We start from the raw sequence: 72,089 nt of genomic DNA on the forward strand, positions 1-72,089 counted from the left end.
TCTCAACTAGCGAGGTGGGACTAAACTCCCACCACCACCCCGCTGGGCAAGTCCTTTGGTCCCGGTTGGTGGCACCAACCGAGACTAAAGGAATGCATTGGTACCGGTTCGTGGCACTAACCAGTACCAATGCCCCCCTTTAGTCCCGGTTGGTGCCACCAACCGGGACCAAAGGCCGCCGCTTCCCGCCCTTTGGGCTGCTGAAAAAAGGCCTTTGGTCCCGGTTGGTGGCACCAACCAGTACTAAAGGTCGGATTCGTCCCGGTTGGTGTCACGAACCGGGACCAATGTTTCGTCTATATAACTAGCACTTGTGAAATTCTTCATTCTGTTCGTCTTCCCCGCCCCGACGATGCCGCTAGGCTGCCCCTCTGCGCCTCGTCGTCGCCATCGTCGCCCCTGCCTCCGACGCCGTCCCGCGCCGCCCAGACGCCGTCGCCGCCCCGCGCCCCCTGCCTCATCGTCGCTCATCGCCGCGCCCCTCACCCGCCCCCTGCCTCCTCATCGCCCGTCGCCGCGCCCCTCACCGTCGCCGCCCCCTGCCTCCTCGTCGCCTGTCACCGGGCCCCTCACCGTCGCCCCCGTGCCCTGCCTCCTCGTCGATCGCCGCCCCCTTAGTGAGCTCATATGAATTTTCCTAATTTATATGTGTAGTTAATTGAGTTGTTGTAATTTGTTTATAAATGAATATGCAAAAGTTAGAATTTCTTTTTCATATATAATGTATATGTATATGTATATGTATATGTATGTATCGATGGATGTGTAGTTATATTATTTTAGTTTATGTTTAGTTTAGTTTTAAGATTAGGAAAATTTCAGATTGTAGTTATATTTATTTAGATGTATAGTTAATTTAGATGTTGTAATTTGTTCATAAAAATTGTGCACTTTTGTATAGAAACTTTATTTTTTTCATATATATGAAAATGTAGAATGAAAACGAAAACAAACATATAAGAAAAAACAAAGGAAAAATGAAGAAGGAAAAGAAAAACGCCCGGCCCGGCCACCACCGCATTTTCATAAAGTGTTTCCACCGAGTCCACGTCGCACCGCTCGAGCACCCACGGTGAAGCAAGTCTTTTTTTAAGATAGTTCTTTGTTAAAGTGAGGGGGGACGTCGGGAGCACCCCCCGGCCCTCTCACTCGACCAAAACTCTCGAGGACACCGAAACCCTAGAAGAAAATGATGTCGGTCTCCTACCCCCTCCCGCCGCCCCCCTACCCGATCGACAAACTCTCTTGAGGCCACCCAAATTTACCAAGTTAAAAGAGCATTGTCGTCGAGGCCACCCCGAACCCTTGAAGCGTTGTTGAGGCCACCCCAAAGCCTTGAAGCGTTGCCAAGGCCACCCGAAACCCTAGAGAAGCGTTGAGGCCAGGCTAGTTCGGGGTGGCCAAAGATGACAGATGGATATATTAGTGGCAAACGTAGAACTAGCTAGCTTCAAGGGTTTGCCACTAATATATCCATCTGTCATGTTTGAATAATAATTGCCATGTTGTACATATTTGCAGAAACTATGGATCTGCACCCCCGAGACAAAGGAACAGAAGCGGTGTTGGGGGAGATAATCGCACACGAAAGTGATGCCGTCTTGCCGCTTCTCAACGACACATGCACCGATGGTCTGGAAAGACAGGATGAAGAAGCAGGCTACGACGATGATCAAATAATGGAGGAGGAAGGACACCGTGATGACGGCTCCGGTTGTCACGACCGGTTTTCCAATAAAAATATTTATTGAGAAACCAATCTTTTGTATCCAGTATGAGAAAAATTCTCCTTACCGGTGGACAATTTCTTGATACAATAAGCCAGTAGCATAAAATATATTACAGGGTCGAGCTACGGTAGCTCAACCAAATTATTACAAGCACGCCAATAATTATACATAATGGCGGACATGACAAAGTGGTGTGGAGGCATACTACTGACTCGAGGATAGGGCGGTGGTGGAAAAACACAGCGGGGAGTGGGATACATGACTCTAAAACTGGCATCTCATCGAGCGTCGAGGTGAGGCTCGATGAATTTATTTGGTAGCGGAAGCGGATATAATACAGTGACCAAATCCAGGGTCGCACGAGACTGACTGGGATTCCTCTAGGCGTCGGACTCGCTATCGAACTCTTCATCCATGAGATAGCCTTCGTCAGCATCTGGCCAAATCAACAAGCCAGTGAGTACTTTGAAAGTACTCGCAAGACAGTTCGGACATGAGATATAACAAATGCAGGCATGAATGCGTCACGATTAATTCACCAATGTATATTCAAAAAAATTAGCATAGCGAAGTAAGTAAAAGGGAAACGGCGGTAGTCCGCCTGAAGTCCCAACAAAATATAAATAAAAACCGATCATGTGTCTGAAGCAACGCCTCGAAAGGTGAACAAATAAAAATAAGGAAATGATGCCACAGTCGGACGTCTGAGCGACATCACAGAAAGGGCTTTAAAAGAAATGCCACAGTCGGACGTCTGAGCGACATCACAGAAAGGGCTTTAAAAGAAATGCCACGGTCGGACGTCTGAGCGACATCACAGAAAGGGCTTTAAAAGAAATGCCACAGTCGGACGTCTGAGCGACATCACAGAAAGGGCTTTAAAAGAAATGCCACAGTTGGACGTCTGAGCAACATCACAGAAAGGGCTTTTAAAAGAAATGCCATAGTCGGACGTCTGAGCGACATCACAGAAAGGGCTTTTATCGAAAGTAACATATAACAATGCCACAGTCGGACGTCTGAGCGACATCACATAAAGGGATTTTATTCACAAGTAAATAATACTCATAACCAACATTCAATTCATGAAAATAAACGGGTTAGTCCATCCACAGGAATAATCATTTAACCGGAATTAGCACTCATACGATTCACCGGAGTCTCTGTCATCAAAACTGGCACTTGTCAGGATAAGATGATACTGAACTTGGACATAGAATAGATGATTCAAGGAATGTATGACTCTGCAGAGTTTGTACAAAAAAATTCCCACAGCCAACGGATTTCCATAGTCACGAAGGACTAGTTCCGTTTACGGTATTTCGGAAGAAAACACAGCTAACCAGTACACACCCATCCTACCTCTCGATGCTAGGAATCACCCTATACATCGTCCAAGAAAAAGTTTTGAGACGGGGAGATCACAATCTCGAATAGCATGGGATCAAATTTATATACGCGCGCTCTAAGGGGTGCCCCCCTCTCGGTCCCAACTGGAAACACCCATGCCCCCTGACCGGATGACTGGCTTTAATCCAGGGCCATGGAACCATCATCACGGCCTCTCCTTTTTGGTTTGTACCAGGTAAGCGGTTTACAACTTACTACGCCATATTCCTTGCGGAAAACATGTGGTAGTACAGGGAAGGAAGAATGGTAGGAATTGGAATGATACGGGTTGACACTGAAGTCATATAGTCTGGCATAAGACTGGCATGCTACAACACTGCCATCTTACCCATCCTCATGCCAACACATGGCCATTCATACTCACATCCATCCACTTATGGATCATCGAACTCACTTACCTCAACAGTGCATGGAAATAACGTTCATCGGTATGCTCATCAACATGCCATGAGACTAACAAATGCAAAACATGCCAAGACACTCATCATATCAAAAGTTCAAACATGCTTGCCTGGTTCGGAGTAGTCGGAGCCTAGCTCGGTGAAGTTTGCGGTCCCGTCACCTCCTTCGGTATCTACGGTATAAAGAAAATATATGCGCTATCGTAAATACCGTGAGGTGCACAAAAAGTATTCCAATTTTTTTTCAAATAAATATGATAAAAAACTAGACAAAAATCTGAAGAGAATAGAAAAAGAATCAATCAAAACTATTATTCTGTTTAAAAGTTATAAAGGTTTTTGTCCAGGGACTCATCTGTAATGAAATAGAAAGTTCCCAGGGGCTAGCTCATAAAAACAGAAAACGTTCCCGTATAGAATATGCCAGTCCAGAGGGGAAAGCGCATTTTGCCCGAAGGCGCTTCTAGAAAACGATTCAATAGAGAGGGCAGAGAGGCTGACGGTGGGGTCCCACTCGTCAGGTTTAAACATTCAAATGGGGGGGGGACGAAGCTCGTCGGCGCCCGAGAGCCGCGATGGTCGCCGGCGGCGATCCACGGCGAGGCAGGGAGATCGGAGGGTACCTCCGAGTTCAGGGCACCCTTCCGCGTCGGTTGGTGGTGGTGGTGGTCGCCGGCGAGTACCACGTCGGCGGTGAGCCTTGCTCCGGCGGACGGCGGCTCGGGTGATCGAGGGGCTCGTCGGAGAGAGCTGAAGTGATCAAATTGAGGAGGGGGTTAGGCTTGTGGTAGCTAGAGGGAGTAACCGATGGGGTTTGGGCGCCGGAGACGGCCTCACCGGAGCGAATCGAGGTGGAGGCCGAGGCGGATCGGGGCGGCCGGAGCTAGGGGAGGAGACCTCCTCGAGGTCCTCCTGGTGGCCTGGCGGGGCGTTGGTGAGGTGTAGTGATGATGCGTGCACGAGGGTGAGCTCGGGGGCCCTTTATATAGGCGGTCCGAGGCGGTGGCCGTGAACGGGGGTCTCCGGTGAAGATTACGGCGGCGCAGAGCTTGGTCGGGGGTGCTTAGGGAGTTGGGCACCATCACGGAGGTCCACTGGCTCCATTTAGGTGCTAACCCGGCTGGGATTTGATGCTTAGGGCGAGCTCGACAGAACGGGGCAGCGCGGGCCCGTCGGCGGCAGGGAGCACGTCCCGTGCTTGCCGGGCCACGGTGACGGTGCCACGGGCATGCGGTGGCATGCATGGGCCACGGGTAGAGTCAAGGAGCAAAGGGCGGCGCGGAACAGCATTGAGCCGCCGTTCTTGTTCCCTGTCAGCTGTAACGGGGTTTCGGCCGCCGCAAAACACGCTGGCGCGGGCGGCCAGGGGCGCCACCGACGCCGGGAAGACGCCAAGCGAGCGTGCGGGATGCTCCAGACAGGAGGAAGAGGCGGCGAGGAACGTGCCAAGGGCACTGTGGGCATGTGACTGAACCTCTGTCAAAGATCGACACTGAACTCTGAATCTTTCTGAATTTTGAACAGCAACAGTGCATGCAAGGTGTTCGACAGAATGAATTTGGCCTCTGGTGATTTTTCCCTGAGCTGATTTTTGGTGGAGTGGCTACTCATTGCTCCAGTAGGCTGCCTGAATTTTTGTGGAATTTTTGGAGAAGTGTAGATATGAATTTCACCAAATTTGGCAAATCTGGTCCAAACTTGCAGAGAATAAATTTTGAAAATTTTGAAAAGGGGAGGAGTGGATCAAGATGGTTCTGGGTTGTGGGTTCAAAGAACTATCCAGGAGAGTTGGTTTGAGGTAAAAACTCAAAAGCAAAAGGGTACTTGCTTTGAAAATCACTCAGGCTCCAAATAATTTTCAGAAATGATTTTAGGGAAAAATAATTAGAATAAAATCCAAAACTTGCTTGGATGAGTTGGGACAGAGATCTTAGGTTGATTACAAGGAGGAGGGGAGGTTTTGGAGGGGTTTTATCACATGGGCAAAAATACCAAGTCATGGGTGGTTTCCAAGATATGAAAATCCCAAATTTTCATAGAGTTTCTTTTTAAAAGACAAAAAAAATTAAACTCCCAAAATAATTTGAGAGGAAACCAATAGAGAAGAAGTTTCAAAAGATCAAACACCATAGTTTTGAAAAAATAAAATCCTTTCCAAAGAAAAGGAAGTTTTTAAAAGGACGGTTTTCTGGAAAAGAATATTTAAATGCCTTCTTTTAATAAAAATTCAACAAAGCTTTTGATGAAAACCAATTAAAAATTTTGGAGTGTCACAACACCTACCCCCTTAGGAAAAATCTCGTCCCCGAGATTTCAGCTGATCCTTAAATAAGTGTGGATGCTCTGTCTGAAGAAAATCCTCCCTTTCCCAAGTTGCTTCACTTTCGGTGTGATTGCTCCACTGAACTCTGAAAAATTTGATGGTTTTCTGTCGGGTCTTCCTTTCAGACTCCTCTAATATTTTTACTGGGCGTTCCCGATAAGTGAGGTCTAGTTGCATGTCAATGTTCTCCTGGGATACTTGCTTCTCTGGTTTGCTTACGCACTTCCTTAATTGAGAGACGTGGAACACATTGTGAATGTCGGACAAGTCTTCGGGTAAGTCTAGCTGGTAGGCTACAGTGCCTCTTCGTGCCACTATGCAGAATGGTCCAATGAATCTTGGTGCTAACTTCCCTTTAATCTTGAACCGTTGTAGTCCCCTCATAGGTGATACTCGTAGGTACACAAATTCACCGGGTTCAAAATTGACCCCACGATGTTTCTGATCGTAATAGCTCTTCTGTCGGCTTTGAGTGGTCTTGAGTCGGTCCCTGATTAGCTTGACTTTTTCCTCGGCTTCTTTGAGCATGTCTGGGCCGAAGATACGGCTGTCTCCGGTCTCTGACCAATTTAGCGGGGTACGACACCTCCGTCCGTATAGGGCTTCAAAAGGTGCCATTTGCAGGCTGGCCTGGTAGCTGTTGTTATATGCGAACTCGGCATATGGCAGACTTTCCTCCCAACTGGTTCCATAGGTGAGGACACATGCTCTCAGCATGTCTTCTAAAATTTGGTTTACGCGTTCAGTTTGTCCATCAGTCTGGGGATGGTAGGCTGTACTGAAGGCGAATTGAGTTCCCAGAGCCTGTTGTAAATGATCCCAGAATTTCCAGACAAATTGAGTGCCTCGGTCGGATATTATAGTCTTCGGGACTCCATGTAGACAAACTATACGGGAGAGATAAATCCTGGCAAGCTTCTGAGTGTTGTAGGTTGCCTTCACTGGAATAAAATGTGCCACCTTGGTTAATTTATCGGTGATGACCCATATGGCATCATTCCCGTGTCGTGACCGAGGTAGTTCGACAATAAAATCCATCCCTATTTCATCCCATTTCCACTCAGGTATTTTGTTTGGTTGCAGTAGTCCGGCTGGTCTCTGATGTTCAGCTTTTATGCGTTGACAAGAATCGCAACATGCAACGAATGTGGCTATGTCCCTCTTCATACCGTGCCACCAAAATCTTTCCTGAATATCCTTATACATTTTGGTTCCTCCAGGGTGGATTGAATATGGAGTGGTGTGTGCTTCAGCTAGGATTTGCTGTTTGAGGTCTTCTATGTTTGGTACACAGAGTCTGTCTTCGTACCGTAATATTCCATTATCGCCTATGATGAACTCCGAGGCCTTGCCCATACTCACCTTTCTTTTAATTCCTTCAATACTGGGGTGACCGGGCTGAGCTTCTTTAATTCTCTCCACAAGGTCGGGCTTTATTTCCAAGTTTGATATGGTGCCTTCCGTGATCATTGACAAGTTGAGTTTGGCAAATTCTTGTTGGAATTCAGGCCTTAAGCTTTGCAGACTATTTTCGTCGGAGCTGGGGTTCCGACTAAGAGCATCGGCCACTACATTTGCTTTCCCTGGATGATAGTGGATACCCACATCATAATCCTTTACCAATTCCAACCAGCATCGTTGCCGTAAGTTTAGTTCTGGCTGAGTGAAAATATATTTAAGACTCTTATGGTCTGTGTAAATTTCACATCGATTCCCAAGCAAGAAATGCCTCCATTCCTTAAGTGCATGAATAACCGCTGCCATTTCTAAGTCATGAGTGGGATAGTTTTCCTCATGCTTGCGGAGTTGTCGTGAAGCGTATGCGACAACCTTGCCTTCTTGCATCAACACACATCCGAGACCCTTTCTGGACGCATCACAATACACTTCAAAATTCTTGTGTATGTCGGGTACAATTAATACCGGTGCTGTAGTTAGTTTCTGTTTTAACTCTTGGAAACTCTTCTCGCAGGCTTCTGTCCATTCAAATTTCTTGTCTTTCTTGAGTAACTGCGTCATTGGCTTGGCTAGGGTGGAGAATCCTTCAATAAATCTGCGGTAATATCCTGCCATTCCCAAGAAACTTCGTACGTCAGTCATGCTGGCTGGTGCCTTCCAGTCAAGTATGGCCCTGAATTTCTCCGGGTCCACTGCGATACCGTCTTGGGTCAGCACGTGGCCTAGAAAGCCTACTTGTCTTAGCCAAAATTCGCACTTGCTGAACTTGGCATACAATTGGTGTTTTCTGAGTTCTCCTAGCACAATCCTGAGATGTTCCGCGTGCTCTTCTGGTGTCTTGGAGTATACTAGAATATCGTCGATGAATACCACAACGAACTTGTCCATATACTTCATACATACTTTGTTCATGAGGTGAACAAAATATGCAGGGGCATTAGTTAGCCCAAAAGGCATAACTGTGAACTCATATAGTCCATATCTGGAGGTGAAGGCTGTTTTGGGGATATCTTCTGTTCGTACTTTTAATTGATCATATCCTGACCTTAAGTCAATCTTTGAGAATACCTTGCCTGAGCGAGCTGATCAAATAAATCATTTATTCATGGCATCGGGTATTTGTTCTTGACTGTGACCATGTTAAGTGCTCGGTAGTCTATGCACAATCTCAGTGTTCCATCTTTCTTTTTGGCAAATAAAATTGGTGATCCCCAAGGTGAGGAGCTGGCTCGAATATATCCCTTGTCCAGTAATTCCTTTATTTGTTTCTTCAACTCAATCAACTCGGATGGTGCCATTCTGTATGGTTTCTTGTATATGGGGGTGGTTCCTGGTGCTAGCTCAATGCTGAATTCTATTTCTCGCTCTGGTGGCATGCCTGGTAGTTCTTCGGGAAATACATCTGGAAATTCACATACCACTGGAACCTTGCTTAACTCTGAAACATCCACCTTATTCAATCTCGGATGCCGGGGTATTTTTCTTTCCTTGGCTGATACTTTTATTGTCTTCCCGTGGTGATGCGTGAGAATTACGGTCCGGTTGAAACAGTCAATAAAACCTTTGTTGGTGGTTAACCAGTCCATCCCTAGGATGACATCCAGTCCTTTATTTTCCTACACAATAAGATTGGCGTAGAATTTCAATCCTTCGAACTCAATAACCACATTCTGACAGTAACTCTGAGTAACTTGCTGAATCCCAGGGGACTTGATGATCATGGATTTTTCCAAGGGAAACATCGAAAAATTATTTTGCAAAGCAAAACTTTTCGAAATGAATGAGTGAGAAGCTCCAGAATCAAACAAAACCGTTGCAGGTATTGTGTTGACAGGAAACGTACCGAGTACGATATCCAGAGCGTTTTGTGCTTCTTCTTTGGTCTCGTGGTTTAGATGACCCTTCCTGTGGTTGTTGTTGGGGTTCAAATTGTTGCGCTTGGGTGCTGAATTATTCCCACCATTGTTTGGCTTCGGGGTCGAGTTCCTTGGCTTGGGGCACTGTTTGGCGTAGTGCCCTTCTTCTCCACAAGCGTAGCAAGTAACGCCTGGGCGATATGTGAACTCCTTGTCCCTTGCATGGAAATTCTAGATTGGGTGAGAGATGTTTGTCGTAGGTTTGTGTGTCCCACCTTTCTGAAAATCTGTTCTGCTCCGGTGGTTGCGCGCAAGAGTAGTCTGGTCTCTTTTTCGCTTGCGTAAATCCTCCAAGCTTCGTCTCTCATTTTCCAAAGTAATAGCTTTGTCCACTAGTGTCTTAAAATCTGGAAAAGTGTGAACGACCAGTTGGCATTTAAGCGCGGGCGCTAGACCGTCAAGGAATTTCTCCATCTTCTTGCTTTTAGTCATATGTTCTTCATTGGCGTAGCGGGACAATAGAGTAAATTGACTGTTGTATTCTGACACTGTCAGGTTCCTTTGTTTGAGGTCATCGAACTCTCTCTTCTTGATTTTCATAATACTCTTGGGAATGTGTGCACCGCGGAAACCTTCCTTGAAATCATCCCAGGTTATATCATTTTCGTTGGGGTGCATGTGCAGAAAATTCTCCCACCATGATGAGGCTGCTCCTGTGAGATAGTTCGGAGCATATAGTACTTTCTCGAGATCTGAACATTTTGCAATAATCAATTTTCTCTCCATATCTCGAAGCCAATCCTCGGCCTCAAGAGGTTTGTCAGTATGAGAAAATGTTTGGGGGCGTGTCTTCTGTAGCTCAGATAACTTGGAATGCTGCTGATACTGTCCATGGTGATTTCCCATGTTGATGACTTGGTTCATCATTTCCCGATGTTGTTGCTGACTCTGCTCATAAAGGCGGCACATTTGTGAAAGTGCTGGTTCACTGCCCTGTTGGCTTGACTGTCCCTGAGTGAACTCGTTGCTTGGTTGTGTATCATAATTTTCCTCTGGTGGAGTTGGCATGGAGCGAGTCCAAGGACGAGACATTTTTCACTCTGGGGATATATTTTGTACAATCCATAAGAAAAGTGAAAAGAGTCGCAAAAACGATTCCATAAATGCATAAGGCTGGCAAATAAAAATTAAATAACCAAGCTTACTCAAGAAAAACAAATCGATTTGCGCACGGAGAAGGACTGCTCATTACATATCTTACACGCGGGCGGTAATTATACAATACGTCACTCAGGATATGCGTACATAATCCTGACATGTTATTTAGGCTAGTGCACTTCTCCAGATCATAACATACATACAAAGCAGTACATGCATGGCGGCTAAGCGTACTCAGGCGGAGATGTTGACGACCTCCTTTGCCCTGCCGAGGGTGAGGCGTAGCGAGGCTGGAGACTCGACTTCCTCCTTGCTAATAGGCTCCATACGTGTAGTGTTGCGCTGAGTAGATGAATCGTGTGCCAGGGGCGGAACAACACGAACAGGAGTGGGCGCGCAGGGTGGTGCAGTGCGCGCTGGAGTGGGCGCAATAACTTGGTTGAACTCTTTGGTGGTAGGCAGGCGACGAGTAGGGGCATAAGATGCTGAGGACGAGACCCAAGTCAGTGGCGGTGCGGTGGGTAGGAGCTCCCTCCTGTTGGCAGCACAGCCATGAACTGAGTCCATGCGGGCAGCCACGAAGTCGTCCACCAGGTTGTCGAAGGCTGCCTCCAGGGCCCGGAGATACTCAATAATCATCTCAAAAGCCTCGTCTCGTTCTCCTCTGGGGCAGGAGAATGCGTAGTGCCAGGTGTAGGGCACATGGCATGGAAGATAACGGTAACGACGAGTCTTCATCATGGGAAGGACATCCCTGAGACGAGCTATCGCCTCGTGGGCTGCCATCTGCATAGCATGCTTCTCCGTAGGCATGGCTCTTCCCAAGAACCGGAAGCGGCGTAACTCACCACGCCCTCCCTTGAACTGTACCGCGGCCTGGTGCATGGTCAGACTGTCGTTGACTCGGTGCTGGCAGAGTGTGAAGACTGGGCGCACAGATGGCCCCATCGCGACCTGAACGATGAAGGAAAGAAGCTTGACGAACCCATCGGGCACGTTGGCGAAGGTCTGAGACTCGCAGCCGTTGTCGGCCATCTACAAAAGTAGGCAAAAATTCTGCATGGTCAGATCATAAATTTATGCTGACTGACAGAAAATGACTACAATCAAGAAAATAAGAAAAAGGCTCAAACATGCTAATAACCAATTAGCGACTGCTCCTAGTGGCTTCCTACAGTCAGCCTGGCTCTGGTACCAAGCTTGTCACGACCGGTTTTCCAATAAAAATATTTATTGAGAAACCAATCTTTTGTGTCCAGTATGAGAAAAATTCTCCTTACCGGTGGACAATTTCTTGATACAATAAGCCAGTAGCATAAAATATATTACAGGGTCGAGCTACGGTAGCTCAACCAAATTATTACAAGCACGCCAATAATTATACATAATGGCGGACATGACACAGTGGTGTGGAGGCATACTACTGACTCGAGGATAGGGCGGTGGTGGAAAAACACAGCGGGGAGTGGGATACATGCCTCTAAAACTGGCATCTCATCGAGCGTCGAGGTGAGGCTCGATGAATTTATTTGGTAGCGGAAGCAGATATAATACAGTGACCAAATCCAGGGTCGCACGAGACTGACTGGGATTCCTCTAGGCGTCGGACTCGCTATCGAACTCTTCATCCATGAGATCGCCTTCGTCAGCATCTGGCCAAATCAACAATCCGGTGAGTACTTTGAAAGTACTCGCAAGACAGTTCGGACATGAGATATAACAAATGCAGGCATGAATGCGTCACGATTAATTCACCAATGTATATTCAAAAAATTTAGCATAGCGAAGTAAGTAAAAGGGAAACGGCGGTAGTCCGCCTGAAGTCCCAACAAAATATAAATAAAAACCGATCGTGTGTCTGAAGCAACGCCTCGAAAGGTGAACAAGTAAAAATAAGGAAATGATGCCACAGTCGGACGTCTGAGCGACATCACAGAAAGGGCTTTAAAAGAAATGCCACAGTCGGACGTCTGAGCGACATCACAGAAAGGGCTTTAAAAGAAATGCCACGGTCGGACGTCTGAGCGACCTCACAGAAAGGGCTTTAAAAGAAATGCCACCGTCGGACGTCTGAGCGACATCACAGAAAGGGCTTTAAAAGAAATGCCATAGTCGGACGTCTGAGCGACATCACAGAAAGGGCTTTTAAAAGAAATGCCACAGTCGGACGTCTGAGGGACATCACATAAAGGGCTTTTATTCACATGTAAATAATAATCATAACCAACATTCAATTCATGAAAATAAACGGGTTAGTCCATCCACAGGAATAATCATTTAACCGGAATTAGCACTCATACGATTCACCGGAGTCTCTGTCATCAAAACTGGCACTTGTCAGGATAAGATGATACTGAACTTGGACATAGAATAGATGATTTAAGGAATGTATGACTCTGCAGAGTTTGTACAAAAAAATTCCCACAAGCAACGGATTTCCGTAGTCACGAAGGACTAGTTCCGTTTACGGTATTTCAGAAGAAAACATAGCTAACCAGTACACACCCATCCTACCTCTCGATGCTAGGAATCACCCTAGACATCGTCCAAGAAAAACTTTTGAGACGGGGAGATCACAATCTCGAATAGCATGGGATCAAATTTATATACGCGCGCTCTAAGGGGTGCCCCCTTCTCGGTCCCAACCGGAAACACCCATGCCCCCTGACCGGATGACTGGCTTTAATCCAGGGCCATGGAACCATCATCACGGCCTCTCCTTTTTGGTGTGTACCAGGTAAGCGGTTTACAACTTACTACGCCATATTCCTTGCGGAAAACATGTGGTAGTACAGGGAAGGAAGAATGGTAGGAATTGGAATGATACGGGTTGACACTAAAGTCATATAGTCTGGCATAAGACTGGCATGCTACAACACTGCCATCTTACCCGTCCTCATGCCAACACATGGCCATTCATACTCACATCCATCCACTTATGGATCATCGAACTCAATTACCTCAACAGTGCATGGAAATAACGTTCATCGGTATGCTCATCAACATGCCATGAGACTAACTAAATGCAAAACATGCCAAGACACTCATCATATCAAAAGTTCAAACATTCTTGCCTGGTTCGGAGTAGTCGGAGCCTAGCTCGGTGAAGTTTGCAGTCCCGTCACCTCCTTCGGTATCTACGGTATAAAGAAAATATATGCGCTATCGTAAATACCGTGAGGTGCACAAAAAGTATTCCAATTTTTTTTCAAATAAACATGATAAAAAACTAGACAAAAATTTGAAGAGAATAGAAAAAGAATCAATCAAAAATATTATTCTGTTTAAAAGTTATAAAGGTTTTTGTCTAGGGACTCATCTGTAATGAAACAGAAAGTTCCCAGGGGCTAGCTCATAAAAACAGAAAACGTTCCCGTATAGAATACGCCAGTCCAGAGGGGAAAGCGCATTTTGCCCGAAGGCGCTTCCAGAAAACGATTCAATAGAGAGGGCAGAGAGGCTGACGGTGGGGTCCCACTCGTCAGGTTTAAACTTTCAAATGGGGGGGGCACGAAGCTCGTCGGCGCCCGAGAGCCGCGGTGGTCGCCGGCGGCGATCCACGGCGAGGCAGGGAGATCGGAGGGTACCTCCGAGTTCAGGGCACCCTTCCGCGTCGGTTGGTGGTGGTGGTGGTCGCCGGCGAGTACCACGTCGGCGGCGAGCCTTGCTCCGGCGGACGGCGGCTCGGGTGATCGAGGGGCTCGTCGGAGAGAGCTGCAGTGATCAAATTGAGGAGGGGGTTAGGCTTCTGGTAGCTAGAGGGAGTAACCGACGGGGTTTGGGCGCCGGAGACGGCCTCACCGGAGCGAATCGAGGTGGAGGCCGAGGCGGATCGGGGTGGCCGGAGCTAGGGGAGAAGACCTCCTCGAGGTCCTCCTGGTGGCCTGGCGGGGCGTTGGTGAGGTGTGGTGATGTTGCGTGCATGAGGGTGAGCTCGGGGGCCCTTTATATAGGCGGTCCGAGGCGGTGGCCGTGAACGGGGGTCTCCGGTGAAGATTACGGCGGCGTAGAGCTTGGTCGGGGGTGCTTAGGGAGTTGGGCGCCATCACGGAGGTCCACTGGCTCCATTTAGGTGCTAACCCGGCTGGGATTTGATGCTTAGGGCGAGCTCGACAGAACGGGGCGGCGCGGGCCCGTCGGCGGCAGGGAGCACGTCCCGTGCTTGCCGGGCCACGGTGACGGTGCCACGGGCATGCGCTGGCAAGCATGGGCCACGGGTAGAGTCAAGGAGCAAAGGGCGGCGCGGAACGGCGTTGAGCCGCCGTTCTTGTTCCCTGTCGGCTGTAACGGGGTTTCGGCCGCCGCAAGACACGCCGGCGCGGGCGGCCAGAGGCGCCACCGACGCCGGGAAGACGCCAAGCGAGCGTGCGGGATGCTCTAGACAGGAGGAAGAGGCGGCGAGGAACGTGCCAAGGGCACTGTGGGCATGTGACTGAACCTCTGTCGAAGATCGACACTAAACTCTGAATCTTTCTGAATTTTGAACAGCAACAGTGCATGCAAGGTGTTCGACAGAATGAATTTGGCCTCTGGTGATTTTTCCCTGAGCTGATTTTTGGTGGAGTGGCTACTCATTGCTCCAGTAGGCTGCCTGAATTTTTGTGGAATTTTTGGAGAAGTGTAGATATGAATTTCACCAAATTTGGCAAATCTGGTCCAAACTTGCAGAGACTAAATTTTGAAAATTTTGAAAAGGGGAGGAGTGGATCAAGATGGTTCTGGGTTGAGGGTTCAAAGAACTATCCAAGAGAGTTGGTTTGAGGTAAAAACTCAAAAGCAAAAGGGTACTTGCTTTGAAAATCACTCAGGCTCGAAATAATTTTCAGAAATGATTTGAGGGAAAAATAATTAGAATAAAATCCAAAACTTGCTTGGATGAGTTGGGACAGAGATCTTAGGTTGATTACAAGGAGGAGGGGAGGTTTTGGAGGGGTTTTATCACATGGGCAAAAATACCAAGTCATGGGTGGTTTCCAAGATATGAAAATCCCAAATTTTCATAGAGTTTCTTTTTAAAAGAAAAAAAAATTAAACTCCCAAAATAATTTGAGAGGAAACCAACAGAGAAGAAGTTTCAAAAGATCAAACACCATAGTTTTGAAAAAAAAAATCCTTGCCAAAGAAAAGGATGTTTTTAAGAGGACGGTTTTCTGGAAAAGAAATTTTAAATGCCTTCTTTTAATAAAAATTCAACAAAGCTTTTGATGAAAACCAATTAAAAATTTTGGAGTGTCACACCTGTGACCGAATGGAGGGGGAAGGACACCGTGATGAGGGCTTCGGTGACCGAACGGAGTCCAGCCAGGTATATATATTAATTAATTAAGCATGTGCTGACTATACCTAATTAATGCATTAATTGTTTTTGGTATGTACACATATTAACTCTCTTCTTTTTCTTCTTTTCTAGCCCTCGAATCGAGCAACACTTCGGTAACGAGATGAGGCTCGAAGAGAAAGTTGCGCGTGGATCAAAGGTACACGATCATCGAAATTGATCGCGCTGGCCAATCGATTGAACCCCTCCGGGCTAAGCAAAAATTTAATGCTCAGTACGGGATTCTAGTTAGGGACATGATCCCGATCAGCATCGAGCAATGGTTGAAGCCTAAGGACAAAGACTCTCAGGTGTCTTATGTCAGCGATAGGCAGAAAGCTGATCTTTGGACCGCGTTGCAGGAAAATTTCACCTTCCCGCTAGAGGAGGATTCGGAGAATCCAGTTAAAAAGCCAATGATCAAGGCTTATGCTCTTAAGAAGATGGCTGAGCTATTCAGGAGGTGGAAGAATGAGCTGAAATCATCGTTTGTCGACCAAGACAAGACTCCAGAATTCATCAGCCGTTTTGAGAAGATCAAAGATCAGTGGCCCGCATTTATCACCAAAAAAATCTGAGAGAGCAGCGAAGATGTCAGCGACAAACAAGAAAAATGTCGCAAAGAAGAAGCATCACCATCGCACATTGTCAGGTGGCTACCTAAAAGCCCGACCGTTGTGGGACAAGGCTGAGAATGACCTCATTGATAAAGGGATCGAACCATAGATGCGATGCTGGCTAGACCGTTGCAGGACTTGGTGGTTCGGCATTGGGGGAAAATTGGACCCTGTAACAGGGAAGTGCGTTTGGACCAACGAGCATCTGAACACACCCATCGAGAAGCTTCAGGAGTATATCAAAAAGGCGCAGCAAGGGACGTTCATTCCTGATAGAGAGAACGACGAGCTCACAGAGGCCCTCGGGAATCCTGAGCACCCCGGACGGACCCGAGGCACGCCAGGATCCCTTTCGTGGAAGGCTGGATTTCCCGACGCAGGCGGTTACAAACGCCGAAAGAGGAAGAAGAAAAGGAGTTGACCCAACTATAGGTGCTGCACGCAAGGGTACAAGCGCTAGAGGAACGAGACGAGGCCCGCAGCATGCGACCTACGAAGCTACACCCGAAGCTACCCCGCCATCTCAGCAGAGAAGCAGCGTGGCTTCCACGGAGCTGCTTCAGGAGCCTGTCTTCACGGCTCCTGCTAGCTACCCCATGGATGCTATCACGGAGTCCCAAAATTGCCACCTTATGACGTAGTGGATGGAATTTAAAGTCAAGGTGGTTGTTGGCTCTGTTGCACCTCCTGAACCTGGTGCAACTTTTCACTGCCGGCCGATTCCAGAAGGATATGCTAGGGTGATGGTGGATGAAATCACAGAAGGATTTGAGGACCTCCAGCTTGACCACCCTACGGGTGACGGGGAGACTCGGCTGGGTTCTTGTCTGAAGACTCCATGCCTATGGCGGAAGGAGCTCATCAACCTTCCGAACTGGACGCCTCCGCCTCCTCCTACTCCTTCGGCGTGTCAGGGCACTCCGCCTCCTCACCGCCTCCTCCTCCGGTGAGTGATCAGGGCACTCAGCCTCCTTCTCCGGCACGTGGCGGCACTCCGCCTCCTTCTCCGCCTGCGCCGGCGCACCCGAGCAGCCACCAGCCTCCTCCTTCTCCACCTCGCCAGCAAGGGCAGAAGAGACCCGTCGCCGCCCTGGCTGCTCCGGCGCGTCGTAGTCCTCCTCCTCGTAAGCAAGGAAAGAAGACAGCCGCAGCCGCTCCGTCTGCTCCGGCGTCTAGCAGTACATCCAGAGGCGGGAGTCAATACAGATTCGGTCCTTCTCTGAAGACTCCAGAGAAGTTACCATACGAGATGACCCAGAGGAAAATGAGAAGATCATGCGACACGAAGTGAGGAACTTCTTTGAAGGGGTGAAAGCAAAGAAACATCCACCTCTAGAGGAGAAGGTAGATCCGGTGAAAGCGAAGCGCACTCTGGAAGCCCTGAAGAAACCACCAAAGTCTCCGCCGAAAGGCAACTAGGAGCGGTCGGGAAGTACTGTTAGTGATCAAAGGTTAGCTGAATGATGAGCTGGGAAAAAAATTGCCCAGCTAGGCGAACAAGCGAACCAATCGTTCCCCTCGCTCAATGTGTCTAGCGATATCGTCGCTAACGATTCGAGGATGGTGCCCGGTTATAACAATCTTGATGATTACCTGCCCGACGATGTACATTATGAATTCTTGGAGGTGGAAGAACACAGATACGAGTACGGGAAGCCTCTCGTCAATGATGAAAGGTCTCTAACAACGATGATGCGAAGATTCCATTATTGGTACATGAAGACCTGCAGAGAGTCTGGGGGGAGGAATACTTTGACGCTGAGAGTTAAAGAGGAGGATGACCTCGTTGGAACTGATCTGTTGAATGTTCCATTTGAGGAGTTCTTCTAGTTTTTTCAATCAAAGGGCGCTCGATAAATTAGCGGTCACTTGCTACTGTCTGTAAGTACTACTTATGTCATTAAGTCTCTATATATAGGTCAGCTCTTTCATTGCATGTATTTATAATTATCCTCACTATATTATGTGTATCAATCTTTTTGTTCTACAAATTTTGATATATTATATGTATTTTTTTTGAATTAGGATGATTTAGTTATGATTTTTTCAAGTTTGAAAATTGCCCTATAGTGCCGGTTTGTGTCTCCAACCGGTACTATAGGTCAGACCCCGTTAGTACCGGTTCATGGCACGAACCCGTACTAAAGGTTAGACGTTTAGTACCGGTTCGTGCCACGAACCGGTACTAAAGGTGATCGTGGGGCCCCGGCCTGACGCCAGCCTGCCACCACCCCTTTAGTACTGGTTCGTGCCACGAACCGGTACAAAAGGTTCGACACGAACCGGCATTAATGCAAATCCGTTCGAACCGGCACTAATGGTACCATTAGTACCGGCTCAAATACAAACCGGCACTAATGTGCTTCACGTTTGACCCTTTTTCTACTAGTGTTGGTTGGAGGGTTGATTGAGAGAGACCATCTTCATCCTACGCCTCCCACGGATTGATAAAGCTTAGGTCATCCACTTGAGGGAAATTTGCTACTGTCCTACAAACGTCTGCACATGGAGGCCCAACAATGTCTACAACAAGAAGGTTGTGTAGTAGACATCAGGACGCTACATTGTTTGTTCACGCAGCCCAGCTAATCGATTGTAATTCAAAAAAAAGATCAAATTGATTGTAAATTCTACCCTGCAAAAAAAGAATGTAAATTCTGAAAAAATGGGTCGAATACGTGCCATATTTTGGAGGCTGAAATGTGGGCCAATAGGTCGCAGCCAATGCAAGTCATTGTCAACTTAATCAACAAATGATTCTGACATCGTTAGCCGTTATGTTTACATCCAATGACCAGCATTCATCTTTAATCTCTCGTCTTCTTCCTCCAGCATCGCCGGGACCACCTACTCCTGCCTCCTCCTGCTAGCAGCTCTGCTTAGCACGCTTCACTGTGAAGCGCAACTCCACCGTTGGCCAGGCCATCCCTCCACCCCTCCACACCTCCTGTTCTTCTCCACCTACTGCCGAGCCACACCGCACCAGCACCAGTTAACCCTCATACACCTCTCCGTCTACGACTCAACTCCCGCGTCTTCCCATCTCCAGCTCGTTGCTGTCCGGGGCCTCGCCGTCGTCCACCACCTTGGATGCGCTTGGCACGAAGTGGTCAACGTGGTCAATGAACGACACCATCGGAAGTATACTGTGCGTGGAGAGGCTGACAGCTGGGTCCATGGCCGCATGTAAGGAAATGCCTCCTTATTACACGCAAAATAATGATTCCTCCACCTGATAGCTGGGACCCACCGGAAGGGCCTCTGTATTTCGCGAAAAAAACGTTCCCACCGCTGACAAGTCGGACCCACCAGCTATATCTTCGCACACAAGGCAGTGCCTCCTAATCATGCACAAAAAAAATGAATACCCCCTGCTAGCTGGGACCCACAATAGTGGGAGGCTAACTTGTGGGCCAACTAAGTTGACGGGGACGGAGGGCTTTGTCAACTTAGTCAATATGAATGATTCTAGCTCCAGTGGCCGTACGATGTCTATCCAACGGCCATAGTGCTTCTTAAACCTCTCGTCTTCTTCCTCCAGCCGCCCAAATCAGCGCCGGTCGTGCCTCATGCTCCTGCCTCCTGTGGCCGGCTGTGATGCCGCGAAGGCCTCATCGCCCCTACTACTCCCACCGCTGGCCAGGCCACCCCTCTACTCACCCACACCCCCATATTAATCTACGGCGACGGCAGCCTCACACCGCAGCGAACCAGTGAACCCTCATACTCCTCTACGCGTGGGCATTCACTGCCGCTTCTTCCCCGGCTCCACGCCGTCCCCTTCCTAGGCCTCGCCATCGTCCACCGCCCTGGTGCTCTCAGCGCGTCGTGGTCAACATGGTCAAGGAATGACTTCCATTGGACGTGGACTGTACGTGGAGAGGCTGACAGCTGGGTCCATGGCCGCAGCAAGGAAGTGCCTCCTTATTACACGGAAAATAATGATTCCTCCACCTAACAGCAGGGACCCACCAGACGGGCAACCGTATTTCGCTAAAAATGTGCCCCCCTGACTGCTGGGACCTACCAGCGACATCTTCCCATGCAAGGAAGTCCGTCCGAAAAAACGATTCGCCCCCCTGACTGCTATGACCCACCAGCTACATCTTCGCACGCAAGGAAGTGCCTGACAGTCGGGACCCACCTGGTCAAAGCGTATGTAGCATTGTCATTCTGGTCGCGAACGTGTACGTACATATTGGTTGATGCAGAGGCACGCACGTGTCGTAGTAGAGGCGCGCACGTAGCATGTGCACGTATGTACAGCGGCCAGTGTGCAAGAAAGAAAATACGGCCACGTACGTACATACGGGCGGGGTCTCGAACTCCTACTCGCGCATACGTACGGCCAGGGCTCGTGTACATGGCTTGGTCGGAACGGAGAAACAACCTCGTCGTCACACGCAAAAAAAAAACAACATCGTCGTCGTGTTCATGTGAGGCTACGGAATGCGTCGTGTTCATCGGGAGGCAACGGAACGCGTGGGAGCCAACCGGCTTGGAGGGAACAGCCGATGGAAACGAGGTCTGGCATACCGCACAACGGAGGAAACGACTTTGTGTTCGACCAGCCATGTTCGAAACGGGATCATGTTCATCGAGAGGGGTCTGGCATACCGCAAATCGGAGGAAACGGACCTCCTATGGTCGAAACGGGGTCATGTTGATCGGGAGGGGTGTGGCGTACCGCAAAACGGAGGAAACGGACTTGTGTTGGAGCACTACGGTCGAAAGGGGGTCCTGTTCACCGGGAGGGGTGTGGCATACCGCAAAACGGGACTCAACGGGATACTGATCATCTCCACCGTCGACCCCCTCCAGCCTCCACGGGCTACTGTTCATCCACCATCGACCTCCTCCAGCCTCCACCTGCGACTGTTCATCCACGGGCTCCTGTTCATCCAACCTCCACCGCGCGCTACTCCCCCGGCTACTGTTCAACCAGCCCTCTCCATGGGCTCCTGTTCAACCACCCCTCCACGAGCTATAGTTCATCCAGCCCTCCACCGTCTACTGTTCATACAGCCCTCCACGGGGTCGTCCTGTTCATCCAGCCCTCCACGTGGTCCTGTTCATCCAGCCCCAACCGGCTCGATCGATCGGGGTCCTGTTCATCTAGAGGCAACACCACGAGTTCCTGTTCATCCACCCCCACCGGGAACTGTTCATCCACCCCCCAGCAACGCTCACTTTTCATCGAGAGGTAGCATCGATCAGCTTCAGTTAGCAGCAGTAGCGAAGGAATCGCTCGATCGGGTTCAGTTAACAGCCATCAATCGATCGCTCGGGTTCAGTAATGTGTAGCCTGCAGTGCAATCACTCGGGTTCAGTAGGCGAACGCCTTGCTCGGGTTCAGTTAGAGCCCAACGCCTCGCACCCACACGTGTGCCTATATGAGAGAAACGCGCAAACCTCCATGCATCGCTCGTCCCCGACCACCCATCGTAACCGGGAACACCCTAATATTTTCCTCGCCCTTGCTTCTACCATGGTTTTTTCTGTCATGGACGGCCCGAATAATGTCATGCAGCTGCGTCTCTGGGCCGCCCAGGACGAAAAGCCCATTTCCTGTCATGATTTTTTGTCATACAAGTAGGAGCCCACCACATATATTATGATACCGGGTTTTCTCACAATTATCATCATAGAAGTGTCATAAGTATGACAGAAAAAGTTTTCGTTCGGCCCAAAATGTCACGGATGTGTCTACTTTTTGTAGTGCAAGCAGCCGGCATCCATTGGTCCCGTTAGCCGATGCCGAGCTCTCAAGATGAAGTCCCCAAGAGGGAGTACAACACCAAGTTTCTGCCATTGTCCCATCACAGATCAAAGGTTTACCCTGGAGAGGCCGAGCTTGCCGGATCCGCATGGGAAGGGTGCAACAGCAAAGCAACGATGCCTCCGGGAAGGTAAACAGCAGCCACAGCCGCCTCCATCACTGGTCACGGCACAAAGCCGAGACAGGGTCTTCACCCAAGCTCCCACACCACCTTAGTCGCACATCATCCCACATCGGCGCCTGCAAGCTCACCAACCAGCACTACCACCGAAGCAGCCCATCAATGAAGAAGAAGCAGAGACATCCGCTGCCACAAATCGCACCTCAGGACACCAACGACGGTCAACCTCCAAAACAAGGCACCATATCCGTCATCGGTCGTCTGGACGCAGAGCCACCAGACACAACACAAGCCATCGTGCCCCATTGAGCACCGTGTAAACAAGGAACGGAGGAGTGCTGCCCAAAGCCAAGAACCGCCTCAGTTCCGAACCATAGCCAAGCATCAAAAGCGCTGACACACCCCATGTGTGCCACCGCGGCTGCCGGAGACCAGATCTTCAAAATCCGCAGCTTGAGGCGCCCTTCCTTTTAATTCAGGGCCCCCAATCCGCACACCACCACACTCCTTGTGGCCAAAGCCGCAGTCAGAGCGCCGCACAAGCCACTTGAGCCCCTCTTCCTTGCGCCCCGCCTAGCCTCCAACACGCCGGAGCATGCGACCAACAAGACACAGCTCTGCCTTGAGCAACGCGCCAGGCCAGTAGGCCCCTCCACGCGCCGCCACACACCCTCAGTGAGACAAGTGCGGCTACACCACCACTGGTCGCCAATCAGAGAAACCGCATGCCGCCCCCTCTCATGTGCGCCACCATGTCGAACTCGAAGGCTGCCAACACCATGACGAGAAGCCTCCCCCGGCACCATTAATTTGGTGGCGGGGACCCACCGCCACCGCAGCGACAGGAGAGGGCGGCAGCGGCAGCGAGGAAGCACAAGGTAGGGAGAACTTGGGTGGCGGCGGTTCGCCCCCAGTGCAGCCTGGGTGCGAGGGGATAAAATTAAAATTTGCCTTATATGGAAACAAATTATTCCATGTAGCATTGATACTTATATCAGCCCTTTAAATAAGGAAACAATCAATCATGATAGCTAGTAGCATATAGTTGAGTACCTGAGTAGAGATCGCATGAAAAAAAATAAAGGTGACTGCAATTCTAAGCTTTTGCTTCACAGAACAAAAATGTATATACTTTTATTAGCAACTGCGTGTGTTTGAGCCAGTGTTTTATTAGACAAGATAATAATTAGTAGGCAGTCGGCACGAAGAGCTGTGATAGCTGTTACTACTTATGTAAGATTTATACAGTAGAATCCACAGTAGTTTAATTATAAGGAAAAGTCCTACTCTACCCCCAAGTTTAAATGAGCTCAAGATGAACAGTAAATTCAGAAAAAATTTATTAATTTTTTTTGAAAATTTTTAATGGCGAACACTGACAAATTTTCTGGATTCTTGCAAAATTTCAACATGAAAGACCATTCATGGAAGTCATTGAAAAAATAACAAAATCAACACTCAAAAATACTTTTGAAAATAGCACTTTTAAAACATCGGTTCTATTTTATTTTTGCCACAATTTCCAATAATGTTATTTTGGAATTTACTGTTCACCCGAGCGCATTTGAGCTCGGGCTGGCAAACATCACGTCGTATAAGCTAGTATACTCTCACTAATTACGAGAAGGAACAATTTTTTATTCAGATGTGTACAGAGATGTTAATGTTAAGTGCACTTTCCTGGTATATAAGGGTCGTATGTATAATCTTATTCTTCACAAAAATGTGAAGTGCACTTTCAGTTATATAATGGTCCAAATAAGCTAATTATTTCTGCAACTATTAATAAATGAGGTGTGTAAAGAACATATTTTACTGAAAGGTACAACTGTTTATATGCAATAACACAATGGAAATGTATTTGAACTCCTATGACTTCAAGGATCGGACTAAGATCAAGCTACATATGTGTTGACATGTTTGCTTGTGGGCATTGCATATATCGTTCACAATAGTTCTATACGGATTCTATTCAAAGTGAATTTCACTAGCATGTTTTCTCCATTCTGACCATATTTTCCTCTACAGTTTATACATCCCCACTGCCAAAGGTCTTAAGATGCAGTTGGCCGTCATCGGAGTTCGAGGCCATTGTTAGTGACATACCGTTGGTGAAGGTAAAACCTAAATTGACAACGACAGGAGCATGGGACTATGCGGTATGGTTTGTCGCCTGTCAGTCAAATGCGGTACTAAAACTGTTGGCGGCAACTGCTTCAACTTTGATGTGGGGCTTTGGTACGTGGCCTCTGAGGCCATCTGCCGAGTCATGCATTGAGGCTCTAGCACGTGAAATAGGAGAGAGAGGTGCCACAAATTTTTGTGTCTCCCAATTATTACAGAGAAGAAACAAGTGTGATGACTTGTAGCGTTGTCCATTTTGAGGCAACCAGGGAACTATAAATTTTGTTCTATTGTTACAGATGAATAGAAGGCTTTGGATCATATATACTTACTTGCTTTAGTATCCTTAAAACCTCATAATGGCCTTTGACATGAGTATGGCATTTTGGATCATGGCCTCTATGGAGGCCGATTTTTGAAAAAAAAGTCAAAATTCAAAATTTTCGGTTTCAACAAATCAGAAAAAAAATCAGTTTCAACAAATCAGGATGAAGTACATTGAAATGCGATCTGTACAAAAAAAGAGAAATTCATGGTCTGGGAGGATAAATAGTATCATTTGTTAACAGGCCATATATTCTTCTTATAGCACAACCCTCATTTCATCCTATTTCGTCCTGGAAATTTACACACTTGTGCATTAAGCTATCATGTATGTCTGTATTTTTTCAGAATTTTTTGAAATGTAACAATATGAATTTTGACGAATTTTGAATTTTGCATTTGGAGGCCTCCATGAAGTTCGGCCTCAAATAGCAATTTCCGCTTTGACACCCACTATAAGTACTATTAGTGATGAGAAGGCACTAGTAGAAAACAGGGCTTTCGTTCGGGCCAGGTAAGCCCATTAGTCCCGGTTCAGTCACGAACCGGGACTAATGTGAGCATTGGTCCCGGTTCGTGCGGCTAAAGGCATTAGTCCCGGTTCAAATGAGCCCTTTAGTGCCGGTTCATATCTCAAACCGGGACTAAAGGGTGCCATGCCCTTTAGTCCCGGTTCGTGTCTTAAACCGGGACTAAAGGTCCCATTTTCAAACTCTACCCCCCCCCCACGTGGATGGCCTTTTCAGATTTGTAAAAAGCAAAAGAAAATGATAAATACTTCAAAAACATAAAATCCTTCGAGATGTTGTTATATTACTACATCTACTAGTTAGGAAAATTAAAAAACTTAAATTTGGACATGTTTTGCAAAAAAGTGTCATGAAAAAGTAAAACGACTATAACTTTAACATACGATGTCGAAAAAATGTATAATATATCAAAATGTTCAGCACGAAAATCCGCATCCGATTACAATTTGCAAATTTTTAGAATCCTCAAATTCTAAAAGGAAAAAAGTTATGCTCAAATTTCAGATTTTTTTGAATTTTGGTTAAATCAGGTCAAACTTTGGTCCAACTACTTATTGAAGAAGTATTAGTGTTACTAAATAATTATTCAACAATATTAGTGTTACTAAATAATTATTACAGTTTTTTAGAATTTTGGTCAAATTGTGGTCAAACTATGGTCAAACTACTTATTCGAGAAATATTAGTGTTACTACATAATTATTCAAGAATATTAGTGTTACTAAATAATTGTTTCAATTTTTTGAATTTTGGTCAAATCTAGTCAAACTGTGGTCAAACTATGGTCAAACTAATTATTTAAGAAATATTAGTGTTACTAAATAATTATTGTTTTTTAGAATAATAGTTTCAAACTCAAACAGTGAAACGTGTGACTTCATGCTCAAGCTAAACACCTGAGGGTTAATAGGATTGACATCTTACTATTGTCAGGAAAACAACAAGTGAAGAATTGGAAACGAGGGGGAATAGAACCAGGAAGATAAGCGTGCTCAAGCTGGAGTAGTGAGAGGATGTGTGACCGGCCGGGAAGTTAGATGATTTGGAATGATGAGGGGTGATTAGAGATTACAGGTTAAATTTAGCAGTGATGAGGGGTGATTAGAGATTAAATTGGAAAATAATTCAGAAATTAGAAAATCAAAAAAAATTCAAAAAAATTTCATTTTTTTCGTAAAAATACCTTTAGTCCCAGTTGGTGTTACCAACCGGGACTAAAGTTGGAGCTCCAGACAGCGGCCACGTGGACGGCCTTTAGTCCCGGTTCGTGTAAGAATCGGGACTAAAGGGGGGAGGCTTTAGTAACGACCCTTTAGTACCGGTTCCAGAACTGGGACTAAAGGCCCTCTAGAACCGGGACAAATGGCCCGTTTTCTACTAGTGAGGCCTAAAAAGAGTGGCAGCACAACTTCTTAAGGCTCACATGTTGTTAACGCTGGATCCCTTTTGTTTGCAGACAACTGGGATACATCACAGTAATGGTAAGAGTACTAAAAACAAGTGGGGTCTTAGCACAAGCAGCTCATACAGTGGGATGAACCCAATTCGTCTTGGTCATCTCATGATACTTTGCCTCGAGAATCTACTTCAAATCCACCGTACCCATATTGCGACTAAAAACAGTTGGATTCAATGGCTAGTTTACTCGATCTTCCTAGCTTGCTGTAGAATTAGACCTATCTATGAGTGAATAAACCTTTTTTCAATTGCTAGCTTACTCAATCTTCCTAGCTTGGTGCCGAATTAGACCTATCTATGAGTGAATAAGTTGCTCCTAAAGTGAGACTAACATCAGTTACTCCCTTCCAACAGATCTAACAATGTTCGAAAACTAAAGAAAGTGTATCTATGATCGCGAGATAGGAAGGGAGATAGGAGGCATACTGTCTTGGGTTTCCCCGTCGGGGGTGGATCCTGACGAGGATCCTACAGGGCTTAATGCCTGAGATGGGGATGAGGGCGAAGCTTTACCATCCCTTCTGTGGTGCAGTTGTCCTACGAGATCGTGCTGGCGTAGGTGCCGACGATCGATGACATCGAAGCCGACTGGACGATAGTACAGATAGAGCCGTGGAGGAGGCATGTGGTTCCATTTTGAGCCACATTGGTTGGGCCAGGCAGATAAATGGGTTATGGGCCTACTAATGCAAGCAACATGCACAATGGCTGATACTCGTTTTTTAAGTATTCTGAAAAACAAGTTAGATGTTTTTTATCATGGATTTAAAGAAAAAAAGAATCGACCCGTTGGAAAAACAATATTGTACAACAGATAACCTTGGTATTTTAACAATTACTTACCTGAGTTTCTCTTCAGGAGTGATCCCAACAACAACGTCACATACTGGGCAGGATACAATCTCCTCTAATCTATTTTCTTCATCATACACTCCCTGCAAACTGCATACACGAAGATGGTTATAATACAGGCAGGCATGCAAGTATCACACAGATATTTCTAAGAACCAAATTTATAATCGCACACATGTCACCTCACATCAGACAGTTCCTATGCATAGGATATACAGTTCATCTCTCGTCATAAACCAGCAGCAAAACACTCTCTCCCCAAAAGTGATCATACTACGGCCGCTCGCCATCTCCCTAGCCCCCCGTTCTGCTCTAATCTCGAGCTCCAAACCAAATTCTCCTGACAGACTACTGGCCTATCTCCGCAAAAGGAGATGGATGCCGGCAGTAGTAGTAGGAGTATGACTACAAGGAAGAGGAAATCAGCCGCAATCGAGGTTAAGGGCTAACAAGCTCCGGTGTCAGTGGCAGTTGTTGAACACGACAGAGGCGGAGAGGGTGAAAACTGACGCGATCCCGACCCGATCTGCAACACCCCCCCGACCACCACCACTCGGATGACATGCTCTCGAAAGATAATCTCGCTCCTCCCTATCAAGCAAGCCAGTTGCACTCAGATCCTCGTGAAATGGCGCCTCTTTATATTGTGACTTTCCTATGATTCAATAAAATCAAAACACCTTTGGGCCTTAGAGAAACTAACAACATTTTCTGTTTTGAAATAGTGTCAGGGGGGTCAACCATCTCAATATTGTTTCAGCAAGAGACTAATGTCTTAAGATAACCTAGATAACTTACGCTAATCCCACAAATTATACCGTAATCAACACTAAAATACATTTAGGGTCTAGATGCAATTTTAACTTCTTTTGCGACAACCCTTTCAAAAAGGAATAAAAAATCCTTGCGCCTTTGTCGCCCGTTTTAGACAAAAAGGTCAAAAGAAAAAAATGCATCATGTGTGAATTGACTGGCAACATCTGCCATACCTAGGGGCTGCTACCTTAGCGTCCTATTGGTGAGCAGAGACGGGCACCGCCATGTTTGATGTCAACTGAAACCCATTGGTGGGCCCTTGCACCATCAATGATGGATGTTGCCACTGTAGACGTGAGACTCCACGTGCAGCCGTTGCCCGCGCACTACACAACTAAAATGTGGGCCCCAATCACCATGTGCAACACTGGTCCAATTTGATAGTATCTTCGGAAGCAATCAGAGAATGTTTCTACGAATATAATTGTTGCAATTACTGGTATTTCTATAATTAATTGCACTTAATGATTTTTAATAGATTTCTAAGATCACTTGCAATTAATGCAATCAATGTTGTTTCCAAATTATGGTGGTGTGATAGATACATCATTGGAGCAACTTTTTGAACGTTGGATGTAGGTGGTCGAATGGCTGGGATCATCTGGATTCACCAAACTCATGATTTTAGAAGAAGTAGTAGATTTACTCGTTGATTCTAAGTAGATTATGTTTTCTTAAGCATCAATCGGTTTAGATTAATTCAAATTTAGTTTACTGAAAAAGTGTAACCAGCACTTTTCTAGAAAATTCTAACTGAACAAAAAAGTGTAAGTTGCACTTTCACTAAATTGTTGCATGGCCACCTCTACTCGGGCGCGTCCTGCACATATGCTACTCAGTGGATACCTTTGTAAGTTCCTGACCTAGCTCCATTCCCCAGGTGGCCCTCTCATCGTCGGAGCTCGATATCCCGGACATTCACTTGGTCGAGGAAGAGGAATTCTTTCAGAAATTCATGCGTGGCGTCTGGGTCTTCGTTGTGCACATGCATTCATGTCCAACAATGGCCTCACTCGGGCTGCGACATGGGTTTTTTCTGGAGTAGCTCCCGGGCAAGTGGCTACCGGAGCAGAAACACATCAAAAGGCTTGCCGCAAGGTGGAATCATGCTGGTGGAGAATCATGGAACAGGCAGTGCTATCCGAGATCCACTAGACGCAAAAACAGACAACATCTATCGAGACCATTCATGTAGGGATCGTCACCCTGTTCCATGACGCGGCTCCCCTGGTACCGCATGAAAAAAAGTGGATCATGAAGAATGTGGTCTTCGACGGTAAGGATTTGCCTTTCAAGAAGAGAAAATGGGTTGCCTTTGCATTTACTAACCACAATGAAATTATCCCGCTGCAACTGATCCCGACTAGTGCTTCTCTAACTCCAAAGATTTCTAACAAATATAGTCCATCTCCTCCGCCAACATCGATTCCTGGATGAGGAGATTTCGTTCAAGATGAGGAAACAAAAGTGCTTGAAGTAATCAACATTATCGACGATGATGGTGTCATCCCAGTCCCACCTACCCAGATCTTAGGGACTATTCTTAAGAAGAAGTGTCCACGGGAGGGTGTAGCAATTGGACGTCAACCATTTGGAGGTTCCAAGGATACTAAAGTAAGTAAGTACACATGATCCAAAATCTTCTGTTCATCTGTAACAATAGAACAAACTCTATAGTTTCTTCGGCTGCCTCAAAATGGCTGATCCTGCAAGCTTCCCGCTTCTTTCATCTCAGTAGCAATCGGGTTGACACAAAATTTTGTGGCCCCCTCCCCCCAATTTTACATATGGGAGCGTCATTGGATGAGTCAGTAGATGGCCTGAGATTCCACGCAGTAGTGGTAAAAACGGTCTTATATTATGGGATGGAGGGATTAGTACATACAACAGATGGCAAGTATGTGTACATGATCCAAAATCTTCTGTTCATCTGTAACAATAGAACAAACTCTATAGTTTCTTCGGCTTCCTCAAAATGGCTCATGCTGCAAGCCTCCAGCTTCTTTCATCTTAGTAGCAATTGGGTTGACACAAAATTTTGTGCCCCTCTCCCTCCAATTTCACGTATAAGAGCGTCATTGGATGAGTCGGCAGATGGCATCAGAGTCCATGTACCAAAGCCCCGCATCAGCGTTGAAGCGGTTTCCGCCAGCAGTTTTAGTACTGCAACCGACTGACGGGCGACAAATCACACCGCACTGTCCCATGCTCCTGTCCATGTCTCTTTAGGTTTTACCTTTGCCAACGGTACGCCTCCGACAATTGCCTCCAACGCTGATGACGCCTTAAGAATTTGGCAGCAGGGATGTATAGACTATACAGCTACAAATGGTCAGAATGGAGGAAACAAGCAAATGGAATTAAATTTTAATAGGATCCGTATCGAACTATTGTGAATGATATATATGCAATTCCGACAATCAAACATGTCAACACATATGTAGATTGATCTTAATTTGATCTTAAAGTGATAGGAGTTCAATAAATTTCCATTGTGTTATTGCATTTAAAAATTTGCACCATTCAGTAAAAATATGTTGTTCATACACACCATTTATTAATAGTTGCAGAAACAATTAGCTTATTTGGACCATTATTTAACTGAAAAGTGCACTTAACATTTTTGTGAAGAATAAGAGTATACGTATGACCCTTATATAGCAGAAAAGTGCAGTTAACATTCTTGTGAAGAATAAGAGTACATGTATCTCTGTACGCATCTGATTAAAAAATAGTTCCTTCTTGTTATTAGTGAGAGTATACTTGCTTATAATTACACTTCTGTGGATTATACTACTATATAAATCTTCCATAAGTTATAACAGCTATCAGAGCTCTTCATGCTGACGGCCAGCTAGTACATTGTTATCTTGTCTAATAACACTGACTCAGACACACGCTTGCTAAAAATAAGTATATACATTATAGTTTTGCGAAGCAAAACCTTATAATTCCAGCCAGCTTTGTTCTTTTTTTTCATGCGACCTCGAGTCAGGTACTCCGTCCCTCAACTATATGTGCCGCTAGCTAACATGATTGCTTGTTTCCTTGTTTGAAGGGCTGATACAAGTATCCATGCTACCTAGAATAATTTGTTTCCACCTAAGGGCTGATACAAGTATCCATATAGACGAAATGAGTTCGAAAACATACTTCAAATTTAGCACACATACAGCAAACTGGATATGTAACTTTCAGGTTCACATATTACAACAACAACCAAATCAAAGAGTACAACATAAAAGAAACACTGACGAGGAGAAAACACAAACAACAAAGACTCTAATTAAACTGATAGGTATCTGTATGATGCCTCGAACTGAACCTCCTGGGTATAGCTCAATTAGTGCTAGTACCAAACGCACGGCGAGGTGTCTGAGGGGGGAGACCATGGCAGGCAACGGTTGATCTCACTAGGGATTGAGTAATGCCACCGGCTGGTGTCGGCGCAGGGATACTTGTTCTGTTGGAGGACACTATACGGACCACCAGGGTAGACGTCATCGAGGAAGTAGATGTAGCCCGGGCTGCCAGCGTGTCCCGTGTCGAAGGCCTTGGAGCAGGCTCGGCCATCGAAGAGCACCTGCTCGGCCATCTGGTAGACGAGCAAGGACCAAGAAGCCGACCAGCCATCCTGATGCTTCTATAGCCTGAAGAGCTGGAACCGCGACGTGCGGCCTCTAAACAGCGAGATGAATCTCCTCACCATCAGTAGATCGGCAACAGAGGCGGAGGGCTGGAGGTAGCGGGATACGATCCCCCGATGTGCCATCTTCGCCCGGGGAGCACGGATCTATGCGTAGATGTCGAAAGTTCGCCTTGTAGTAGTAGAGGTCATCATCAGAGTCAATAGCCCAGAACCATCCGTGGTGGTAAGTCAGGTCTTGGGCGTTGGACGGGGCCGTCATCTCTGCCGGCAGTGATGTCTAGCACTCCATGCCTGGGCGGTAGAAGGCCATGTTTGTCTGGTTGGACGTTATGGCAGCAACCATGCAGGCACCAGAAGATGGGGCAGCGGATATGGCGGCTGCACAAATCATCATGGGGCACCTGATGTCATCGGAGTTGATGAGGATGCACACGCCATCTGGGAGCGTGATGCGCTCGCCGGTGCGGAGGATGAGCATGGCATGACCGCACCAACATGGGATGATACCATGACCCAGCCTACTGGAGCGGAGCAACAGAAACAGGCCCCGCCGCCTCATCAGAGAGGGCCGAGCGCGACAACGGAACCGCCAAAGATCGTATAGCTGTTGGTACGGGCTGTGGAGGGCTTTAGGAGCCATGGCAGCATGGACAGGTTCTGTAAGGCTACCCGGGGCTAGGGCTTGCTGATGGCGGACGCCTAGACACGATTCTCGATGCAAGACAGCAGGAGAAAGATATGGCCAAGGAGATCTCAGTGGAGGCTAGATGGAGAACTAATGCCACGACGAGCCGGTCTGCCCTCGCTGCATGTCCTACTCAAGAGGTGGCTGAGCTGCAAGATGAAGGATGAGGTCCATATGCCGGTGGGTGCTCCGGCGAATGAGTTCGTGATGGAGCTACGCTATTGCCGGTACCAGGCGACCAGGCTCCCTTGCTGCATGGTGAAGACAGCCTCCCTCCCCTGCCATTGCAGTACCTAGTTTCTCCGCTCTCTGTCATCCGCTCATGCTCGTCATTCAGTTGTCCATCGATAGGACAGCCTACCAAGAACTCTATATGTGCACATCTTTCACATTTTTGTGGACCATACAAAGGGAGAAGGGGCGAAAAAAGAGGTTAGCTTAGCCGTAGACCTGGTAGACAAAGAATCTAAAAAGTTTATGTAGGCATTTTTGGTTTATAGTTTGTCTGTCTCATTCTTGTGGTAATTTTTGGTTTATAGATCTTCTAGGTGAGATGCCTTCGGTTTGTTCCATGGTGGTGTCTAGTGGTTTGGCTGGTAATGATCTATGCCAGTGCATGGCTGTCAAAGCTGCACACCAAGCGAGCTAAACAGCTGGCTCCATACTCCACATGTCATTCTGATGGTCTCTTCTCCGTATATGCCTAAGTCGATGATACTTTCTGAAGTCTCATTCAATTTAGAAAAGTGCAACAATAGTTCAGTCAAAGTGCAAATTACACTTTTTTATGTAGTTACATTTTTTAAGAAAAATGCAGGCTACACTTATTTAGTAAACTAAAACTGTTTGGTTCTTAAGAAAAACTCAAATATACTTTGAATTAACAAAAGAACATGATGGCATATTTGTGCGCTTCTTTCTTGGGCTATCTGGGCAGATACTACCGCAAAGTTCTTGCAATTGTCGTGTTTTGGACTGCAGTATGCCGGTGTCTGCATGACGGTCTAGTGCATGCGCAACGGTTGCACGTGGGGGCCCTCCTGGGCACTCGCAATGTTTATCTTTGATGGGGTAAGGGTGCACCCATGTCCTCTAGTCCGCATCAAACATGGTGGTGCCCGTCTCAACTCATGAAAAGGACGTTGCGGTAGTGGCCCCTGGGAGATGGTGAATGTTGTATGCTAGTTCGTGCAGGTGTGAATTGGCAACGGCTAGATCGCACAATGACATGGGTGACCACTTTGCAAAGGCTACTTCCGGGAGGCCTGCGCATTCGTCCAGTGTGTCCACATATGTGAGTTCACTCTCTCTCTCTCTCTCTATGTTGCTCCTACTGCCTCCACGGTTTTCTTTTGTGCTCCCTTTTGTGTCCGACAGAACGCACTCCTCGCGGTCTTCCTGTGCTGCTGCGGACGGGCATCCTTGGTTTTTGTGTCCACTATTCTCATCTGGTGTCCCGTCTATCTCTTGGTCGGTGGTGTCCAGATCCAAGAACAATCCTTATTGTTCTCTTGAAAATTCCCTAGCCTATTGATTGCGTGCGAATTCGTCCAATTCTAAATATCACCACTTTCATCCTCCGAACTACTTTGAACTAGGACATGCACATCAGCCACTGGAAAAGGTGGTGGTGTTGTGAACAGGTGCTTGTTACGCACTGGCAAAGAGGATGCTATTAGCCAAGACCGGTTTCCTTGTGAGGACGAAATAGCATGGGCCGACTTATTTGCAGAGCTTGGTCGGCGTCAGCGTCCAAAACCACTACCATGAGCAGGACCACAACCACGACTGTGTTTTCCTCCCATGGCCACTTCTTCTTGAGAATAGTCCCTAAGATCTGGGTAGGTGGGACTGGGATGACACTATCATCATCGCTAATGTCGATTAGTGAGCACTTTGGATTTCCTCTTCTTGAACAAAATCTCCTCTCCATGAATCGATGTTGGCTGAGGAGATGGACTATATTTGTTAGAAATCCTCGGACTAGGAAAAGCACTAGTCGGTATAGGTTGCAGCGGGACAATTACGTTGTTGTTAGTAAAAGCAAAGGCAACCCTCGAAGACCACCTTCTTCATGATCCACTAGATCAATAGCCTCGATAGATGTTGTCTGTCTTCGCATCTCGTGGATCTCAGACAGCATGACTTGTTCCATGATTCTCCACCAGCATGATTCCACCTTGCCGCAAGACTTTTGACGCGTTTCCACTTCGGTAGCCACTTGCACCGGAGCTACTCCAAAAATAAACCCATGCTGCAGCCCGAGCGAGGCCGTTGTTGGACGTGAACACATGTGCACAATGAAGAGCCAGACACCACACACGAATTTCTAAACGAATTCCTCTTCCTCGACCAAGTGAATGTCCGGGATATCGAGCTCCGACGATGAGAGGCCCACCTAGGGAATGGAGTCAGGTCGGGACCTTACAAAGGTATCCACTGAGTAGCATATGCATAGGACGCCCCCGTAGAGGTGGACATGCAACAATTTAGTGAAAGTGCAACTTAAACTTTTTTGTCCACGTATAATTTTCTAGAAAAGTGCAGGTTACAGTTTTTCACTAATCTGAATTTGAATTAATCTAAACCAATTGATGCTTAAGAAAAACATAATCTACTTAGAATCAACGAGTAAATCTACTACTTCTTCTAAAATCATGAGTTTGGTGAATCCAAACGATCCCAGCCATTCGACCACCTACATCCAACGTTCAAAAAGTTGCTCCAATTATGTATCTATCACACCACCATAATTTGGAAACAACATTGATTGCATTAATTGCATGTGATCTTAGGAATCAATGAAAAATCATTAAGTGCAATTAATTGTAGAAATACCGGTAATTGCAACAATTATATTCGTAGAAACATTCTCTGATTGCTTCCCAAGATACCATCAAATTGAACCAGTGTTGCACATGGTGATTGGGGCCCACATTTTAGTTGTGTAGTGCGCGGGCAACGGCTGCACGTGGAGGCCCATGTCTATAGTGGCAATATCCATCATTGATGGTGCAAGGGCCCACCAGTGTCTTTCAATTGACATCAAGCATGGCGGTGCCCGTCTCTGCTCACAAATAGGATGCTAAGGTAGCAACCCCTAGGTATGGTGGGTGTTGCCGGTCAATTCACACATGATGCATTTTTTTCTTTTGACCTTTTTGTCTAAAAGGGGCGACAAAGGCGCAAGGATTTTTTATTCCTTTTTTGAAAGGGTTACCGCAAAAGAAGTTGAAATTGCATCTAGACCCTAAAAGTATTTTAGTGATTACGGTATAATTAGTGGGATTAATGTTAGTTATCGAGGTTATCTTAAGACACTGGTCTCTTGCTGAAGCAATATTTAGATGGTTGACCCCCCCCCCCCCGCCACACACCATTTCAAAAAGGAAAATGTTTTTAGTTTTTCTAAGGCCCAAAGGTGTTTTTGATTTTATTTGAATCATAGGAAAGTCACAATATAAAGAGGCGCTGTTTCACGGGGATCTGAGTGCGACTGCCTTGCTTGATAGGGAGGAGCAAGATTATCTTTTGAGATCTGAGTCCAAGTGGTGGAGGTGGTGGTGGTGGTGGGGGGGGTGTTGCGGATGAGGTCGAGATCCCGTCAGTCTTCACCCTCTCGGCCTCTGTCATGTTCAACCGCTGTCGCCGGCACCGGAGCGGGCCATGTAGTCGTACTCCTACTACTACTACCGGCATCCATCTCCTTTTACAAAGATCACCCGCTAGTCTGTGAGAAGAATTTGGTTTGGAGCTCGGGATCTGAGCAGAAACGGGGGGCTAGGGAGATGCAGAGCGGCCGAAGCATGATCACTTTTGAGGAGAGAGTCTTTTGTTGCTGGTTTACGACGACAAACGAACCGTATAGCCTATACATAGGAATTGTCCGATGTGAGGTGACATGTGTGCGATTATAAATTTGGTTCTTACAAATCTCTGTATGATACTTGCATGCCTGCCTGTATTATAACCATCTTCGCGTATGTAGTTTGCCGGGAGTGTATGATGAAGAAAACAGATGAAGAGGAGATTGTATCCTGCCCAGTATTTGAAGTTTCTCTTGGGATCACTCCTGAAGAGAAACTCAGGTAAGTAATTGTTAAAATACCAAGGTTTTCCAACTGGCCAGTTCGCTTTTTTCTTTAAATCGATGATAAAAACATGTAACTTGTTTTTCAAAATAGTTAAAAAAAAGTGTATCAGCCATTGTGCTTGTTGCTTGCATTAGTAGGCCCATAACCCATTTATCTGCCTGGCCCAACCAATTTGGCTCAAAATGGAACCGCGTGCCTCCTCCACGGCTCTATCTGTCGCATTGTCCACTCGGCCTCGATGTCATTGATCGTCGGCGCCTGCGCCGGCACGGTCTTGTCGGACGACTACACCACAAAAAGGATGGTAAAGCTTCGCCCTCGTCCCCATCTCAGGCATCCAGCCATGCAGGATCCACCGCCGACGGGAAACCCCAAGTCAGTACACCTCCTGTCCCCCTTCCTATCTCTCGATCATAGATACACTTTCTTTAGTTTTCGAACACTGTTAGATCTGTTGGAAGGGGGTAACTGGTGTTAGTCTCAGTTTAGGAGAAACTTATTCACTCATAGATAGGTCTAATGCTGCAGCAAGCTAGGAAGATCGAGTAAGCTAGCCATTGAATCCAACTGTTTTTCGTTGCACTATGGGTGGATTTGAAGTTGATTTTTCAAGCAAAGTTTGGTGCGAGGACGTAGACAAATTGGGTGCACCCCACTTGTTTTCTGTACTCTTACCATGACTGTGATGTATCCCAGTTGTCTGCAAACAAAAGGGATCTAGCGTTAATAACATGTGAGCCTTAAGAACTCGTGCTGCCACCCTATTTAGGCATTGTTATCACGAATAGTACTTATAGTGGATGTCAAAGCAGATATTGCTATTGGAGGCCGAACTCCATGGAGGCCTCCAAATGTAAAATTCAAAATTAATGATAATTAATAATTTTACTGTTCAAAAAATTCTGAAAAAATATAGACATACATGAAAGCATAATGCACAAATTTGTAAATTTTCAAGACGGAATATACGTTGAAATGAGGGCTGTGCAATAGAAAAAACAAATCTTGGGCTTTTTAACACATGATACCGTTCATCCTCCCAAACCATGAATTTGTATTTTTTGTACAGATCACATTTCAAGGTATTTCATCCTAAAATTTACACATAGACCTCACATCGTTGTTTACTTGTACAAAAAAAGCATATTTTTTAAACCATAAAAATTTGAATTTTGAATTTTTCCAAAATTTGCCTCCATGAAAGCCGATATCCAAAATGCCATACTCATGCCAAAGGCCATTTTAGGAAACACTAAAGCAAGTAAGTATACCAGATCGAAAGAATTATATTCATATGTCACAATAGAACAAACTTTATACTTTGCTCGCTGCCTGAAAATGGCTCATCCAACAAGTCCTCCTGCTTGTCTTATCTTAGTAATAATTGGGCCGACACACAATTTTGTGGCCCCTCTCCCTCCTATTGCACGTGCTAGAGAGTCATTGGATGAGTCGGCAGATAGCCTCAGTGACCACATACCAAAGCCCCACATCAAAGTTGAAGCAGTTTCCGCCAACAGTTTTAGTACTGCATCCGACTGACAGGCCACAGACCACACCGCAAAAACTGGTCAAAATGGAGAAAACATGCTAACAAAATTCACTTTGAATACAATCCGTATATAACTATAGTGAAGGATATATGCAATTCCGAGCAGACATGTCAACACATATGTAGCTTGATCTTAGTTCGGCCTTAAAGTGATAGGAGTTCATATACATTTTCATTGTGTTATTAAATTTTAAAATTTGTAGCTTTCATTAAAGTATGTTGTTCACACACGCCATTTATTAATAGCTCTAGAAACAATTAGTTTATTTGGACCATTATATAACCGAAAGCGCACTTAACATTTTTGTGAAGAATAAGAGTATACTTACCACCCTTATATTGCAGAAAAGTGCAGTTAACATTTTTGTGAAGAATAAGAGTACATGTATCTCTGTAGGCATCTGAATAAAAAATAGTTCCTTCTCGTTAATAATGAGAGTACACTAGCTTAAAATTACACTTCTGTGGATTCTACTATGTATAAATCTTGCATAATTTGTAACAGCTATCATTGCTCTTTGTGCCGACTGCCTGCTAGTACATTGTTATCTTCTCTAATAACACTGGCTCAAACACACACGCTTGCTAAAAAAAGTATATACATTTTTGGTTTGTGAAGCAAAAGGTTAGAATTCCAGCCACCTTTATTCTTTTTTTCGTGAGATCTCGACTCAGGTACTCCGTGCCTCAACTATATGCGCAGCTAGCTAACATGATTGCTTGTTTCCTTGTTTGAAGGGCTGATACAAGTATCCATGCTACACGGCATAATTTGTTTCCACCTAAGTGCTGATACAAGTATCCATATAGATGAATGAGTTCGAAAACAGACTTTAAATTTAGCACACATACAACAAACTGGATATGGAACTTTTAGGTTCACACGTTACAACAACAACAAATCAAAGAGTAAAACAGAAAAGAAACACTGACGAGGAGCAAACACAAACAACAAAGGCTCTAATTAAATTGATAGATATCTGTATGATGCCTCAAACTGAACCTACTAGGTATAGCTCAATTAGTGGTGGTAACAAACACACGGCGAGGTGTCCGAAGGGGGAGACCATGGCAGACAACGCTGGATCTCACTGGAGATTGAGTAATGCCACCCTCCGGCATCGGCGTAGGGATACTCGTTCTGCTGTAGGACACTGTGCAGTCCACCAGGGTAGACATCGTCGAGGAAGTAGATGTACCCGGGCTGCCAGCATGTCCGTGTCGAAGGCCTTGGAGCAGGCCCGGCCGTCGAAGAGCACCTGCTCGGCCATCAGGTAGACACGCCAGGACCAGGAAGCCGGCCGACCCTCCTGTTCCTTATGTAGCTTGAAGAGTTGGAACCGTGACGTGGGGCCTCTCAACACCGAGAAGAATCTCCTCACCATCGACAGATCGGCGCCAGTGGCAGAGGGAAGGAGGTAGCGTGATATGATACCTCTGTGTGCCATGTTTGTCTGGGAACACAGATCGCATAGGCAAGATGTACAATTGTATGCGTAGATGTCAAAAGTTGGGCCTTGTAGCAGTAGAGGTCATCATCTGAGTTGACTGCCCAGAACCATCTGTGGTGGTATGTCGGATCTTGAGCATTGGGCGGGGCCTTCATCTCTGCCAGCAGCGACGTCCAACACTACATGCCTGGGCAGCATAAGGTCATGTTTGTCTGGTTGGGCGTGTTGGTTCTCACGCCGGATCACACAACAACGACGAAGAACACATGAACGCACGCGAGAGAGGCACACACTGTTGAGTATGTGTTTTGTATTGCACGTGTATTGGAGTTGTGGCCCACCTCCTAGTCTTGTATAGTTGAGATAGAGGCCTTCCTTTGTAATATATATACGTGCACCAGCACCCCATCAATACAACGATTATTGTATTGCAAATCATCTCTCTACATGGTATCAGAGCCAAGAGGTCTTGAGTTCAAGACCCGGCTGGCGCAATTAAATTGCAGCCCACTTTCGGTCCACGTTTAGATCTGAGGGAGCCACACGTGAGGGGGAGTGTTGACGTATAATGTGTTGCCTAGTCTCTTCCATCAGATCGGTCTTTTGGTTGCTTTGGCTAGAGCATGCACTTTAGTTTTTAGGTTTTAATCCTCGCCTTCCGCTGCCGCCACCGCCACCCCACCACTGCCGCCGCCGCGCGCTCCTCCCGCGCCGTCGCCGCGACCCAGCGCCGCCGCCGCCCGCTCGCGGCCGCCGCCGCACGACTCCTCCCGTGCCGCCACCGCCGCTAACCCGCCGCCGCGCGACTCCTCAGCGGCGCCGCCGCCGCGCGACTCCTTCGCGCCGTCGCTACCCCGCCGCCGCGCGACTCCTCCGCGCCGCCGCCGATGGAGTTCACCGGCCTGTCCGCCGCCGCCTCTGCCGTCCCGCCACCAGCGCCCTCTAGTGCGGCCCCGGCGCCATACGGCGCGGTCGCCGCCTACGGCGCATCCGGCGTCACCCACATGCAGCCGTCCCCGCCAATGGCCGGCGGCCCTGCTCCGCCCGCCCCGACTATGGCCTGTCTGGCCTGGTGTTACCCGTCGATCGGCACCGGCTACGACACCCTCCTTGTGCCGCTGCCGGCACAGGACGCCGGCGGGGCCCCGCACTACTCGCAGGCTCTCCCCGCGGGCCACCGGGGGTTCATCGGCACGCCTTACCAGTCGACCAGCACCGGCTACGGCACCCTTCTTGTGCCGCCGCCCCTCGGTGGTTATGGCCCACCCGCTTCGGCGCCACCCTACGGGGGCCTCTCACCGCCACCGGTACCTGCGCCATGGGACCCCGCCCTCCTCGCCGCCCAGCACTCCGCGCCGTCGCCGAGAGGCTCTATCGGCGGAGGCGACTGGTACATGGACTCAGGTGCTACCCCACACATGACAGCTCATCCCGGTAACCTAACCTCTTCCACTCCCGTTCACACACCCACTCGTATCACTGTCGGTAACAACTCCACCTTACCTATTACTCATATCGGTAGCGCTAGTTTTCCCTCCACTTCCACAGCCATCAATATGTCTAATGTTCTTGTTTCACCAGACTTAGTCACGAACCTAGTTTCCGTTCGTCGTCTTACTCGTGAGAACCCCCTCACTTTTGAATTTGATGGCGTTGGCTTTTTTGTGAAAGACGCCCCTACCCGGATGGTCCTTCACCGTTGTGACAGTCCCGATGAGCTCTACCCGTGCACAGCGGCGCCTCCACCTCCACACCTGTCGCCTTTGCCGCCGGCATCGACCTTTGGCACGCTCGCTTGGGTCACCCCAACCACACCGTGTTACGTCAAATTCTTAGGAGTTTCTCTTTCTCATGTAATAAGCTCGACAAGCACTCTTGTGAGGCATGTCGCTTAGGCAAGCATGTTCGTCTTCCCTTTAGTGCGTCCACCTCAGTTTCCACTTTTCCATTCCAATTACTTCATAGTGATGTTTGGACATCTCCCGTTGCGAGTAACACGGGCTATCTCTACTACTTGGTGATTTTAGATGATTATTCTCATTATGTGTGGACTTTTCCTCTTCGTCGTAAATCTAATGCTTTATCCACACTCACCGCCTTTTATTCCTATGTCCCCACCCAGTTCGGTCGCCCCATACTTGCACTCCAAACTGATAGCGGAAAAGAGTTTGACAACATTGGTCTTCGCACACTTCTCGCCTCTCACGGCACCATCTTCCGTCTGACTTGCCCCTACACTTCACAGCAGAACGGCCGCGCCGAGCGCATTCTCCGCACTCTTAATGACTGCGTTCGCACGTTACTCTTTCACTCAAACGTGCCCGCTCGGTTTTGGCCCGATGCCCTCGCCACCGCCACCCTCTTAGTTAACATTCGTCTGTGTCGTCCTCGGTGGAACTATGCTCCTCACCACCTTCTCTTCGGTACACCACCGTCCTATGATGGTCTCTGCATCTTTGGGTGTCCCTGTTATCCCAGCACCGCGTCCACCACACCACACAAGCTCGCACCCCGATCCGTCCCATGCATCTTCCTTGGCTACCCTCCCAATACCAAAGGTTACCGGTGCTATGATCCTGTCACTCATCGTGTGTACACCTCGAGGCACGTGTATTTTGTCGAGACGATGTTCCCTTTTTTTAGGTCCCTCCGGCTGCGGATTCTTCGGCACCGGCCCCCGCGCCCCCTAACTGGAGCGATGCACAGCGGCACCCCCCGGCGGCCCAGCCGGCCCAGCACCTTCTGTCGCCACCTCCCAGGTTCTCGACTCCCTCTTACGAGGTCGAGTCAGTGGGCACACCGCCCACCACCCCGGCTGGCACCGCCACCCCTACGACGGGCTCAACCTCGACCTCGCCCGTCGCTCCAGCCGCCGCGGGATCGGCCGCCGCGGCCCCCGCCGCCGCCGCCGCCACCCCTGCGACGGGCTCGACCTCGACCTTGCCCGTCGCTCCAGCCGCCACAGCCTCTGCTGCCGCCGCCGCCGCGGGCCCCACCACCGCACCGGGTGCCCCCACCACCGCGGCCCCCGCCGCTGCACCGGGTGTCGCCGCACCGGGTGCCACCACCGCCGTGCCCCCTTCCGCCGCGGCACCCGCCGGCCTGCTGCCCCGTCACTTGGCGTGACTACCCGTGCCCGAGCAGGAGTGCTTCGGCCCAGTACACGCTACTCCGTCGACGAGTATGTGTGCACCGCCTCGACGTTGATGCCATCACCCGTCCCCACCTCCGCTCGTGCTACCCTTCGGGATCCCCACTGGCTAGCTGCGATGCAGGAGGAGTTCGATGCCTTACAGCGCAACCGCACGTGGCAGCTTGTTCCGCGACCCCCTCGTGCCAACATCATCTCTGGCAAGTGGGTGTTTCGCCACAAGAGTCGCCCAGATGGTTCTCTCGAGCGCTACAAGGCTCGCTGGGTGGTTCATGATTTTTGGCAGCGCGCGGGCGTGGACTTCACCGACACTATCGCCCCGCTTGTGAAACCGGGCACGATCCGCGCCGTCCTTCAGCTGGCCGTCTTGCACGCCTGGCCTGTGCATCAGTTGGACGTTTCCAACACCTTCTTGCACGGTCATCTCGCCGAGCAGTTGTTCTGTGAGCAGCCTACTGGTTTCGTCGACACCGAGCACCCCGATTTCGTGTGCTTGCTCTCCCGCTCTCTGTAGGGGTTGAAGCAGGCGCCTCGGGCTTGGTACCAGCGTATCGCCGCCTGCCTGCAGTCTCTGGGCTTTCGGTCCACTCGCTCCGATGCCTCACTTTTTGTGTATCATCAGGGAGCTGCCACTACATATCTGCTGCTCTACGTCGACAACATCATCCTCACGGCATCCACCCCGATCTCCGTCAACGGCTGACTGCTCGTCTTCGTGATGAGTTCGCCCACAAGGACTTGGGGCCCCTGCACTACTTTCTCGGCATCGAGGTGATCCGCCGGGCTGACGGTTTCTTTCTGCATCAGCAGAAGTATGCCCACGAGCTCCTTGAGCGTGCCGGTATGCTTAACTGCAAGCCGACGCCCACTCCCGTCGACACGAAGGCGAAGGTCTCTGCTCTGGAGGGGTCTCTCGCGTCCGATGGAGATTTTTATCGCTCTATTGTCGGTGCTTTACAGTACATGACACTGACTCGCCCCGACCTGCAAAACGCTGTTCAGCAGGTGTGCCTCCATATGCACGCCCCGCGTGACTCTCACTGGACTCTAGTGAAGCGTATTCTCCGTTACATGTGCGGCACCATGTCCTTGGGAATCACCCTGACGGCCTCTGCCTCCGCCGACCTCGTGGCATACTCGGATGCTGACTGGGCTGGTTGCCCCGACATGCGACGCTCTACGTCAGGCTACTGCGTCTACCTTGGTCCCTCGTTGATCGCTTGATGCTCGAAGTGGCAGCCCACGGTCTCCCGCTCCAGCGCCGAGGCAGAGTATCACACCGTGGCCAACGTCGTGGCCGAGTGCTCTTGGATACATCTGCTGCTCCAAGAGTTGCTTTGTGATGTTCACAAGGCCACTCTTGTCTATTGCGATAACGTCAGCGCGGTCTACCTCTCCGCTAACCCGATGCAGCATCGACGGACTAAGCATATTGAGCTCGACATTCACTTCGTGCGTGAGAAGGTTGCCCTTGGCCGTGTTCGAGTTCTCCACGTGCCGACGTCGCAACAGTTTGATGATGTGATGACTAAGGGATTGCCTACTCCCGTCTTCGAGGAGTTTCGGTCCAGTCTCTGTGTCTCCGGCGACGCTTCGACGGCGGGGGGTGTTGAGTATGTGTTTTGTATTGCACGTGTATTGGAGTTGTGGCCCACCTCCTAGTCTTGTATAGTTGAGGTAGAGGCCTTCCCTTGTAATATATATACGTGCACCAGCACCCCATCAATACAACGATTATTGTATTGCAAATCATCTCTCTACACACACGAACACCCGGTGGGAAGATCAGTTTTGCGACATGCTTAACCTTCATCTTTTCCGTTCTTTCCTTTATTCCATTAGGAAACAGACTAACAAACTTGGAACGAATCCTAAGCCACGATCCACTTCCATCATGTCATCCCACGATTGAGATCACGGCCTAGTCCTTCTACTAGACGCACCCCACGTGAACGCAGCACATGTCACGTTCTTTTATTCTACGACGTACAAGATGAAAATACAGACTAATGGGCATGTACAGGTACAAAACATGTTTACATGCACCAGACTTCAGTTGAAATAGAAAACCTACATGATAAAACTGAACAAACTTGACAGCAGCAACATTCTCTCCCTCAAGTTTGCTTCATGTCACTCACTGCGGTGACCCCAGCCTTCTTCCTCATCTCCTGAAACTTCACTCGCCCCAATGACTTACTCAAGATGTCGGCTAGCTGATCATCAGTTCGCACATGCTCAATATCAATGTCACCAGTCTCCACCTTCTCTCTCACAAAATGATATCTCAAATCAATGTGTTTGCTTCTATCACTAGTAGAAAAAGGGGCTTTCGTTCGGTCCTGGCCAGCCCATTAGTCCCGGTTCTTCCATGAACCGAGACCAATGGATGCATTTGTCCCGGTTCGTGAGCCCAGGGTCCGGCCCGGGCCTCATGGGCATTGGTCCAGGTTCGTTTGGACCCATTTGTCCCAGTTCTAGGCACGAACCGGGACCAATGGGCCTCGCTTCTGGCCCACAAACACTGGTCCCGCTTCTTGGATCGAACTGGGACCGAAGGCTGGGCTTTAGTCCCAGTTCCAGCCACGAACTGGGACAAATGAGTTGCCTATATACACCCTGTCGCCGCAGCAGAGCACTCCACAGTGCTCTGTTTTTTCTGGCCGACAAGGAGAGGGCATTTGGGTGCTCTAGCTCACCTCCTATGCACACGAGGTGTTAGATGATATGCCCGAGCCACGCTAGTTAAGCTTTCTCCTCTCGAAGCACGACCTGCAAGCTCCATTTTCCTCGAGATTTGTCTAGGTTTAGCGGTCTGTCACGTCCCGTCCCCGTCTTCACCGCCATCGATCGGCCGCGCCGATCTCGTCGCTTGCACCACCGTGGTGAGCCTCTTATCTTCTTCCGAAAAAAATTCTTACTTTAGATAGATACTTGTCTAATTTTCTTACTTTTATTATTGCTTGTTATTATATAGCGCGATGGTTTTGGTATCCGCCCCCGCCGGCCCTCGTCCTGGCTATGATTCGGATATGGTATATATTATCTTTTATAACTATTTGGTTCATTTATTGTTTATGAAAATTATGCCCATCAAGTTGACATAGATTTTATTTATGTGGAAGGTAGTTGAACCGGAAATTCCAACCGACCAGATTGTCGAGAGGTTAAATTTAGATGAAGAAGAAAACAATTACTTGAAGTAAAAAATAAAAAAATTGAGGAGGAGAAGATGATATTGGAGTTGCATGTTGTGGATGTCGTCGATGATCACAAGATCAAGATGGATGCAATGCTGTTGATGATTAGAAAGATTAGAAAATATGCCATTCATACTGAGGCTTGGTATCATTATGCCGTTGTAACAATTTTTACCTTGGCTGTGATTATGATCGCATTTCTTGTTGCATTGAAAGGTTTTACATAGTTTCAATGTATGGTTTAACTAGATGCTCTAGAGAGCTATATGTTGTTCAATGAGAACTATGTATACTTTGTTTTTAATATGATGATGAACTTCTATTAATTTGGTCACTTATCTATTCATGAGAACTATACGTACTAAATTGATGATGTGGCTTTGAATGGTGCATTTTCAACACAGAAAAACTATGGAGTTCAAATAAGTTCAAAAAAATGAAATCTCTTTGTAACAGACGAGTTTCCGTATGAATCCCTGATACTTCGAGAGAGATTGTCTACTTTGTACATGAAGTGCATCCAATTTTTACCGTAAGCCTCTCTACTTTATTGCACATGCTATGTGGGTGAAATGATGATACCATGCCAACTTTCAACATTTTCAGAGTTCATCTCTAGTGCTTTTCAATTTTCGGGTCTTATAGCTGTAAATAATCAGTAAATGCATGAAAAATAACAAATGCGGTCAGAAAGGGTTGAAAAACGATGATGTGGCTTTGAATGGTGTATTTTGAACACATAAAAAGTATGGAGTTAGAACAAGTTCAAAACAATGAAATCCCTTTTGTAACAGACGAGTTTCATATGAAACCCTGATACTTCGAAAGAGATTGTCTGTTTTGTACACGAAGTGCATCCAGTTTTTGTCGTAAGCCTCTCTACTTTCTTGCACATGCTATGTGGGTGAAATGATGATACCATGCCAACTTTCAACCTTTTCAGAGCTCATTTGTAGTGCTTTTCAATTTCAGGGTCTTATAGCTGAAAATAATCAGTAAATGCATGAAAAATAAGAAATGAAGTCAGAAAGGGTTGAAAATTGATGATGTGGCTTTGAATGGTTCATTTTGAACACAGAAAAAGTATGGAGTTCAAATAAGTTAAAAAATGAAATCCCTTCGTAACAGACGAGTTTCCGTATGAAACCCTGACACTTCAAAAGAGATTGTCCGTTTTGTACACGAAGTGCATCCAGTTTTTGCCGTAAGACTTTCTACTTTCTTGCACATGCTATGTGGGTGAAATGATGATACCATGCCAACTTTCAACCTTTTCAGAGTTCATTTGTAGTGCTTTTCAATTTCAGGGTCTTATAGCTGAAAATAATTAGTAAATGCATGAAAAATAACAAATGAAGTCAGAAAGGGTTGAAAATTGATGATGTGGCTTTGAATGGTGCATTTTGAACACAGAAAAAATATGGAGTTCAAATAAGTTCAAAGAAATGAAATCTCTTTGTAACACACGAGTTTCTATTTGAAACTCTGATACTTTGAAAGAGATGGTCCGTTTTGTACACGAAGTGCATCCAGTTTTTACCGTAAGCCTCTCTACTTTCTTGCACATGCTATGTGGGTGAAATGATGATATCATGCCAACTTTCAACCTTTTCAGAGTTCATTTGTAGTGCTTTTCAATTTCAGTGTCTTATAGCTGAAAATAATCAGTAAATGCATGAAAAATAACAAATGAAGTCAGAAAGGGTTGAAAATTGATGATATGGCTTTGAATGGTGCATTTTGAACACAGAAAAAGTATGGAGTACAAATAAGTTCAAAAAATGAAATCCCTTTGTAACAGATGAGTTTCCGTATGAAACCCTTACACTTTGAAAGACATTGTCCGTTTTGTACACGAAGTGCATCTAGTTTTTGCCGTAACACTATCTACTTTCTTGCACATGCTATGTGGGTGAAATGATAATACCATGCCAACTTTTAACGTTTTCAGAGTTCATTTGAAATGCTTTTCAATTTCAGGGTCTTATAGCTCAAAATAATGAGTAAATGCATGAAAATTTAATAGCAAAAAGAATTATCATAAATAAAATAAATAATTAATTTGATATAAAATAATATAAACTTCAATAAAATATATAAGTAGAAAGAAATAAAATAAAATAAAATTTAATAACATAATTAGAATTTATGAAACAAAATTTATCAAAGTATTTTTGTTCAAAACATTATAAGCAACCTCTAAAATTTATGAAACTAAAATTATATAAAATTGATGCAACTAAATTTATCAAAGTATTTTTTGTTCGAAATCATTAAAATCAAAAAGAATTTTCATAAAGAACTTTTTAAGTAGAAACTTTAATAGCAAAAGAATTATCATAAAATAAAATAAATAAGTAATTAGAAACAAAATAAAATAAAATAAATAATTTTTTTTGTAAGTAGAAACAAAACAAAAAATAAAGCAAAAAAGAAAACAAAAAAAAACAGAGAAAAATAAAAAATTGCCACATACTGGACCACCACAGCCTGAATACGACTAGAAACCCATCCATGGGCCAAGATTCCGGCCCGCGGAAGGCCCAGTAGGCCCATCAGGCATAGCAGTCACAATTAGGCCCATAAGCCTGCAATGGAGAAGCTCGAGAGGGGCACATCAGTGGGGCTTATAAACCACTACGCGCGCCTCTCAACTAGCGAGGTGGGACTAAACTCCCACCACCACCCCGCTGTGCAAGTCCTTTGGTCCCGGTTGGTGGCACCAACCGAGACTAAAGGAATGCATTGGTACCGGTTCGTGGCACTAACCAGTACCAATGCCCCCCTTTAGTCCCGGTTGGTGCCACCAACCGGGACCAAAGGCCGCCGCTTCCCGCCCTTTGGGCTGCTGAAAAAAGGCCTTTGGTCCCGGTTGGTGGCACCAACCAGTACTAAAGGTCGGATTCGTCCCGGTTGGTGTCACGAACCGAGACCAATGTTTCGTCTATATAACTAGCACTTGTGAAATTCTTCATTCTGTTCGTCTTCCCCGCCCCGACGATGCCGCTAGGCTGCCCCTCTGCGCCTCGTCGTCGCCATCGTCGCCCCTGCCTCCGACGCCGTCCCGCGCCGCCCAGACGCCGTCGCCGCCCCGCGCCCCCTGCCTCATCGTCGCTCATCGCCGCGCCCCTCACCCGCCCCCTGCCTCCTCATCGCCCGTCGCCGCGCCCCTCACCGTCGCCGCCCCCTGCCTCCTCGTCGCCTGTCACCGGGCCCCTCACCGTCGGCCCCGTGCCCTGCCTCCTCGTCGATCGCTGCCCCCTTAGTGAGCTCATATGAATTTTCCTAATTTAGATGTGTAGTTAATTGAGTTGTTGTAATTTGTTTATAAATGAATATGCAAAAGTTAGAATTTCTTTTTCATATATAATGTATATGTATATGTATATGTATATGTATGTGTATGTATGTATCGATGGATGTGTAGTTATATTATTTTAGTTTATGTTTAGTTTAGTTTTAAGATTACGAAAATTTCAGATTGTAGTTATATTTATTTAGATGTATAGTTAATTTAGATGTTGTAATTTGTTCATAAAAATTGTGCACTTTTGTATAGAAACTTTATTTTTTTTCATATATATGAAAATGTAGAATGAAAACGAAAACAAACATATAAGAAAAAACAAAGGAAAAATGAAGAAGGAAAAGAAAACCGCCCGGCCCGGCCACCACCGCATTTTCATAAAGTGTTTCCACCGAGTCCACGTCGCACCGCTCGAGCACCCACGGTGAAGCAAGTCTTTTTTTAAGATAGTTCTTTGTTAAAGTGAGGGGGGACGTCGGGAGCACCCCCCAGCCCTCTCACTCGACCAAAACTCTCGAGGACACCGAAACCCTAGAAGAAAATGATGTCGGTCTCCTACCCCCTCCCGCCGCCCCCCTACCAGATCGACAAACTCTCTTGAGGCCACCCAAATTTACCAAGTTAAAAGAGCATTGTCGTCGAGGCCACCCCGAACCCTTGAAGCGTTGTTGAGGCCACCCCAAAGCCTTGAAGCGTTGCCAAGGCCACCCGAAACCCTAGAGAAGCGTTGAGGCCAGGCTAGTTCGGGGTGGCCAAACATGACAGATGGATATATTGGTGGCAAACGTAGAACTAGCTAGCTTCAAGGGTTTGCCACTAATATATCCATCTGTCATGTTTGAATAATAATTGCCATGTTGTACATATTTGCAGAAACTATGGATCTACACCCCCGAGACAAAGGAACAGAAGCGGTGTTGGGGGAGATAATCGCACACGAAAGTGATGCCGTCTTGCCGCTTCTCAACGACACATGCACCGATGGTCTGGAAAGACAGGATGAAGAAGCAGGCTACGACGATGATCAAATAATGGAGGAGGAAGGACACCGTGATGACGGCTCCAGTTGTCACGACCGGTTTTCCAATAAAAATATTTAGTGAGAAACCAATCTTTTGTGTCCAGTATGAGAAAAATTCTCCTTACCGGTGGACAATTTCTTGATACAATAAGCCATTAGCATAAAATATATTATAGGGTCGAGCTACGGTAGCTCAACCAAATTATTACAAGCACGCCAATAATTATACATAATGGCGGACATGACAAAGTGGTGTGGAGGCATACTACTGACTCGAGGATAGGTCGGTGGTGGAAAAACACAGCGGGGAGTGGGATACATGACTCTAAAACTGGCATCTCATCGAGCGTCGAGGTGAGGCTCGATGAATTTATTTGGTAGCGGAAGCGGATATAATACAGTGACCAAATCCAGGGTCGCACGAGACTGACTGGGATTCCTCTAGGCGTCGGACTCGCTATCGAACTCTTCATCCATGAGATCGCCTTCGTCAGCATCTAGCTAAATCAACAAGCCAGTGAGTACTTTGAAAGTACTCGCAAGACATTTCGGACATGAGATATAACAAATGCAGGCATGAATGCGTCACGATTAATTCACCAATGTATATTCAAAAAAATTAGCATAGCGAAGTAAGTAAAAGGGAAACGGCGGTAGTCCGCCTGAAGTCCCAACAAAATATAAATAAAAACCGATCGTGTGTCTGAAGCAACGCCTCGAAAGGTGAACAAATAAAAATAAGGAAATGATGCCACAGTCGGACGTCTGAGCGACATCACAGAAAGGGCTTTAAAAGAAATGCCACAGTCGGACGTCTGAGCGACATCACAGAAAGGGCTTTAAAATAAATGCCACGGTCGGACGTCTGAGCGACATCACAGAAAGGGCTTTAAAAGAAATGCCACAGTCGGACGTCTGAGCGACATCACAGAAAGGGCTTTAAAAGAAATGCCACAGTCGGACGTCTGAGCGACATCACAGAAAGGGCTTTTAAAAGAAATGCCACAGTCGGACGTCTGAGCGACATCACAGAAAGGGCTTTTATCGAAAGTAACATATAACAATGCCACAGTCGGACGTCTGAGCGACATCACATAAAGGGCTTTTATTCACAAGTAAATAATACTCATAACCAACATTCAATTCATGAAAATAAACGGGTTAGTCCATCCACAGGAATAATCATTTAACCGGAATTAGCACTCATACGATTCACCGGAGTCTCTGTCATCAAAACTGGCACTTGTCAGGATAAGATGATACTGAACTTGGACATAGAATAGATGATTCAAGGAATGTATGACTCTGCAGAGTTTGTACAAAAAAATTCCCACAGCCAACGGATTTCCGTAGTCACGAAGGACTAGTTCCGTTTACGGTATTTCGGAAGAAAACACAGCTAACCAGTACACACCCATCCTACCTCTCGATGCTAGGAATCACCCTAGACATCGTCCAAGAAAAAGTTTTGAGACGGGGAGATCACAATCTCGAATAGCATGGGATCAAATTTATATACGCGCGCTCTAAGGGGTGCCCCCCTCTCGGTCCCAACTGGAAACACCCATGCCCCCTGACCGGATGACTGGCTTTAATCCAGGGCCATGGAACCATCATCACGGCCTCTCCTTTTTGGTTTGTACCAGGTAAGCGGTTTACAACTTACTACGCCATATTCCTTGCGGAAAACATGTGGTAGTACAGGGAAGGAAGAATGGTAGGAATTGGAATGATACGGGTTGACACTGAAGTCATATAGTCTGGCATAAGACTGGCATGCTACAACACTGCCATCTTACCCATCCTCATGCCAACACATGGCCATTCATACTCACATCCATCCACTTATGGATCATCGAACTCACTTACCTCAACAGTGCATGGAAATAACGTTCATCGGTATGCTCATCAACATGCCATGAGACTAACAAATGCAAAACATGCCAAGACACTCATCATATCAAAAGTTCAAACATGCTTTCCTGGTTCGGAGTAGTCGGAGCCTAGCTCGATGAAGTTTGCGGTCCCGTCACCTCCTTCGGTATCTACGGTATAAAGAAAATATATGCGCTATGGTAAATACCGTGAGGTGCACAAAAAGTATTCCAATTTTTTTTCAAATAAATATGATAAAAAACTAGACAAAAATCTGAAGAGAATAGAAAAAGAATCAATCAAAAATATTATTCTGTTTAAAAGTTATAAAGGTTTTTGTCTAGGGACTCATCTGTAATGAAACAGAAAGTTCCCAGGGGCTAGCTCATAAAAACAGAAAACGTTCCCGTATAGAATACGCCAGTCCAGAGGGGAAAGCGCATTTTGCCCAAAGGCGCTTCTAGAAAACGATTCAATAGAGAGGGCAGAGAGGTTGACGGTGGGGTCCCACTCGTCAGGTTTAAACTTTCAAATGGGGGGGGGACGAAGCTCGTCGGCGCCTGAGAGCCGCGGTGGTCGCCGGCGGCGATCCACGGCGAGGCAGGGAGATCGGAGGGTACCTCCGAGTTCAGGGCACCCTTCCGCGTCGGTTGGTGGTGGTGGTGGTCGCCGGCGAGTACCACGTCGGCGGCGAGCCTTGCTCCGGCGGACGGCGGCTCGGGTGATCGAGGGGCTCGTCGGAGAGAGCTGAAGTGATCAAATTGAGGAGGGGGTTAGGCTTCTGGTAGCTAGAGTGAGTAACCGACGGGGTTTGGGCGCCGGAGACGGCCTCACCGGAGCGAATCGAGGTGGAGGCCGAGGCGGATCGGGGCGGCCGGAGCTAGGGGAGGAGACCTCCTCGAGGTCCTCCTGGTGGCCTGGCGGGGCGTTGGTGAGGTGTAGTGATGATGCGTGCACGAGGGTGAGCTCGGGGGCCCTTTATATAGGCGGTCCGAGGCCGTGGCCGTGAACGGGGGTCTCCGGTGAAGATTACGGCGGCGCAGAGCTTGGTCGGGGGTGCTTAGGGAGTTGGGCGCCATCACGGAGGTCCACTAGCTCCATTTAGGTGCTAACCCGGCTGGGATTTGATGCTTAGGGCGAGCTCGACAGAACGGGGCGGCGCGGGCCCGTCGGCGGCAGGGAGCACGTCCCGTGCTTGCCGGGCCACGGTGACGGTGCCACGGGCATGCGCTGGCATGCATGGGCCATGGGTAGAGTCAAGGAGCAAAGGGCGGCGCGGAATGGCGTTGAGCCGCCGTTCTTGTTCCCTGTCGGCTGTAACGGGGTTTCGGCCGCCGCAAGACACGCTGGCACGGGCGGCCAGGGGCGCCACCGACGCCGGGAAGACGCCAAGTGCGCGTGCGGGATGCTCCAGACAGGAGGAAGAGGCGGCGAGGAACGTGCCAAGGGCACTGTGGGCATGTGACTGAACCTCTGTCGAAGATCGACACTAAACTCTGAATCTTTCTGAATTTTGAACAGCAACAGTGCATGCAAGGTGTTCGACAGAATGAATTTGGCCTCTGGTGATTTTTCCCTGAGCTGATTTTTGGTGGAGTGGCTACTCATTGCTCCAGTAGGCTGCCTGAATTTTTGTGGAATTTTTGGAGAAGTGTAGATATGAATTTCACCATATTTGGCAAATCTGGTCCAAACTTGCAGAGAATAAATTTTGAAAATTTTGAAAAGGGGAGGAGTGGATCAAGATGGTTCTGGGTTGTGGGTTCAAAGAACTATCCAGGAGAGTTGGTTTGAGGTAAAAACTCAAAAGCAAAAGGGTACTTGCTTTGAAAATCACTCAGGCTCCAAATAATTTTCAGAAATGATTTGAGGGAAAAATAATTAGAATAAAATCCAAAACTTGCTTGGATGAGTTGGGACAGAGATCTTAGGTTGATTACAAGGAGGAGGGGAGGTTTTGGAGGGGTTTTATCACATGGGCAAAAATACCAAGTCATGGGTGGTTTCCAAATTTTCATAGAGTTTCTTTTTAAAAGATAAAAAAAATAAAACTCCCAAAATAATTTGAGAGGAAACCAACAGAGAAGAAGTTTCAAAAGATCAAACACCATAGTTTTGAAAAAATAAAATCCTTGCCAAAGAAAAGGAAGTTTTTAAAAGGACGGTTTTCTGGAAAAGAAATTTTAAATGCCTTCTTTTAATAAAAATTCAACAAAGCTTTTGATGAAAACCAATTAAAAATTTTGGAGTGTCACAACACCTACCCCCTTAGGAAAAATCTCGTCCCCGAGATTTCAGCTGATCCTTAAATAAGTGTGGATGCTCTGTCCGAAGAAAATCCTCCCTTTCCCAAGTTGCTTCACTTTCGGTGTGATTGCTCCACTGAACTCTGAAAAATTTGATGGTTTTCTGTCGGGTCCTCCTTTCAGACTCCTCTAATATTTTTACTGGGCGTTCCCGATAAGTGAGGTCTGGTTGCACGTCAATGTTCTCATGGGATACTTGCTTCTCTGGTTTGCTTACGCACTTCCTTAATTGAGAGACGTGGAACACGTTGTGAATGTCGGACAAGTCTTTGGGTAAGTCTAGCTGGTAGGCTAGTGCCTCTTCGGGCCACTATGCAGAATGGTCCAATGAATCTTGGTGCTAACTTCCCTTTAATCTTGAACTGTTGCAGTCCCCAAATTCACCGGGTTCAAAATTGACCCCACGATGTTTCTGACCGTAATAGCTCTTCTGTCGGCTTTGAGCGGTCTTGAGTCGGTCCCTGATTAGCTTGACTTTTTCCTCAACTTCTTTGAGCATGTCTGGGCCGAAGATACGGCTGTCTCCGGTCTCTGACCAATTTAGCGGGGTACGACACCTCCGTCCGTATAGGGCTTCAAAAGGTGCCATTTGCAGGCTGGTCTGGTAGCTGTTGTTATATGCGAACTCGGCATATGGCAGACTTTCCTCCCAACTGGTTCCATAGGTGAGGACACATGCTCTCAGCATGTCTTCTAAAATTTGGTTTACGCGTTCAGTCTGTCCATCAGTCTGGGGATGGTAGGCTGTACTGAAGGCCAATTGAGTTCCCAGATCCTGTTGTAAATGATCCCAGAATTTCGAGACAAATTGAGTGCCTCGGTCGGATATTATAGTCTTCGGGACTCCATGTAGACAAACTATACGGGAGAGATAAATCCTGGCAAGCTTCTGAGTGTTGTAGGTTGCCTTCACTGGAACAAAATGTGCCACCTTGGTTAATTTATCGGTGATGACCCATATGGCATCATTCCCGTGTCGTGACCGAGGTAGTCCGACAATAAAATCCATCCCTATTTCATCCCATTTCCACTCAGGTATTTTGTTTGGTTGCAGTAGTCCGGCTGGTCTCTGATGTTCAGCTTTTATGCGTTGACAAGAATCGCAACATGCAACGAATGTGGCTATGTCCCTCTTCATACCGTGCCACCAAAATCTTTCCTGAATATCCTTATACATTTTGGTTCCTCCAGGGTGGATTGAATATGGAGTGGTGTGTGCTTCAGCTAGGATTTGCTGTTTGAGGTCTTCTATGTTTGGTACACAGAGTCTGTCTTCGTACCGTAATATTCCATCATCGCCTATGATGAACTCCGAGGCCTTGCCCATACTCACCTTTCTTTTAATTCCTTCAATACTGGGGTGACCGGGCTGAGCTTCTTTAATTCTCTCCACAAGGTCGGGCTTTATTTCCAAGTTTGATACGGTGCCTTCCATGATCATTGACAAGTTGAGTTTGGCAAATTCCTGTTGGAATTCAGGCCTTAAGCTTTGCAGACTATTTTCGTCAGAGCTGGGGTTCCGACTAAGAGCATCGGCCACTACATTTGCTTTCCCTGGATGATAGTGGATACCCACATCATAATCCTTTACCAATTCCAACCAGCGTCGTTGCCGTAAGTTTAGTTCTGGCTGAGTGAAAATATATTTAAGACTCTTATGGTCTGTGTAAATTTCACATCGATTCCCAAGCAAGAAATGCCTCCATTCCTTAAGTGCATGAATAACTGCTGCCATTTCTAAGTCATGAGTGGGATAGTTTTCCTCATGCTTGCGGAGTTGTCGTGAAGCGTATGCGACAACCTTGCCTTCTTGCATCAACACGCATCCGAGACCCTTTCTGGACGCATCACAATACACTTCAAAATTCTTGTGTATGTCGGGTACAATTAATACCGGTGCTGTAGTTAGTTTCCGTTTTAACTCTTGGAAACTCTTCTCGCAGGCTTCTGTCCATTCAAATTTCTTGTCTTTCTTGAGTAACTGCGTCATTGGCTTGGCTAGGGTGGAGAATCCTTCAATAAATCTGCGGTAATATCCTGCCATTCCCAAGAAACTTCGTACGTCAGTCATGCTGGCTGGTGCCTTCCAGTCAAGTATGGCCCTGACTTTCTCCGGGTCCACTGCGATACCGTCTTGGGTCAGCACGTGGCCTAGAAAGCCTAGTTGTCTTAGCCAAAATTCGCACTTGCTGAACTTGGCATACAATTGGTGTTTTCTGAGTTCTCCTAGCACAATCCTGAGATGTTCCGCGTGCTCTTCTGGTGTCTTGGAGTATACTAGAATATCGTCGATGAATACCACAACGAACTTGTCCATATACTTCATAAATACTTTGTTCATGAGGTGAACAAAATATGCAGGGGCATTAGTTAGCCCAAAAGGCATAACTGTGAACTCATATAGTCCATATCTGGAGGTGAAGGCTGTTTTGGGGATATCTTCTGTTCGTACTTTTAATTGATGATATCCTGACCTTAAGTCAATCTTTGAGAATACCTTGGCCTGAGAGAGCTGATCAAATAAATCATTTATTCATGGCATCGGGTATTTGTTCTTGACTGTGACCATGTTAAGTGCTCGGTAGTCTATGCACAATCTCAGTGTTCCATCTTTCTTTTTGGCAAATAAAATTGGTGATCCCCAAGGTGAGGAGCTGGCTCGAATATATCCCTTGTCCAGTAATTCCTTTATTTGTTTCTTCAACTCAATCAACTCGGATGGTGCCATTCTGTACGGTTTCTTGTATATGGGGGTGGTTCCTGGTGCTAGCTCAATGCTGAATTCTATTTCTCGGTCTGGTGGCATGCCTGGTAGTTCTTCAGGAAATACATCTGGAAATTCACGTACCACTGGAACCTTGCTTAACTCTGAAACATCCACCTTATTCAATCTCGGCTGCCGGGGTATTTTTCTTTCCTTGGCTGATACTTTTATTGTCTTCCCGTGGTGATGCGTGAGAATTATGGTCCGGTTGAAATAGTCAATAAAACCTTTGTTGGTGGTTAACCAGTCCATCCCTAGGATGACATCCAGTCCTTTATTTTCCTACACAATAAGATTGGCGTAGAATTTCAATCCTTCGAACTCAATAACCACATTCTGACAGTAACTCTGAGTAACTTGCTAAATCCCAGGGGACTTGATGATCATGGATTTTTCCAAGGGAAACATCGAAAAATTATTTTGCAAAGCAAAACTTTTCGAAATGAATGAGTGAGAAGCTCCAGAATCAAACAAAACCGTTGCAGGTATTGTGTTGACAGGAAACGTACCGAGTACGATATCCGGAGCGTTTTGTGCTTCTTCTTTGGTCACGTGGTTTAGATGACCCTTCCTGTGGTTGTTGTTGGGGTTGAAATTGTTGCGCTTGGGTGCTGAATTATTCCCACCATTGTTTGGCTTCAGGGTCGAGTTCCTTGGCTTGGGGCACTGTTTGGCGTAGTGCCCTTCTTCTCCACAAGCGTAGCAAGTAACGCCTGGGCGATATGTGAACTCCTTGTCCCTTGCATGGAAATTCTAGATTGGGCGAGAGATGTTTGTCGTAGGTTTGTGTGTCCCACCTTTCTGAAAATCTGTTCTGCTTCGGTGGTTGCGCGCAAGAGTAGTCTGGTCTCTTTTTCGCTTGCGTAAATCCTCCAAGCTACGTCTCTCATTTTCCAAAGTAATAGCTTTGTCCACTAGTGTCTTAAAATCTGGAAAAGTGTGAACGACCAGTTGGCATTTAAGCGCGGGCGCTAGACCGTCAAGGAATTTCTCCATCTTCTTGCTTTCAGTCATACGTTCTTCATTGGCGTAGCGGGACAATAGAGTAAATTGACTGTTGTATTCCGACACTGTCAGGTTCCTTTGTTTGAGGTCATCGAACTCTATCTTCTTGATTTTCATAATACTCTTGGGAATGTGTGCACCGCGGAAACCTTCCTTGAAATCATCCCAGGTTATATCATTTTCGTTGGGGTGCATGTGCAGAAAATTCTCCCACCATGATGCAGCTGCTCCTGTGAGATAGTGCGGAGCATATAGTACTTTCTCGAGATCTGAACATTTTGCAATAATCAATTTTCTCTCCATATCTCGAAGCCAATCCTCGGCCTCAAGAGGTTTGTCAGTATGAGAAAATGTTTGGGGGCGTGTCTTCTGTGGCTCAGATAACTTGGAATGCTGCTGATACTGTACATGGTGATTTCCCATGTTGATGACTTGGTTCATCATTTCCCGATGTTGTTGCTGACTCTGCTCATAAAGGCGGCACATTTGTGAAAGTGCTGATTCACTGCCCTGTTGGCTTGACTGTCCCTGAGTGAACCCGTTGCTTGGTTGTGTATCATAATTTTCCTCTGGTGGAGTTGGCATGGAGCGAGTCCAAGGACGAGACATTTTTCACTCTGGGTATATATTTTGTACAATCCATAAGAAAAGCGAAAAGAGTCGCAAAAATGATTCCATAAATGCATAAGGCTGGCAAATAAAAATTAAATAACCAAGCTTACTCAAGAAAAACAAATCGATTTGCGCACGGAGAAGGACTGCTCATTACATATCTTACACGCGGGCGGTAATTATACAATACGTCACTCAGGATATGCGTACATAATCCTGACATGTTATTTAGGCTAGTGCACTTCTCCAGATCCTACATGATGCACAAACAGGCTACTTCTCACAACCTATGTAGATATAAACATATCATACAAAGCAGTACATGCATGGCGGCTAAGCGTACTCAGGCGGAGATGTTGACGACCTCCTTTGCCCTGCCGAGGGTGAGGCGTAGCGAGGCTGGAGACTCGACTTCCTCCTCGCTAATAGGCTCCATACGTGTAGTGTTGCGTTGAGTAGATGAATCGGGTTCCAGGGGCGGAACAACACGAACAGGAGTGGGCGCGCAGGGTGGTGCAGTGCGCGCTGGAGTGGGCGCAATAACTTGGTTGAACTCTTCGGTGGTAGGCAGGCGACGAGTAGGGGCATAAGATGCTGAGGGCGAGACCCAAGTCAGTGGCGGTGCGGTGGGTAGGAGCTCCCTCCTGTTGGCAGCACAGCCATGAACTGAGTCCATGCGAGCAGCCACGAAGTCGTCCACCAGGTTGTCGAAGGCTGCCTCCTGGGCCCGGAGATACTCAATAATCATCTCAAAAGCCTCGTCTCGTTCTCCTCTGGGGCAGGAGAATGCGTAGTGCCAGGTGTAGGGCACATGGCATGGAAGATAACGGTAACGACGAGTCTTCATCACGGGAAGGACATCCCTGAGACGAGCTATCGCCTCGCGGGCTGCCATCTGCATAGCATGCTTCTCCGTAGGCATGGCTCTTCCCAAGAACCGGAAGCGGCGTAACTCACCACGCCCTCCCTTGAACTGTACCGCGGCCTGGTGGATGGTCAGACTGTCGTTGACTCGGTGCTGGCAGAGTGTGAAGGCTGGGCGCACAGATGGCCCCATCGTGGCCTGAACGATGAAGGAAAGAAGCTTGACGAACCCATCGGGCACATTGGCGAAGGTTTGAGACTCGCAGCTGTTGTCGGCCATCTACAAAAGTAGGCAAAAATTCTGCATGGTCAGATCATAAATTTATGCTGACTGACAGAAAATGACTACAATCAAGAAAATAAGAAAAAGGCTCAAACATGCTAATAACCAATTAGCGATCGCTCCTAGTGGCTTCCTACAGTCAGCCTGGCTCTGGTACCAAGCTTGTCACGACCGGTTTTCCAATAAAAATATTTATTGAGAAACCAATCTTTTGTGTCCAGTATGAGAAAAATTCTCCTTACCGGTGGACAATTTCTTGATACAATAAGCCAGTAGCATAAAATATATTACAGGGTCGAGCTACGGTAGCTCAACCAAATTATTACAAGCACGCCAATAATTATACATAATGGCGGACATGACAGAGTGGTGTGGAGGCATACTACTGACTCGAGGATAGGGCGGTGGTGGAAAAACACAGCGGGGAGTGGGATACATGCCTCTAAAACTGGCATCTCATCGAGCGTCGAGGTGAGGCTCGATGAATTTATTTGGTAGCGGAAGCAGATATAATACAGTGACCAAATCCAGGGTCGCACGAGACTGACTGGGATTCCTCTAGGCGTCGGACTCGCTATCGAACTCTTCATCCATGAGATCGCCTTCGTCAGCATCTGGCCAAATCAACAAGCCGGTGAGTACTTTGAAAGTACTCGCAAGACAGTTCGGACATGAGATATAACAAATGCAGGCATGAATGCGTCACGATTAATTCACCAATGTATATTCAAAAAAATTAGCATAGCGAAGTAAGTAAAAGGGAAACGGCGGTAGTCCGCCTGAAGTCCCAACAAAATATAAATAAAAACCGATCGTGTGTCCGAAGCAACGCCTCGAAAGGTGAACAAATAAAAATAAGGAAATGATGCCACAGTCGGACGTCTGAGCGACATCACAGAAAGGGCTTTAAAAGAAATGCCACAGTCGGACGTCTGAGCGACATCACAGAAAGGGCTTTAAAAGAAATGCCACGGCCGGACGTCTGAGCGACATCACAGAAAGGGCTTTAAAAGAAATGCCACAGTCGGACGTCTGAGCGACATCATAGAAAGGGCTTTAAAAGAAATGCCACAGTCGGACGTCTGAGCGACATCGCAGAAAGGGCTTTCAAAAGAAATGCCACAGTCGGACGTCTGAGCGACATCACATAAAGGGCTTTTATTCACAAGTAAATAATACTCATAACCAACATTCAATTCATGAAAATAAACGGGTTAGTCCATCCACAGGAATAATCATTTAACCGGAATTAGCACTCATACGATTCACCGGAGTCTCTGTCATCAAAACTGGCACTTGTCAGGATAAGATGATACTGAACTTGGACATGGAATAGATGATTTAAGGAATGTATGACTCTGCAGAGTTTGTACAAAAAAATTCCCACAACCAACGGATTTCCGTACTCACGAAGGACTAGTTCCGTTTACGGTATTTCGGAAGAAAACACAGCTAACCAGTACACACCCATCCTACCTCTCGATGCTAGGAATCACCCTAGACATCGTCCAAGAAAAACTTTTGAGACGGGGAGATCACAATCTCGAATAGCATGGTATCAAATTTATATACGCGCGCTCTAAGGGGTGCCCCCTTCTCGGTCCCAACCGGAAACACCCATGCCCCCTGACCGGATGACTGGCTTTAATCCAGGGCCATGGAACCATCATCACGGCCTCTCCTTTTTGGTGTGTACCAGGTAAGCGGTTTACAACTTACTACGCCACATTCCTTGCGGAAAACATGTGGTAGTACAGGGAAGGAAGAATGGTAGGAATTGGAATGATACGGGTTGACACTGAAGTCATATAGTCTGGCATAAGACTGGCATGCTACAACACGGGCATCTTACCCATCCTCATGCCAACACATGGCCATTCATACTCACATCCATCCACTTATGGATCATCGAACTCACTTACCTCAACAGTGCATGGAAATAACGTTCATCGGTATGCTCATCAACATGCCATGAGACTAACTAAATGCAAAACATGCCAAGACACTCATCATATCAAAAGTTCAAACATGCTTGCCTGGTTCGGAGTAGTCGGAGCCTAGCTCGGTGAAGTTTGCGGTCCCGTCACCTCCTTCGGTATCTACGGTATAAAGAAAATATATGCGCTATCGTAAATACCGTGAGGTGCACAAAAAGTATTCCAAATTTTTTTCAAATAAATATGATAAAAAACTAGACAAAAATCTGAAGAGAATAGAAAAAGAATCAATCAAAAATATTATTCTGTTTAAAAGTTATAAAGGTTTTTGTCCAGGGACTCATCTGTAATGAAACAGAATGTTCCCAGGGGCTAGCTCATAAAAACAGAAAATGTTCCCGTATAGAATACGCCAGTCCAGAGGGGAAAGCGCATTTTGCCCGAAGGCGCTTCCAGAAAACGATTCAATAGAGAGGGCAGAGAGGCTGACGGTGGGGTCCCACTCGTCAGGTTTAAACTTTCAAATGGGGGGGGGGACGAAGCTCGTCGGCGCCCGAGAGCCGCGGTGGTCGCCGGCGGCGATCCACGGCGAGGCAGGGAGATCGGAGGGTACCTCCGAGTTCAGGGCACCCTTCCGCGTCGGTTGGTGGTGGTGGTGGTCGCCGGCGAGTACCACGTCGGCGGCGAGCCTTGCTCCGGCGGACGGCGGCTCGGGTGATCGAGGGGCTCGTCGGAGAGAGCTGCAGTGATCAAATTGAGGAGGGGGTTAGGCTTCTGGTACCTAGAGGGAGTAACCGATGGGGTTTGGGCGCCGGAGACGGCCTCACCGGAGCGAATCGAGGTGGAGGCCGAGGCGGATCGGGGCGGCCGGAGCTAGGGGAGGAGACCTCCTCGAGGTCCTCCTGGTGGCCTGGCGGGGCGTTGGTGAGGTGTAGTGATGATGCGTGCACGAGGGTGAGCTCGGGGGCCCTTTATATAGGCGGTCCGAGGCCGTGGCCGTGAACGGGGGTCTCCGGTGAAGATTACGGCGGCGCAGAGCTTGGTCGGGGGTGCTTAGGGAGTTGGGCGCCATCACGGAGGTCCACTAGCTCCATTTAGGTGCTAACCCGGCTGGGATTTGATGCTTAGGGCGAGCTCGACAGAACGGGGCGGCGCGGGCCCGTCGGCGGCAGGGAGCACGTCCCGTGCTTGCCGGGCCACGGTGACGGTGCCACGGGCATGCGCTGGCATGCATGGGCCACGCGTAGAGTCAAGGAGCAAAGGGCGGCGCGGAACGGCGTTGAGCCGCCGTTCTTGTTCCCTGTCGGCTGTAACGGGGTTTCGGCCGCCGCAAGACACGCCGGCGCGGGCGGCCAGAGCCGCCACCGACGCCGGGAAGACGCCAAGCGCGCGTGCGGGATGCTCCAGACAGGAGGAAGAGGCGGCGAGGAACTTGCCAAGGGCACTGTGGGCATGTGACTGAACCTCTGTCGAAGATCGACACTAAACTCTGAATCTTTCTGAATTTTGAACAGCAACAGTGCATGCAAGGTGTTCGACAGAATGAATTTGGCCTCTGGTGATTTTTCCCTGAGCTGATTTTTGGTGGAGTGGCTACTCATTTCTCCTGTAGGCTGCCTGAATTTTTGTGGAATTTTTGGAGAAGTGTAGATATGAATTTCACCAAATTTGGCAAATCTGGTCCAAACTTGCAGAGACTAAATTTTGAAAATTTTGAAAAGGGGAGGAGTGGATCAAGATGGTTCTGGGTTGTGGGTTCAAAGAACTATCCAGGAGAGTTGGTTTGAGGTAAAAACTCAAAAGCAAAAGGGTACTTGCTTTGAAAATCACTCAGGCTCCAAATAATTTTCAGAAATGATTTGAGGGAAAAATAATTAGAATAAAATCCAAAACTTGCTTGGATGAGTTGGGACAGAGATCTTAGGTTGATTACAAGGAGGAGGGGAGGTTTTGGAGGGGTTTTATCACATGGGCAAAAATACCAAGTCATGGGTGGTTTCCAAGATATGAAAATCCCAAATTTTCATAGAGTTTCTTTTTAAAAGAAAAAAAATTAAACTCCCAAAATAATTTGAGAGGAAACCAACAGAGAAGAAGTTTCAAAAGATCAAACACCATAGTTTTGAAAAAAAAAATCCTTGCCAAAGAAAAGGATGTTTTTAAGAGGACGGTTTTCTGGAAAAGAAATTTTAAATGCCTTCTTTTAATAAAAATTCAACAAAGCTTTTGATGAAAACCAATTAAAAATTTTGGAGTGTCACACCGGTGACCGAATGGAGGGGGAAGGACACCGTGATGAGGGCTTCGGTGACCGAACGGAGTCCAGCCAGGTATATATATTAATTAATTAAGCATGTGCTGACTATACCTAATTAATGCATTAATTGTTTTTGGTATGTACACATATTAACTCTCTTCTTTTTCTTCTTTTCTAGCCCTCGAATCGAGCAACACTTCGGTAACGAGACGAGGCTCGAAGAGAAAGTTGCGCGTGGATCAAAGGTACACGATCATCGAAATTGATCGCACTGGCCAATCGATTGAACCCCTCCGGGCTAAGCAAAAATTTAATGCTCAGTACGGGGTTCTAGTTAGGGACATGATCCCGATCAGCATCAAGCAATGGTTGAAGCCTAAGGAAAAAGACTCTCAGGTGTCTTATGTCAGCGATAGGCAGAAAGCTGATCTTTGGACCGCGTTGCAGGAAAATTTCACCTTCCCGCTAGAGGAGGATTCGGAGAATCCAGTTAAAAAGCCAATGATCAAGGCTTATGCTCTTAAGAAGATGGCTGAGCTATTCAGGAGGTGGAAGAATGAGCTGAAATCATCGTTTGTCGACCAAGACAAGACTCCAGAATTCATCGGCCGTTTTGAGAAGATCAAAGATCAGTGGCCCGCATTTATCACCAAAAAAAATCTGAGAGAGCAGCGAAGATGTCAGCGACAAACAAGAAAAATGCCGCAAAGAAGAAGCATCACCATCGCACATTGTCAGGTGGCTACCTAAAAGCCCGACCGTTGAGGGACAAGGCTGAGAATGACCTCATTGATAAAGGGATCGAACCATAGATGCGATGCTGGCTAGACCGTTGCAGGACTTGGTGGTTCGGCATTGGGGGAAAATTGGACCCTGTAACAGGGAAGTGCGTTTGGACCAACAAGCATCTGAACACACCCATCGAGAAGCTTCAGGAGTATATCAAAAAGGCGCAGCAAGGGACTTTCATTCCTGATAGAGAGAACGACGAGCTCACAGAGGCCCTCGGGAATCCTGAGCACCCCGGACGGACCCGAGGCACGCCAGGATCCCTTTCGTGGAAGGCTGGATTTCCCGACGCAGGCGGTTACAAACGCCGAAAGAGGAAGAAGAAAAAGGAGTTGACCCAACTATAGGCGCTGCACGCAAGGGTACAAGCGCTAGAGGAACGAGACGAGGCCCGCAGCATGCGACCTGCGAAGCTACACCCGAAGCTACCCCGCCATCTCAGCAGAGAAGCAGCGTGGCTTCCACGGAGCTGCTTGAGGAGCCTGTCTTGACGGCTCCTGCTAGCTACCCCATGGATGCTATCACGGAGTCTCAAAATTGCCACCTTATGACGTAGTGGATGGAATTTAAAGTCAAGGCGGCTGTTGGCTCTGTTGCACCTCCTGAACCTGGTGCAACTTTTCACTGCCAGCCGATTCCAGAAGGATATGCTAGGGTGATGGTGGATGAAATCACAGAAGGATTTGAGGACCTCCAGCTTGACCACCCTACGGGTGACGGGGAGACTCGGCTGGGTTCTTGTCTGAAGACTCCATGCCTATGGCGGAAGGAGCTCATCAACCTTCCGAACTGGACGCCTCCGCCTCCTCCTACTCCTCCGGCGTGTCAGGGCACTCCGCCTCCTCCTCCGGCGAGTGATCAGGGCACTCAGCCTCCTTCTCCGGCGCGTGGCGGCACTCCGCCTCCTTCTCCGCCTGCGCCGGCGCGCCCGAGCAGCCACCAGCCTCCTCCTTCTCCACCTCGCCAGCAAGGGCAGAAGAGACCCGTCGCCGCCCTGGCTGCTCCGGCGCGTCGTAGTCCTCCTCCTCGTAAGCAAGGAAAGAAGACAGCCGCAGCCGCTCCGTCTGCTCCGGCGTCTAGCAGTACATCCAGAGGCGGGAGTCAATACAGATTCGGTCCTTCTCTGAAGACTCCAGAGAAGTTACCATACGAGATGACCCAGAGGAAAATGAGAAGATCATGCGACACGAAGTGAGGAACTTCTTTGAAGGGGTGAAAGCAAAGAAACATCCACCTCTAGAGGAGAAGGTAGATCCGGTGAAAGCGAAGCGCACTCTGGAAGCCCTGAAGAAACCACCAAAGTCTCCGCCGAAAGGCAACTAGGAGCGGTCGGGAAGTACTGTTAGTGATCAAAGGTTAGCTGAATGACGAGCTGGGAAAAAAATTGCCCAGCTAGGCGAACAAGCGAACCAATCGTTCCCCTCGCTCAATGTGTCTAGCGATATCGTCGCTAACGATTCGAGGATGGTGCCCGGTTATAACAATCTTGATGATTACCTGCCCGACGATGTACATTATGAATTCTTGGAGGTGGAAGAACATAGATACGAGTACGGGAAGCCTCTCGTCAATGATGAAAGGTCTCTAACAACGATGATGCGAAGATTCCATTATTGGTACATGAAAACCTGCAGAGAGTCTGGGGGGAGGAATACTTTGACGCTGAGAGTTAAAGAGGAGGATGACCTCGTTGGAACTGATCTGTTGAATGTTCCATTTGAGGAGTTCTTCCAGTTTTTCAATCAAAGGGCGCTCGATAAATTAACGGTCACTTGCTACTGTCTGTAAGTACTAATTATGTCATTAAGTCTCTATATATAGGTCAGCTCTTTCATTGCATGTATTTATAATTATCCTCACTATATTATGTGTATCAATCTTTTTGTTCTGCAAATTTTGATATATTATATGTATTTTTTTTGAATTAGGATGATTTAGTTATGATTTTTTCAAGTTTGAAAATTGCCCTATAGTGCCGGTTTGTGTCTCCAACCGGTACTATAGGTCAGACCCCGTTAGTACCGGTTCATGGCACGAACCCGTACTAAAGGTTAGACGTTTAGTACCGGTTCGTGCCATGAACCGGTACTAAAGGTGATCGTGGGGCCCCGGCCTGATGCCAGCCTGCCACCACCCCTTTAGTACCGGTTCGCGCCACGAACCGGTACAAAAGGTTCGACACGAACCGGCATTAATGCAAATCCGTTCGAACCGGCACTAATGGTACCATTAGTACCGGCTCAAATACAAACCGGCACTAATGTGCTTCACGTTTGACCCTTTTTCTACTAGTGTTGGTTGGAGGGTTGATTGAGAGAGACCATCTTCATCCTACGCCTCCCACGGATTGATAAAGCTTAGGTCATCCACTTGAGGGAAATTTGCTACTGTCCTACAAACGTCTGCACTTGGAGGCCCAACAATGTCTACAACAAGAAGGTTGTGTAGTAGACATCAGGACGCTACATTGTTTGTTCACGCAGCCCAGCTAATGGATTGTAATTCAAAAAAAAGATCAAATTTATTGTAAATTCTAACCTGCAAAAAAAGAATGTAATTTCTGAAAAAATGGGTCGAATACGTGCCATATTTTTGGAGGCTGAAATGTGGGCCAATAGGTCGCAGCCAATGCAAGTCATTGTCAACTTAATCAACAAAAGATTCTGACATCATTAGCCGTTACGTTTACATCCAATGACCAGCATCCATCTTTAATCTCTCTTCTTCTTCCTCCAGCATCGCCGGGACCACCTACTCCTGCCTCCTCCTGCTAGCAGCTCTGCTTAGCACGCTTCACTGTGAAGCGCAACTCCTTCGTTGGCCAGGCCATCCCTCCACCCCTCCACACCTCCAATTCTTCTCCACCTACTGCCGAGCCACACCGCACCAGCACCAGTTAACCCTCATACACCTCTCCGTCTACGACTCAACTCCCGCGTCTTCCCATCTCCAGCTCGTTGCTGTCCGGGGCCTCGCCGTCGTCCACCACCTTGGATGCGCTTGGCACGAAGTGGTCAACGTGGTCAACGAACGACACCATCAGAAGTATACTGTGCGTGGAGAGGCTGACAGCTGGGTCCATGGCCGCATGTAAGGAAATGCCTCCTTATTACACGTAAAATAATGATTCCTCCACCTGATAGCTGGGACCCACCGGAAGGGCCTCTGTATTTCGCGAAAAAAATGTACCCACCACTGACAAGTCGGACCCACCAGCTATATCTTTGCACACAAGGCAGTGCCTCCTAATCACGCACAAAAAAAATGAATACCCCCTGCTAGCTGGGACCCACAATAGTGGGAGGCTGACTTGTGGGCCAACTAAGTTGACGGGGACGGAGGGCTTTGTCAACTTAGTCAATATGAATGATTCTAGCTCCAGTGGCCATACGATGTCCATCCAACGGCCATAGTGCTTCTTCAACCTCTGGTCTTCTTCCTCCAGCCGCCCAAACCAGCGCCGGTCGTGCCTCATGCTCCTGCCTCTTGTGGCCGGCTGTGATGCCGCGAAGGCCTCATCGCCCCCTACTACTCCCACCGCTGGCCAGACCACCCCTCTACTCACCCACACCCCCATGTTAATCTGCGGCGGCGGCAGCCTCACACCGCAGCGAACCAGTGAACCCTCATACTCCTCTACGCGTGGGCATCCACTGCCGCTTCTTCCCCGGCTCCACACCGTCCCCTTCCTAGGCCTCTCCATCGTCCACCGCCCTGGTGCTCTCAGCGCGTCGTGTTCAACGTGGTCAAGGAACGACTTCCATTGGACGTGGACTGTACGTGGAGAGGCTGACAGCTGGGTCCATGGCCGCAGCAAGGAAGTGCCTCCTTATTACACGGAAAATAATGATTCCTCCACCTGACAGCAGGGACCCACCAGACGGGCAACCGTATTTCGCTAAAAAATGTGCCCCCCTGACTGCTGGGACCTACCAGCGACATCTTCCCACGCAAGGAAGTCCGTCCGAAAAAATGATTCGCCCCCCTAACTGCTATGACCCACCAGCTACATCTTCGCACGCAAGGAAGTGCCTGACAGTCGAGACCCACCTGGTCGAAGCGTATGTAGCATTGTCATTCTGGTCGCGAACGTGTATGTACATATTGGTAGATGCAGAGGCACGCACGTGTCGTAGTAGAGGCACGCACATAGCATGTGCATGTATGTACAGCGGCCAGTGTGCAAGAAAGAAAATACGGCCACGTACGTACATACGGATGGGGTCTCGAACTCCTACTCGCGCATACGTACGGCCAGGGCTCGTGTACATGGCTTGGTCGGAACGGAGAAACAACCTCGTCGTCACCCGCAAAAAAAAACAACAGCGTCGTCGTCGTGTTCATGTGAGGCTACGGAATGCGTCGTGTTCATCGGGAGGCAACGGAACGCGTGGGAACCAACCGGCTTGGAGGGAACAGCCGATGGAAACGAGGTCTGGCATACCGCACAACGGAGGAAACGACTTTGTGTTCGACCAGCCATGTTCGAAACGGGATCATGTTCATCGAGAGGGGTCTGGCATACCGCAAATCGGAGGAAACGGACCTCCTATGGTCGAAACGGGGTCATGTTGATCGGGAGGGGTGTGGCGTACCGCAAAACGGAGGAAACGGACTTGTGTTGGAGCGCTACGGTCGAAAGGGGGTCCTGTTCACCGGGAGGGGTGTGGCATACCGCAAAACGGGACTGAATGGGATACTGATCATCTCCACCATCGACCCCCTCCAGCCTCCACGGGCTACTGTTCATCCACCATCGACCTCCTCCAGCCTCCACCTGCGACTGTTCATCCACGGGCTCCTGTTCATCCAGCCTCCACCGCGCGCTACTCCCCCGGCTACTGTTCAACCAGCCCTCTCCACCGGCTCCTGTTCAACCACCCCTCCACGAGCTACAGTTCATCCAGCCCTCCACCGTCTACTGTTCATACAGCCCTCCACGGGGTCGTCCTGTTCATCCAGCCCTCCACGTGGTCCTGTTCATCCAGCCCCAACCGGCTCGATCGATCGGGGTCCTGTTCATCTAGAGGCAACACCACGGGTTCCTGTTCATCCACCCCCACCGGGAACTGTTCATCCACCCCCCCAGCAACGCTCACTTTTCATCGAGAGGCAGCATCGATCAGCTTCAGTTAACAGCCATCAATTGATCGCTCGGGTTCAGTAATGTGTAGCCTGCAGTGCAATCACTCGGGTTCAGTAGGTGAACGCCTTGCTCGGGTTCAGTTAGAGCCCAACGCCTCGCACCCACGCGTGTGCCTATATGAGAGAAACGCGCAAACCTCCATGCATCGCTCATCCCCGACCACCCATCGTAACCGGGAACACCCTAATATTTTCCTCGCCCTTGCTTCTACCATGGTTTTTTCTGTCATGGACGGCCCGAATAATGTCATGCAGCTGCGTCTCCGGGCCGCCCAGGATGAAAAGCCCATTTCCTGTCATGATTTTTTGTCATAGAAGTAGGAGCCCACCACATATATTATGATACCGGGTTTTCTCACAATTATCATCATAGAAGTGTCATAAGTATGACAGAAAAAGTTTTCGTTCGGCCCAAAATGTCACGGATGTGTCTACTTTTTGTAGTGCAAGCAGCCGGCATCCATTGGTCCTGTTAGCCGATGCCGAGCTCTCAAGATGAAGTCCCCAAGAGGGAGTACAACACCAAGTTTCTGCCATTGTCCCATCACAGATCAAAGGTTTACCCTAGAGAGGCCGAGCTTGCCGGATCCGCATGGGAAGGGTGCAACAGCAAAGCAACGATGCCTCCAGGAAGGTAAACAGCAGCCACAGCCGCCTCCATCACTGGTCACGGCACAAAGCCGAGACAGGGTCTTCACCCAAGCTCCCACACCACCTTAGTCGCACATCATCCCACACCAGCGCCTGCAAGCTCACCAACCAGCACTACCACCGAAGCAGCCCATCAATGAAGAAGAAGCACAGACATCCGCTGCCACAAATCGCACCTCAGGACACCAACGACGGTCAACCTCCAAAACAAGGCACCATATCCGTCATCGGTCGTCTGGACGCAGAGCCACCAGACACAACACAAGCCATCGTGCCCCATTGAGCACCGTGTAAACAAGGAACGGAGGAGTGCTGCCCAAAGCCAAGAACCGCCTCAGTTCCGAACCATAGCCAAGCATCAAAAGCGCCGACACGCCTCATGTGTGCCACCGCGGCTGCCGGAGACCAGATCTGCAAAATCCGCAGCTTGAGGCAACCTTCCTTTTCATTCAGGGCCCCCAATCCGCACACCACCACACTCCTTGTGGCCAAAGCCGCAGTCAGAGCGCCGCACAAGCCACTTGAGCCCCTCTTCCTTGCGCCCCGCCTAGCCTCCAACACGCCGGAGCATGCGACCAACAAGACACAGCTCTGCCTTGAGCAACGCGCCGGGCCAGTAGGCCCCTCCACGCGCCGCCACACACCCTCAGTGAGGACAAGTGCGGCTACACCACCACTGGTCGCCAATCAGAGAAACCGCATGCCGCCCCCTCTCATGTGCGCCACCATGTCGAACTCGAAGGCTGCCAACACCATGACGAGAAGCCTCCCCCGGCACCATTAATTTGGTGGCGGGGACCCACCGCCACCACAGCGACAGGAGAGGGCGGCAGCGGCAGCGAGGAAGCACAAGGTAGGGAGAACTTGGGTGGCGGCGGTTTCGCCCCCAGTGCAGCCTGGGTGCGAGGGGATAAAATTAAAATCTGCCTTATATGGAAACAAATTATTCCATGTAGCATTGATACTTATATCAGCCCTTTAAATAAGGAAACAATCAATCATGATAGCTAGTAGCATATAGTTGAGTACCTGAGTAGAGATCGCATGAAAAAAAATAAAGGTGACTGCAATTATAAGCTTTTGCTTCACAGAACAAAAATGTATATACTTTTATTAGCAACTGCGTGTGTTTGAGCCAGTGTTTTATTAGACAAGATAATAATTAGTAGGCAGTCGGCACGAAGAGCTGTGATAGCTGTTACTACTTATGTAAGATT

The 72,089-nt window shown here is 47.7% G+C and overlaps 2 pseudogenes; both read right to left on the minus strand.

Moving 5' to 3' along the window:
* Nucleotides 1-31,623: 31,623 nt before the first annotated feature.
* Nucleotides 31,624-32,893, minus strand: LOC147972862 (uncharacterized; annotated as a pseudogene).
* A 6,382-nt stretch (nt 32,894-39,275) lies between these two features.
* Nucleotides 39,276-39,911, minus strand: LOC125507349 (uncharacterized; annotated as a pseudogene).
* Nucleotides 39,912-72,089: the final 32,178 nt, after the last annotated feature.

This window comes from Triticum urartu, chromosome 5A (genome assembly GCF_056163025.1).
Source record: "Triticum urartu cultivar PI428250 chromosome 5A, HENAU_Tu73, whole genome shotgun sequence".
NCBI lineage: Eukaryota > Viridiplantae > Streptophyta > Magnoliopsida > Poales > Poaceae > Triticum > Triticum urartu.